The following is a 72,089-nucleotide window of genomic DNA, read 5'->3' on the forward strand; positions in this document are numbered from 1 at the left end:
ATAGGCAATTTCTTCTTCATTAGAATGAAATCTTTCATAAAACTAATTTACAATGGTAAATTGAGATTATACCTTATGGTCACTATATGGATATAATATTTACCATAAAGACATCAAAATAATTTAATAGAAATTGTTTCTGGGAATCGAATCTCTGTTCTGTATCATCAAAACCAGTGAAATCTTGCAGTATGTTACTTTCCTGTCTGTATTGCATTGTAGCAGTAATACTGTACTAGCACAGTGCTTAAACTCCCTGCTCCACTCTCCGTTGTGATTTCAGGGCACCTTGGAAATCAGTGCCAATACATGCAAGGCATGGTAGATTTTCATAAGTATGCAAGGAGGAATTTGCATGAGCTGGCAAAAATACCATTACACATTGCTTTTGGGCATACATACCTGTCTTTTCAATGAGCACCATGTCCAGCCTGACTTGTCACATGCAGAGTTCTGCAAAGATACAGCTAAGCATAAGGTTTCATTTTTGCTGTGAAGACACATCTACAGAGACAGAAATGTCCCCTGTAGCAGGGGAGACAGTACTATATTACCTTTCAGCAAAAATAAAAGCTTAAGTTAATTAAAAATATATATGGTGGCCATTCAAAGAGACCTCTTATGAGGTGGCAAAGACAGAAATGATAGCAACAAGAAAATAATTCACTCAAGATCATTGGCTGCTGCTAGAAGGATAAATACTGCCTTGGTCAATGCGAGTCCAGGGACTGTTTAGTTATAGCTCATTACACCAACTCCTGTGAATGTGGTTACTGTTTAGTGATGGCTCAAGTTGATCGTGCTAGCAGCATTTCCCTGCTCTAGAAGCTCAGCTGCCCTAGCCACAGCCAGTAACTGAATTTTAGGAGTTATCTGTCTTTGCCATATCATGTCACAGTTTTTCACCTTCTTTGGTACAAGATACCAATCTTCAGTACCAGTTAGAGCACAAAGCCTCTGAGTTTTGAGCTAATACACACCCAGTGCTATCTGATGGCTGTTGATGTTTCCCTGTAGATGCTGCATGAATGTTTTCCATGTTTCTATTTTTTTCTGTGTTTTTCTTGCCCATCGGCAACTGTGCTGGATGTCAAAATGTTATGCACTATATCAGAAGAATAAGTCTAACTTTACCATGAAATGACTTTTGCATAAAAAGTCTTCTGGGACAATTCTGTCAGCAACAATATTTGTATGTTTAGCAGATAGCATTAAGCACAACATTGGGACTGACAATTAAATACTTTTAATTTTGAAATCTGCAACAAATTAATACTATTAGCAAGTGAACTAAAACAAGAGCTTGCCTAAAGGAATACTAAAAAACTGTATCACCCTGTTTTGAATTGTGGGAGAACTAGATTTATTATTGCATGGGAACTTTTCAACCTTAGATTAAAACCGTTTTTTTTCCTCTTCTAATACTTACATGAAGTGCAAGAGAAGATTCCTAAGATTTTGAGCTTAGCCTTCTTATAGGCCATAAACTACTTTATTCCAATTCTTCTTCCTGCATAAAGTTAGAACACTAACAAACATACTTCCAGTTAGAGCAAAGGATTGGGTGGTCACAGTGTTAAATTGGTTTGCCTTGAGTCTACCTAACACAACTACCCTTTCCTCTATTTCATTGCCATTATTTTTTTTTTACTCTATGTTTGTGTTCCTCTAATCTGTATTTCTATCTACTAATCTTCTGTCAGTTTTATCTACCACTGATGACTCCAGTGCTTTGTTTTGCTCTCTTGTAGCATCTGTTCATGTTAGACCTACCACTGTCTGTTTTATAGTCCTTCTTTGGCCCATTTGTTTTCTTTCATTTTACAATATTATAATGCTGTAGTGACCCCCTATATCTACTACAACTCACAAATGAAAAACCTTTTTCTTCCTTTTCAATACTTAGCCCTTCTACTTCATAATACAGAAAATAATAGTGATAGCATTTTGTTTTCTTACTCCAGGACAGAAACAAGATCTGAGGAGGGGAAGAGAGAGACAGAGAGATGGAGGGAGGGAGGGAGGGAGGGAGGGAGGGAGGGAGGGAGGGAGGAGGGGAAGGACGGTGTCATTTGTTAGTTCTTCTAACATCTCATGGGTGTCAAGTGAAGAAAAGAATAGAAAATACATTGTACAAGTAAAAAAACCAAATTAATAAGTCAGAAGCAGTTCCTGGGGAGCTGACAAGCAATCTTTCTGTACATGTTGGCTAGAAGAAGTAATTGCAAGTCATTTGGGCCATAAATTGCTCCTTGACTTTCTTTTGAAGCTTCTTTCAGTTACTGTTGACATTCATCTTACTATTACAAACCTGAAGCTCTTCTTTGAGGTTAGTAGAAGCAATTCTGAAAACTGATGCTTTTTTCACACAGCTATTGCTCTACTTTTGATGCAGCTCTGGCAACTAATGTTCACAGTGGGAAACACTAGAAGCTATTTATTTTTTTCTAAACTTATTAGGTATTAGAAATAAACCTGAAGGTGAACCTTCCCATTGAATTAATTTGATTTAAAACTTCCTTTAACAAAACTCTATGCAAATATAGGGAAAAAATAGCATTTAGTATACTTTGATCACATAAACCGTTTAACTAAATGTTGTTTAGGGAGGAAAAAGTAGCAGCTTTTCATGATGTAAAAATTTACAATAGGTCTGAATTAGAAGAAAAGTGGTTTTGTTCATAGGCATTTTGGAACAAAAAAAGAAATAAATATTGTTGTCAAATGGCCTGAAATAGGTAATGATTTGTGTATCTTGATTGATTTTGTCCAAAGCATTAATGTATTTGGCAGTATATAAAAATATTTTTATATGTACCTGACCTCTCCGAGTAGTTAAGTGATTGATTGATTAATCGATTGATTATTGCCCAGTCATTTGGACTTTATAGGATCTGGTATTTTCCTTTGAATTTTTGCTGACATGCAGCATATATTAAAGTCTATTAAAAGCAAGATTACTTATGTACTTGGACTGATTTTTTTCTATTTTTTCAACATTTTGTGATTTAAAATTCCCCTTGAAGCCCTTAGTTTTTTTTAAATCATACACTGTATATGACTTCCTTTATTCACTTGTCATCTTCTGTATTATGCTGTGCATAAAAAGATTCTGTGTGTGTGCACTGCATTTCCAAAGTCTGTCGGTACACTTAAGAATAGCTGTTCTATATGTAGCTCTAAAAATGTACTGTAGGGATGATACTAATCTTTTTCCTTGTATGTCAGGCTACTTCAAAATGGAATCTGAAAAAATTTGTAAATAAATTTTCTTCACACCTGTAAAATCAGTGCTGTGCCTGAATAGGTAGAGTCTTACCACTTTCATGAACATATATATAAAAATATAAAAGAAGTATACACTCATCCAAAAGTCACAGAGATTGTGATACACTGTTTTATTGGTTTAATCTTCCATTTTGACCATCATTTTGATGATTTTCGTTTGAAAAATATTATGTTAAATTTTGGCAAAAATGCCCTATTCAGATGAAAACTTGCTTTGTTATTTTTTTTAAAAAATATATCAGTCAGATATTACACTGATTTTGGTTGCTGACATGTACTTTAGACACAATCAATCCTCAATCATCCAGATGCTGATTTACAAAATGCAAGGTTTTCTGGCATAATTACTTTAGGAGGGTGTAGCTTAACTAATCATTTTAATAGAACTAAACAAAATTGTTGATATCACAAGTTCTTTCACTGAAATACTGAATTTGTAAGTAAAATAAGAGTAGTCAATTGGAAGCAAGATGGTCTATAAGCAAACATTTAAGTACTTGCATTATAAATAAAAGAATAAATTATGTTTCAATTAGTTCATCTCACTTAGCATGTGGTTTCAAACTTTGATCAGCTAGTTTAGCTAAAACAGTTACAGAATAAATTCTTGAACACTGTAGGTTATTTACATGTAGTGGCTAAAATTAGTGTTTTTTAAAAATTCTCCATAATACTACCACATATAGTTGATAATTTGAGGAAAGAATTATTATCTCTTCCTCTTATATTGAAATGAACAGTATGTGACATATTTGATCTGCTCTTTCTGATATCTGTTTAAAATCTGTTTTAAAATCTGGGTGTAACTGAAATGTTAATTCCAAACAGTAACCAACAGAAGTAATTCATGGAGAAAGCATATGGAGGAGTTCAGATTACTGTGGTGAACTAATTATGCTTCTGTGTTCAAGAGACGGACTGTTTAAATTTATTGAGCCTAAACAATTCTTGCAGGGTATGTAGGATCATGTGATTGTGGAAATGCTACTATGCTGCTATATGTGGGGGTTTAAAAAGATTGATTTACCAAACTGGAGAATTCAAGAATGTGATATAATTTGAAGGCTGATTTTTGGAAAAGCCTTTTCTATTCAACTTGGAAGAAGAGTTCTGAAGAAGAACCTATTTTTTTTTTTTTTTTTTTTTATTCATGTGTATCTTCCTGTCAAGAAATCCTGCAAGATAGTCCAATTTAGCTCACTCTAATAGTATTAAAAGAAGTTAGCTTAAAACCAAAATTACTCCTGACTAACAATGTCCTTGCCCAAGTTAGAAAGAAAAAAAAAAAATAAACCAGCTTTATGATCACTGAGCTGTTAATTCCCATGTCTTTTTAATGACCACAGTTCAGATAAGCTTTTAGATTTGTTAAGTATTTCAAAAAGCATGAAATCCATAAGTCAAATTGCTCTAAAAATAAACCTGAGTTGAAAAGCAATTTTGCAAAATATAATTATTGAGTTGTATTTTTGTTGGATGGCATAATTTATTTTCAATTTTTTCCTCAGCTGTCTACCTTATACTGCAATATTATTTGAAATGTAGTGATTTAGAAGTGAATGTCCTATGTTTATTTTCCAGATAAAAATATATCAGTTTCTTTACCTTGTAAGACTCTTTTTAAACCCTTATGTATATTTATATAGAGTAATAGTTATGAATATGTGTGTGTATTCAAACATATATATATATGTGTGTGTATATAAGTACTTTGTTTCAAGTATTAAAAAGAAAAAAAATTAAGTGTTTGTATAAATATTGCCTAATTTGTGTTCTCTCCATCATAAGTAGTTCTATTTTATAAACTACATTCAATGTCATATAGTGCTTCTTACATCACAGCATGGTAAAGATTGTCTTTAGCCCTCACTTCTGAAAACAAAGCAATGATTGGGAAACTTGAGAAATAATGAAAAGCAGATTACAGATATCATAAAAATCTGAAGTATTTTCCAAAAAAATTATGTTAAAAAATGCAGTTAAGGTAGGAGAGGTTTTCCTAAATGTACACATTCACCTTTGACTTTGGAAAATGTACTAGCAAGTACCAAAAGAAATTGTTTTACTTTAAGCAGTATTTTAATATTGCTGTAGAAATTAGAAGGTTTCTGAATGGAGAATCTCAAGGTAGGCACAATAGGGAAAATAGTAGAAGGAGAAAGAGAATGGACCACCAGCTTACCCACACTCTGAGAAGAAGGAATAAAAAGGTTGAGGTTACATTAACACTCTGGTAATGTAGCATGGGGCAGACATTTAATTAAGACACAGGTCTATTATCAGTGCAAGTATTTTCTGTCATTTATATCTTTCTCCACTACAAGCATAAAGATGCCAGAGCTGACATGGGTGTAGAAAGTGAAAACCTCCTTAAGGTTAACTGCCTTTAAAAGGCATTCTACCTCGGATTGGGGGTTATAGCAGCTGTGAATCTACCGTTTTATAAACAGTTAATCACCTTTCCCAAGCTGGCAGATGTGTCCACAACTGCATGTTTTTTGGAACCCAAAACTGCATTTTCTTAATTCTGGTGAAGAGGAGGAAATACTATATTGACTAAATGAGAAGCAAATCTTCCATTCACTACCTATCAAATTGCTGAATTTATTCCAGTTTACTGTTTTTTCAGTCACAGGGCTCTAGTCCTTTAGTTCTTTGTGCAATAAATAGCAGAACACAATTTTCACATTAAGTATCTTCATTTCAAACCACTTGAAACAACAAAATACTATGTAAGACCCTTGGCTCTCCTGTGCCTTTTCTTTAGCATGAGGCTGGATATTCGCCTTCTTTTTTAAAATGTGATTCAGAACACATCTTAAATCTTTGTGTATTATGTTCAACCTGCAAGTCCTGTTTTATGGATTTAGACAGTGTGATGTATTTTTTGCTACAGGGCTCTTAGGCACAGTTTACTGCTGTTCTGTGCACAATAAATATATAAATAATTTACTTGCTCTAGTCTGTATAAATGATTTGTTTGCTTAATGTGTTGGAAATAATTTGACATATTATAGTTGCTGTTTTTGTTGCCACAACATTACTACAAATAAGCAAGATCTATATCTTGCTCAGTCTTCTGGAAACAATTTTTGAGCTCTTTATTTTAATGTTATTTTTACAAGTTTTCTGCTAATAAATGCACAGTTGTGTTATGCCTTGAGAAACAAAGACTTAAGAACAAAGTATTTTTTGAATAATCAGTCTCATTCTCATTCAAACAAGTATTTTTATTCATACTCTCAGTAACACAAAGCATATAGAAATTAATCCATGCAAAATGTGTAAAAAATTATTGCAACCCCCCCATATGACCTCAGAACTGTATGACACAATTTTTATACAATCTCTCCCTTGTCATCTTCATGCATGCCAGTCAGAAAATCTAAAATAAATCAGGAAATTTTTCCAGTCCTGCTTCCTATGAGAAACATGACAGATTTTTTTTTTCTTGCCATTTTTACATTAAACATATGGAGACATGGAGATTTCTTTCATGATTATGAGTACTGTATTAACCTCAGGAACACCAGAGCGCAACTGTGTGTACAACAGTTACTTCAGATTAAAATACTTTCCAAGTCTACTAGCAACTGGGCTATATATAATCTATAATTCACTTATAATTTGTTTTCTTTGCTCTCTTGCAAAACGGCTTTTACCTGTTTGCTTTCTGCCTTTCAGTGTGTGCCTCGTGGCCTTACTATGCACTATTTCAACTCTGCTCCAAGTTAGAATTATTCACTTCTGCATGGATTTTCTGTGTAAACATAAAAAGAACAAGGGAAAAATAAATATTTTCATGTCTTCATATCTAATATCACTGTGGTGTTACCTTCCTTTTCTGCAGGAATCTTGAAATCAGAGAGGCAAATGCCTTTCACAATGAGTGTGAGCAGATCTCATACCAATAAGCAAGTTTGAAGGTCTGTGTTTAAACTTTCTCTCTCTTTACCATTTATCAAAAAGTGGCTTCTCAGTTGACACTCAAGCAAACATTGGTTTTACCCATATATTTTTTTTCAAGAAGGTTACTGTTAGTGACATTTTGGAATGTTTTTGGACTTTATTTTGGTCTTGTAGTCAGGAACCTCTCTTTCACTACAAAATCTCTAGCACAAATTTGTTCCCATTTTTAAAATCACAAGTGTACCAAATAGACACTTTGGTACATCAGAAGTCCAAACTTCTGATTTTCCATGGTGTTTGGAAACAAGCAGATTTTTTTTTTTTTTTAAAGTTACTGCATTTCTTAAAGAATCAGAAAACAATTTATTCAACTCTGATATGACTGCTTTTTATTTTTAAAGATATGAAAAAGAGACTTATTCTCAGGCTATTGCTGAAGTATACTTTTAAAAATTTATTTTCTTACTTTGTTTGCTTATCTTTTCCTATGAAGATAAGAAATATTAAAAATATTTAAGCTCATCAGCTGTAGCTTATGTCTCATTACACTACACAAATTTGCACAACTTACCAGATGAATGCAATTCATATATTTGAAGGGAGTCCAGAAGTTTGTAGAACTGTACAGCCATTCAGTTTTAAGTTCACATGCAGCAAGTCCCACAATGAGCTATTACTATTTCTAGCCTAGCTAAAGTATTAATGACAGACATGCAAATGCTTGTCTGTGGATGAGTGTGTGAATTATTCTGTCAGGAAGAGGAAAATAAGAAAGGGACTATTGAAGCTCTGGAATTTTAAAACCTTTTTTTTGGCCAATAGTAAAACCTATTTTTATAAGGCATGAGATAAATGCTTTGCATTGGGAAAAAAATACAAAGTAGATTCAGAGAACCCAGACAAAATGTTAATTCATGGATACTCTACTCCCTAATTAAAATTTATTATCAAAACCAAAGAGGGGTAGCGTGTTGCAAGTCCTTTTGCAATTTGTTACAGCCTCAATGACACATATATATTATTTCCAGGTACAAGCAGGGTTTTTTTCACAGAACAAATACCCATGCTTTTTTCTTTTTTTATTTCCTAACAGAAGCTTAAGCTCAGACATAATTCCTTACTACCTGTTCTAGAAGAATATGTTTGACACTTGCCTGTAATAAATTATAACCAAACCTGTGGCCTTACTGTTTCATTGTCATATTATATGGGCCTTAGAACATCAGTTTATCTTCTGCTACATCCTCTTTCAGTTTTTCTGGATTTTTTGACAGTAAATAGGTTGGATTTGTGATATGATGCCTGCTTGTTAGCTGTATTTTAGAAAGCTTTTATCTAATCTTCAAATGTCAATAAACACGGAGAACAAACCATTTGAGTAGAGAGACAGGAAGCCTGAGCACATTTTCTTCCACTCCACAGCAGTGGACAGCTCTCTGTCTCAGTGAGTAAAGTGCAGATAAGAGCACTAGAGGAATAAATGCTAGATGGGTTTAAAACAAGGGCAAAAAGGGCTGGGAGGCACTATGGCCAGAGGAATGTATCACCCCAAAAAGGACACAATATGTGTCTTGGGCTGCTGCATATGGTGAGCAACCCTATTTATTTGCTCTATCCACCCTCCTTCTCTCACGATATATGCTTTAATTTTTTCTTTTTTTCCTCATGAAGAGCACCATGATCAGCAGCAGAAAGGGAGAGAGACAGAAAAGAGGCATAAGGAGTGACAGCCGAGTACAAGAAGCAGAAGAAGAGGACATTATTTACTGCTGTCTTGGGCATGAGCTACCACTCTAAGCACTCATTCTCCTGAATGATGCTGAGCTGCCCTCTGCCTTCCCTACCACCCTTCTAAAACTACTTCAAGACAGAATAGATTTCATGAAAAACTTTTTGTGTGGATTTTTAAGCGTTTGGAACATTTCACATCTTTAAACAAAATTATCTCAATCATAAAAGAACTAGTGTTCTACTATGATAAACTAAACTAGCCATGACTAATTCACATAATTTTCACATAATATCATCCTACTTTGTATTATAATATAAGAACAGCCACACAGGGATAGAATAAATGTTCGTGTTGCTCAGTGTCATGTGGAGTACTGTCCTTCCAGGGGAGATAAAAAGAGTGCCTGACAAGGTAAAAACAGAGAGTAATGATGAAAGGATAGTGTCCATCCCCCCCACTCCTTAGTACTCCAAACTTCAGCTATTTTCAGCCCTGGGAACTTTCTGAGCAGAACATGGCTCTGTATATGCCACCACTTCTAGAGATTTCTCTTCCATTTACTTGACCTATCTCTGCTTGAATTCTAATGGGTCATGAACTGGTGTCTGCTTGTGTATTAAAAATAGAATTTGGCCTATTATTTTCTTCTGGATGCACACACACTTCAGCAGCATTATATGTGCATTTTCCCTCCCAGCAGAACTCAAAGTGAAAAGGCTCTTTCTTTCAAGTATGTTGCACTAGGAGTTTGAAATTCATAAAATGATAAAATTTAAGACCATGGCCTCTTGAAACACTGATAAATCTGCACCTACTTTGTAGATTTACATTAATATCTGTAAAGAACTCTTTCTGTGGACTTTCAAACAGAAGCATGAACAGTACAGACAATTGGAAAGGTATACCCTGATTGGCTATGGTTAGAAAATGCTGTTTCTTTCTTATTGAGTCAAAAATTCCTAAGTATGAATCTATGTATTAAGATTCATTCTAAAAAAAAAAGGAATCTTAATTAGAACCAAATATAAAAATATTGTCTGATTTCTTATGGTCCCTACTTAAAGATTCACTACTGGACAGAATATTGAAGCAAATGTACCTAAAAATATTATCATTGCTGATATCGTTTCAATTATATTCATTACTCAGAGAGGCTGTTAGAAGTAGGCAAGTTAAGACGACCTCCAGATATCTTTTTAACCTTGAATTGTTCTATAATTCTGTATAAGTAAAAAAATACCCCAGCCAACAAAGAAACAACAAAAAACAAAAACAGACAAAAAAAACCCTCAACCTACCAACTAACCCCTAACTAAACACAAAACCAAATCAATTTATAAAGTGGTCTAAAAATGCTGATAACTGCTAAGACACTATCTTATATTCTAAATTACCATATTTCACTCAGGCAAGCTTGTCTTGATATTAAGTTGTTAAATCGAATATGAAGATATTCTAGAATAAGAGGTTTATTTTGTAGCCCTTATTACTCTGCTCAAAAAAAAAAAAACACTAAATAGTTGTAGTTTAAGCAGGACACAAAGGGATGAACTGAATTAATCAAGCATTAAAAAGTAGAGTGAGTAAACAGACACTATTTTAAACAATATTTCATGTTGAATTTCTCAGAAGACAAGTGTGTGCGGATGTCATTGGAACTTCTAATATACAATGTAAATTTCCAGTTTAGGGACTACTGATTTTTAGACTACAGTTATTTAGTTTCTTGTCCAGAGAAGAGAAATTATTTGAAATTTTGAATTATTTGTTTTACAGAAAAGCCACAATAAAATAAAAAAAAAAATACAGAATAGTGAAGGGATGCAAAATGCAAAACACTGATAGATAGGCTTATCAACCATATTTACAGACTTATTTGCAAATTTCTCCTGTTTTGTGAAAACAAAATCAGTGTAACATTCAACAACTAGCTGTGATGAATACTGCAGTTATTCAGCATCACCTTTAATTATAATGTCTGGTTTGTTAGAAGATGTTCTGATGGTTCTTCAAATTGGCTGAGCATTTTATAAAGAATACTGTATGAATAATCAATAGAAGTTGTCCAAATATTATTTGTTGGAATGAAGCTGACCCAGATCTATTATGTGCCATTGCTCTCCAAGCTAAACCCTTTCCTTGAAGGATTGTATGCAATTTAACTGGTGCATAAACGTCATCTTTACTGTTAATAAAGGATGTGCATGTGGAGCAAATACTGTTCTTAACACTGTTACCTCATTCAATTACCAGCTGAATTAATTGTCTTGTTCTTCCTTTTCATTTATTAACTTCCTTTTCATTTATTAAAAACTTACTGTTTTTCTACCACTGCTTCTGATAAAATGTTTTCCTGTCTAATAGCCAAAAATTTCATGTCCTTGATAGAAAAATGTTTAAAACCCCTTCTTTGACACAAAAAAATTTTAGCAGCTTTAGTTTACCTCAAAAACTCAACTTCATTTTGTGGGGTTAATTCTTTTCAATTGACCAGGTTACTACTCTGTATCTCTAGAGTCCTTTAACAGTTTTGCTCATTTCTTCAGGTATTTACCTCAGGAATAACAGGATTTTGGTTGTTACTTTTTAAATAGAGAAAAAAAGCTATTCATGGAATGCTTCAAAAAGAATTTGTTAATATTACTTGCTTAATTTGTTAATATTACTTGCTTGCTTCATGTCATGAATGAATATGTCTTCAGGGCTCTCTTCCCTTAGACTGCTTTTCTGTATATGTGTAAGTTAAAAAAATCACTCAAGGAATTTTACGTGATGTTTACTTATGTTAAAATATGTGCAGTAAATAAACTATATGTATTTTTTATAATGTTAATCACAAAAAAAATATATTTCAAAAAACATTGGAGGAAATCTCATGCCTAATTATAGTATGTAAGTTTCTTCTCTCCTTCATAATTTTTTTCCATAATATTTGCAAAGAAAGATGTGCTGAATACTGTGAAATAATGTAAAAAGGAAGAATAACTGACCAAATAAAAAAAAAATAAAAAGAGAAAAGAACATTTCTGAGTGTTTTTCAAAATATGTTTTAAAATGTGAAAAACTTTAACAGTAATGAGTCATTCTGAAACTAGGAGTTCTGTAAATAAAGCTGGTATTTTCCTTTCGTTTTCTATTTAAGTGTGATAAGTAAATAACCTCTGTTTGTTGTATTTACCTTGACTGTCATTATGATCCCAGTTTGTAATTTTCTTTTTTAATTTATACTATACACATTCCAAGCAATGTTTTTTGCAACTACATTTGTTGAATTTTTGTGACGAGATTTTACATTACTTTATATTAATTATTAAAATTCACAACAGTTTCTCCTACAGAAGTCAATCTTTAGCTTAGAGCAGCAAAGTTCTTGCAACTTATTATGTAACATTTTTATAAAATTTAGTCAACTATAGCTATCAGAGATGGCTCCTACTGTCATATCTCTCTTTACAGATATCCTAGCACAAAAAGAATATACATATAAATTATGAAAAACTAGAGTCAAAGCTACTACTGAAAAAAGCTTAAAACTTAGGTTCTTTATTTATATAAAACTTAATGAAACAACTAAACATTTAATGAAAGAACTAAGGGAAGTTGTAATATTGCTGCTTCAATATGTGATTTTAAGAGAATACTCACTGCAAAAATCAGTCATAAAAGCTCATTACATCTTACACACACTTTGAATGGTAAAGCAGCATGATGTAAACTTGCAGCTTATTAAATGCAGAAAGTCATGGTGCTGAGTGCACTGTTAGCCCTCACTCCCCCTGTCCATATCACTGTGGCTCCCCCCACCTCTGCCCACAGCCCAGTTTGGGATCATCAGCAAACTCATTAATGTTGCATTCAATTCCTTCATCCAGATCATTGATAAACAGATTAAACAGGAGTGGCCCTGGAACTGCACCCTGAGAAACATCACTGGTGACTGGTCACCAGCCAGAGGTAACTTCACCACATCCCTCTGAGCTCTGCCTTTCAGCTCCTTCTTTACCCAGTGCACTGTGAAGCTTCATACACAGCCGTTGGCTCCTTCAGAATGCTGGGATTCAGTCCACATGGACTTGTGAACTTTCAGTTGATACAGATGGTCCCTTAAAATTTCAGTGTTCGCAAATGGAGAGTCACTGTTCCCACAAATCAGCTCAGGACCAGACAGCCCAAGATCTGCTACCATTGCTAAAGACTGCAACAGAAAAAGCACTGAATGCCTTCATTTTTTCCTTCATCCCTATTAGTCAGATGGCCATCCCCAACAAATATTTGTCCAATGTTTACATTCCACCTCCTCTTGCTATTAACATACTTTAAAACGTCTGCTGCTGAATCAGCAGCTGTGGTGAAATCGCTCTCCATAGACAGATGCATTCCTCTTACCAAGGTTATCTCAGACACTACAGTGAGGTACTCACCCCATCCCTTACTGAATAAGAGGTATGGCTAAAGTCAGTCAAGATCCACCTAAACATAAAGAGATAGTATAAAAGTGAATTAAGAATAAGGAAGAGTTGGAGAAGGCTCCACCCGAACTTCTGGGATCAGTCAACAGGCTAAACCTAACTTCTCCCCCGTAAGAAGATCTATTGGGTAAGAGCCAACTCTGTGAGTGTTGAATGATGATCTCACACCAGTTTTTATTGGGTACTAGAGATTTTCTGCACAGTGCTTTGAATTAGAATATTACTTTAAATATGCGTTTGCAGTCAGATGTTATCACCAGCAGTCTTTGAACCTTAACCTGTCACAATCTTATTAAGAGCACTATTCTGTACACTGTTAATGAAAGACCTTCAAAAATGCTAGCAGTCTCTGGCAGTAGGTAAAGGTGTGGAGACCCAGGAGGGGGTCTCTCTGGAGTGTGATCCTGCACGAGTTGGTCGAGCCACCCTCTGATGTGATCAATTGCTCAGTGAATGGTCCCCACAGTGGGACATGGGCAGACTGGCAGGGCAGAAGGGTCTCAGATTTTCTGAGGCTCTGACAAACCAATCAAACACTAAGGGTTTGAGTAAATCTACCCTTTTCATGTGACAGAGCAATCAAAGTGAACTCAACCGAAACCATTGTTTTTAGGCTCATGGGCAAAGCTTCACTGACTTGAAATGAAAGATTATATTCCTCCTTTCCTCAGTACTTCTAGCATTCTGCCAAAATCTCTAGACTAACAACATACCAGTTTACAACGTTGTCATATCTCAATAGTCCTGACTGAAACCTAGTAGCCTCTGCTCATAAATTTTTACACATACTGTTCCAAAATTAAAGAGATTATTAGCAACAATTCATACTGTCATAGAATGTCTGTAATCAATGAAAATATTATAATCCAAAATACGTGAAGCTCTCATGCAATAAATCTATTAAGCTCTCTGAGAAAATATACTCATCCACATTTCATAAAAAATCACTTGTCAAAGCTCTTTTCACATTCAGGACAAAGATGTAAACCAACATAATTCAGATATAGTATCCTCAACAAAGGTGATGAGACAGCCATAACTGTTTCAAGAAGATACCATTCTTTCTGGATTTTTTTCCTTTTTTCTGCTACAAATAAGCATATGTATTAATAAAAACTTCCATTAAAATGAAACCTTACTATAACAAAAATAGCAAAGTTTAGATATATTTCTAAATAATTTTTATGAAGATTAACAATGTCAGTATCAGGCCAGAGCACTGAATTTTTTCTGGTAAATATTTGCACAAGGGCCAGCATCTACCACCACAAGTATTAAATTCTTCACGATTGAATTATATACATTTTAATAGAAAATTCACAACATAAAAAGAAGAGCTAGAATTCTAACCTTGAACACATACATAAAATACATTCATTGAACTCATTTGAACTCCAAATTGATTTTTCCTAAACATCACTCAAGGCTAAGTGAATTTTAGTTAAAGAGTTAGTGTGGCATCATCTGTCCCTCTAACAAGAATGTCAAAAATAGCCTCTGGTCTGCTTCCAACTGAGCTCTTATCTTTTGCAGAAACCCATCTGCTGTAACATCAATGAAGATGATTTTTTTCCCCCAAGTATTTTTCAAATGCATTGATATTTATCTTAGGTACTGTAATAGGTATGTGTACTAAATTTACCTATTACTTTACATGTGTAAATTAACCATAGACAACAAAAGAATCTTTTTTTTTTTAGGTCCACATAAATAATTAAAGGAAGATTTGTAAACCAAAGCAATTTTAGATATTTCTTTCTTTTGATATCTGAATTCCTTATTAGAGGACTAGTTTCTCTAGAGAAGATTATAAGGGAGGAAAAGGATGCTCCTGGATATACTGGATCAAATTTTGACCAGCAGTAAGAAAATACAGATTCATTGGGTATTATGTGCAGTTTCATCACAGCTGAAATGATCTCTATCTGTGAAATTTACTGTTTGTCAACATAACAAGAAAATCATGCCACCGTCACAACCAGAGGCAATGGGTACAAACTGAAACACAAGGAGGATCCATCTGAACACAGAGGAAAAGTTTTAACTTTTAACTAACTGTGAGGGTTATAAACATACATACAGGTTACAGAGAGATGTTTGGAGGTATTCAGAAGCCATCTGGACATAAACCTGAACAGCTATCTCTAGATGGCCTTACCTGCAAAGAGGTGGGGTTTCAACAAGATGACCTTGATGACTTTACAGCCTCAACCTATTCTGTGAAAGAAGCAATGAACTAAGACATCCACATAAAGTAAGGTAGAGTAAAAACCGGAATATTACAACATACTTGTCAATTACATTGTTGTGCTTGAAGATCAGCAATGTGGGGATTAAGTTCACTTTTTTCCCTGAGCTTCATGAGTATTTTTAAAATTAAATTGGTTCCTTGGCTATTCAGAATTATCATCTATAAAATATGAAGACTTTTTGTCTCTCTTACTGGCATATTGATTAATTCATGCACCTGAAGGTATTTTACAGAAGTAGCTAGAAAACCACTAAATTTATTAATAATAAAATTAATACAAAATAGTTGTAGTAAAACTGGGTAAGAAGTTAAAATAAGGAAGATCAAGTGGAACAGGGATAGTTTTGAAGATTTGGTTGCACAGCTGAAGACTTTTTCTGCATTGCTAATTTGAAGTATAAATATTCCTTATTTACCATTCTACACATATAATATATCAAAATAGGTCTGGTATGAGAAGTTAAGCTTTACTTCAGGATGAAGTACATCTAGCCTCAGTGTTGAAAAAATAATGAGTCATGCAGTACTACAAGGGAGGTAGCAATAACCATTTTACCTTAAGAAAGACCTGACTACCTGTTGTGCTCTCTTTGGATAATACAATGTCTAACTAAACAAGCAATTATTCTATTGACCAGCAGATCCCTACATTGGATGTCTGATCTATCCTTAGTATCCTTCTTTATACAATTTAAACAAATTCAAATATACCACCTTGAGTATATTTATAACCCATACTGCGTAATGGAGCCACATGCATACTTTTAAGTGTTGATTTTCTGACTTATTTTTGAGGTTTTTTTAACAATTCAAGTTTAGGTCCAAGCAGTAGATACTTTTTAGGAAAAATAAAAACTCCCTCCTCTCATTATTAAATATATTTTTTCATATTCAAGGGGAAAAAAACATCTACAGAACTTCAACATAATTATTCTTCAAGTTTTCTCAACATTAGAAGTTCAATAGATAAAAGAGACATTTCAGATCAACCTTTGTACCTAATCCATGGCAACTGTCCATTTGTCATAGAAAACTAATGCATTTCAATTTAGCTTAGGCTGCCTCTCACTGAGGGAAACTTAAACTAGAATCTGAGGGTATGGGACCGCACAGTCAGAAAAAGAGAGTAGAGATTAAAAACAAAAGGAAAAAAAAAGCCATTCAGAAGGAAAAACAGCATTACAGGAAAAAAAAAATGTTTCTCAGATTAAGACAAGAAGTACTTGTGGTGAGGTGCTTCACTGGGGTGAGGAACAGGTGCATAGGTGTGCCTGAATGCTTGGAAGCAAAGGGAATCTGTGATGCAGAAGGTGACAAGTACTACTTAAGCTATTGCTATCAAGAAAAGGAATGGTACTGGCAAGCCACTAAACTATACTGTTTGTAAAATGGGGGTGATTACTTCATCATTTGTTGCTTTCAAAATAGTAAAAGTTAATCTGATAATAATCCAACTGCATTGACCTGTGGAACATGTATCCTATTCCATCCCACCCCTAATAACCATCAATTGATTGTTGGAGAGATCCAGCGAAAAAGGTTAAAGGGAGGTGAATTTTCCTTCATAAATAGTAATAAAATTTTGATAATTTCTCTGCATATTTTTAAAAAGTGCACCTATTATTTTGATGTTATGAATTATTAAAAAAAATAGAGAAAAAATCCTGTTCTATGCTTCAAAGGAAACAATGCTGGAAGTATTTCTATCAAAAAATGATAAGAAATAAGCTGAGGACCAGCTTATAACAGGACCAGACTGCCAGGGAAGGAGATGCAGTATCTTTTTTTTTCCTATTGCTCTGCAAACTTTCTAGATACTGTAGCCTATTCTATCCAGTTAAACCTCACACTCTGAGGAAACACTTGCCTTCACTTCCAGTGCCCAGTCAACTGTTTTACAATGGAAAAAGACAATCTGAAATAGTGGATTACTCCAGCTGCATAAGTATTAATGAGCCATTTCTTTATGTTCATACACCTAGATTTCTTTTTATGACATCAGTAAGGAATGGGTTTTATATCATTGAAATTGCAACCATACAGAGGAACGTAGTAAAACTCCTGAACTAGGGATAAGGGAATCATAATGATGAATTTGAATACTTCCATGCATGTAAACTCAAAGTTTCCAAACTAGAGATGCACAAAATCTCTACAGACCACTCATATATTTTTAATATTTCAAGAGATTGAATGGTAAAAGGTTTTACCTCCCCAAATAGTGGGAACTATGTAACACTGTGGAAAAAAAGCAGAAAATGCATAAACCGTATAAACAAACTTACAAGTGATGAGATTTATATTGTTATATGGAATATATAATCTATTGGAGGCAGCTGTAGTAGCTGCTGTTTTCAGTAAGTGACCGTCTTTACTGCTACAGGAAGGCAGCAGAAAACTTCTGTAGTAACAATGAAAAAAGTGTCATAAAACATGGACTTAAAGACTTACATCTAGTAAGATTATGGAGAGATATTTTGTCAAGAAGATGAATGGTGCTTTTTCAGCAATATATTGTGAAGAATATCTGTACTGTGATAGGTATGAATAGTAAATAAAAATCATAAAAGCAATGAAAGGTGAGAATTTTTGTCATACGTGAAGTTGGGTTTTATTTTCCCAGTGCAACAAAGCTTTCCAAACATTGTTGTAGAAACCAGAATTGTGTTTTTATATTTCTTCTGCTCAAAGTTTAACAGTATATTTTGCACTTCTTTAATATAAATTCTATTAAGGACATCTCATTAACTGTATATGTCATACCACCCTTTTTCTCAGGTACTTGTCAAATTTTCAGAATGCAAAACTGTAAAGACCTGCTATCATGCAATTGTATTGCAAAAGGTGGGGTAATATTAATGTGTTTGATATTTTTAATCTTTTTTAGGATTAAAAAGAATATTTTAAAGTATTTTGCAAATTCTGAGATGTTTGTGCACATTTTTCAAAGAAGTAGCAATCTTTCGTCATCTTTCAGTTTTTTAGAAAGTACTTAAACAAGTAATTATGGAAAAAAGCATTTTCTGACATTGACATTAGAGGCTATTTAGTACTCACAAATGGAACATCTGTAACAGTTAGAATAATTAAGTGACTACAAAAGAAAATTAATCATTAACACTACATAGTGCTTCTTCTGACTTTTTTCAGTTAAAGGCACTTTGCACTTAAAAAAAAATAAAAAAGTCAACAATCTATTTTCACAAGATACTTCAAATAGTAACAGTCGCAATCACTATATTTCCCTAAATTTTGCAATAGCATATCTCATTAATTAGAACTACCTCAGCTTTCTTAAAATGGGTTAGCCAGTGTTTCTGCCCCTGTGTGTTTAGCTTCTGTCTGTCTTAATAATGTGTCCTTTTGTCAACTCTTTAAATAACTGTTCAGATATTCAATTGTTGATGTTGAAGTTACCTAAATATTTTTCTCAACTAGATAATAGATTCCAGTGTTTTTTTGCTGTTGTTGTTCCAGGTTAGGATTTTGTTTTCTTTTCTCCTTGTCTTTTTTCTTTTGATATCAGGTTATCTTATCTTTAGGAATTCTTAAGTTCCTCAATTTTTTTTCTATTCCCCCCACTATACTCCTCTTTATTTATAAAGCTGCCTGCAAAATCTACCTTTTTAAAAATTTGCCGTTTGTTGGATAATGACAAACCATGAAACAATGAATGAATAATAGTATTCTCAATAGTTCTATTTATTGCGCCTATGGTTAGGTTTCCACAGGAAATACACTCATCTCTCTATAAAACTTATGAAAACCAGCCCTAGTGACTTCTGAATCCAATTCAAATGGTTGTTGAAGCTAACAGCAGAATATTGCAAAGTTTTAATTACAAATGGGGAACTTCAGCATTTTTTCTTATATTGCCAGAGGTATGAATTTGTCTGTTCCTGTAGAATTGTAGCTTCAGGAGTCATCTACAATTAAGGTACAACTCTATCACTGTGGTGTAATTCCTCCCTTTACACTTTATCTTTCCTGAGTTGTGTTTTGTGTGGAATGCTTATTACAGATAGCCTACTGATTAGGTTATCAGAATTATTCATAGGAAATAACATACTATGACACTAGCCAGCACTCCATAGTAGTAATTAATAAGTTAGTATAAATAAATGCAGTAAAGATTGTACCCTACCATAATAATTTTTTTGGAAATGGACTGCTAATATCAGAACAGTTACAAGATTTGCATGTAGGGTATTTGATTTTTTAAGACATCTGGGTTTTTTGTTTTTAAACAATTGTCTTGCCAATCTTTACAGTCTATAGTCTCAAAGTAACTCTTTCAATCTAGCCTGTATAGGTGCTCAGAAGTCAACATTTTAAGAATTTCTTCTCTTATGTAGATGTCATATATTTAATATACTCAAATCTCACATTTCTGGTATCTCCATTGCTTGAATATATTTTTTCATAGCATTGTATATTCTTTGCCATTTACAAAGAAGATGGCAAATTAAGGAATGCTTTCTTCTTTTTTGGTATCTCCCATTAAAAATCAGATTCAAAGTAGAACCACTTTCTTACCTTTAAATAAGAGTGTAGTCTTATCCTCAAAAATGCTTTGAAAGGGAGATTAATTTGCAAATTGCAACCTATTGTTTGCACTATATTATCTGTTTTCCAAAATCTTTCAATCACTAGATTGCAGTGTTATTGAGTAACAAAATAAAGGCAATCTGCGGCGTTGTGTTGTTTTCCCTGGTCCCGGGCAGCTCTGAAGAGCCCGGCTAGGGCGCTGTTTCTTGGCGGGACCGGGGCTGCTGTGCGGCCCGGGCACAGTTGCATTCAGCACATTGGGATGGGGCTGGCCGCGCTCTGTGGCCGGCGCTGGGGCAAGACAAAGAGGCGAAGGAAGCCACATCTTGTCCTTACGGTTGGCTGGAGAGCTTTTATTGTCACGTGGAGCTGCGATGGAGAACAGCGGCTGCTTCCTAGCGCTGCATGGACAAAATGGAGATGGGACCAAGGGCGAGTGGGGTTTTATAGGGAGCGGGCAGACGAGGGTGGAAGCCCTCCTGCCCAATGGGGACAGGCAACATGGTGGTGACATGGACCATGGTGACCAACGGGAACATGATAGGACACAACGGGAGGGCTGCAGGACGAACGGGGACGTGGGGATGGGGTAACTGACAAGGAAGTTACTGGAGTGACATGGGGAAGCTCCAGTGGCAGGCAGCCTGGAGCGAACCATCACAGGGGGAAACATGGGGGTGCACAGAAACAGCTAACATTATATAACCCCTAATCTGAACACAACACAGGATGCAACAGCACTCCCAGGAAAAAAATTAAAAAAAAAAAAAAATTAGCCTTCCAGGTCAGAATTACTATTGAAATTCCAGAAAGGAGGAGAGTAAATGATCTGCAGTTATTAGCTACCTCATCCTGAAAATGATCTATCATCATCTTACTTTTTTTGGAGCTTCTTCGGTTCTTGAAGTCTTAAACACAGTACCACCAAAGGAATCATCTGTCAAGTTGAAGTCCCTCATAAGTACAAAGACAACTGTGAGACTTCTGCCAGACTACTGTAGACTTCTTGATCTACCTGTTCTTCCTACTTAGGTGGTCCGTAACAGACAGGACATCCATCCTGCTGACCTTTCCCTTGATCTTTACCCACAACCACTCAACCTCATCATCATTATCTTTGATTCCAATATGATCAAAACACTCCCTAGCATACAGGACCACCCCATTACTTCTCCTGCTGCACCTCTCTACCAAAGTGTTTATAACCATTCATCGCAGCACTCAGTTGTAAGAGCCATCTATCACTTTTCTGTGATAGCAACTTCTCTGCCAGTTTCCTGATGAACCATGGCTTCCAGCTCCTCCTGTTTGTTACCCATGCCATATGCATCGGTGTAGATGCACTTCAGCTGGGCTGCCAATTCCAGCTCCAACACTGGCATGATCCCCACACCCCCCCCCCCCGGCTCTTCTCCAGTGTGTCTCACTGTATTAACTCTCCCCTTCAAACCTAATTTAAAGCCTTCTCAATCAGCCCTGCCCTGGGTCAGAGGCAGGTGGACTACATCCTTTGTCACCTGTTGTTGGTGCTGATCCACCATGATCAAAAAAGCAAATTTCCACCTATGGCACCAAGCCGTATATTAACCAGTCCAGTTATCTTTGCTTTCAATTCTCACCCCTGGTACTGTAGGAATTGAGGAGAACACAACCTATGCACGGACTCCTTTGACCAGATCTCCCAGTGCACTAAAGTTTGATGAACTTCAGTTCATTTTATGGCTGACTTGTTTTTCAATAAACTTTATTTGCCTTTTAAGCAGTGGTAGTTATCTAAATGCACATTATTAAATGCTATCTTATACTGAAATTTGCTTATATGGAAGTGCCACAGTGACAAATTGAGTGAAATCTTCCTAGGAATAGGGGACGGTTTCTGGAGAAAAGATACTGCACAGAAAGGTGAATATGAATGTTTGGAGGACTATAGTCAGCTGCTAGCTGAGAAAAGAGGAAGCCTGGGATGAGGTAACAGACTTTTCGATAACCACTGATGCTTTAAACTCCTACTCCTTAAAAGCATTCTTTCTTTAGTGGGGAGGGAGTCAAAAATTAAGGTTTCTACTGAGGTGTAGTATTGTTAGATTGCCAGTCAAATTACTGTTAAACAACTTTAGTTACACAAAATGGCACCAGAAAGCCCAGCAATCAAGACATTCTGGCTGAGCTTTGTCTTTGCAAACAAATCCTTTTGCAAAACACAGTATTTGTGATTGTTGATAGTTGCATCTCTAGCTTTGAACACAGGCTGCACAGTCATCAATAAATTAGACTTTAAAGCCACTTTTCATGTAGTATTTAGATGTAACTATGACTGTGTCCTTGTCAAAGGAGAGGGATTTTTTTTTGCAAGGATAAAAAAATATGTAAATTAAAGCATCTTGGATGATCCCGTGGATGTCACTGGGGCTGCATAATTTTTATGCATTTTTCATTCCATTTCAAGCTAAGTATTATAACATTTCTTTGTAAAAATGCTTAGTTTAATTTTGAATGCATTATTTTCTATTTGGTCTGCACTGTCTACCTTTCTGGGATTTAGCACAAAGGCACCTGAAAAAAAAATGGAGTCTTTTCTTGAATCCCTGAAACACTAATACTACTGAGCAAAGTGGGACAGTGATTCAACTAGTTTTCTTTCATCTAACACAAGTCAAGTAAAGGACAAGGAGGTTTGAAAAACCAAAACAGTAAACATGAGTATTACTAATTGGAAAAAGTTATTTGTTGATAACATAAAGATATTCATTAAAGCTTGTGCATAATGTAAGCCACAATTCAAAAATCTGTTTTAACATTCTTCCAACTACACACCATGAGACTTAGTATGAAACTGTAGGGAATGAAGTACCAATTTTAAATAAAAAACTCAAAATATCATAAACTCAGAAGCTGCAAGGCTCCAAAGACAAATTTTCAAAAGGCAGTGCTATCCTACTATCCTATTAAAAAAAAAAAATACTAGCAAACTGCCAAACAGCATCATTTTCATCTCTGTAGAGGTTCATTAAAAACACTCTGTTACAAACACGATTTCCTGTCAAAATCATTTTCAGTGGAAAATGGTCACCTCCTTTTACTTACAGCTTGTGCATGCTTTCCCTGCTGAAGGCACAGTACTGCCTTCAGCAGGGAAAGCTGAAGGCAACAAGACATTGCAGTGCTAAACACTGAGAGGCAGATATAAAGGAAATTTCACATTCTAAAGGAAACAGAGCGTGGTATCTGGAAGACTAGCAATCCAAAATCATAGAATCATATAATCATGGAAGATCCTGAGTTGAAAGAGACCCACAAGGAACATTAAAGTTCAGCTTGGCCTGGCACAGGACAACTCGACACACCATGTGCCTGAGAAACACTGTCCAAAAGCTTCTTGAACTCTATCAGGCTGGTGCTGTGACTACTTGCCTGAGGAACTTGTTCCAGTGCCCAAACACCCTCTGGGTGAAGAACGTTTTCATAACATCCAACTTACACATTTCCTGACTCAACTTCATGCCGTTACCTCGGGTCCTCTCACTGGCGACTGCAGAGAAGAGATCAGTGCCTGTGCCTCCACTTCCCCTCAAGAGGAAATTGCAGACTGCAATGAGGTCTCCCCTCAGTCTCCTCTTCCCCAGGCTGAACAGACCAAGTGAACTCAGCCATTCCTCATATGGAGTCCCCTCAAGGCCCTTTGAATTCTTTTGTGCATTCCTTTGCCTGGCTGGTGATGCTGTGCCTGATGCCCTCCAGGACACACTTGGCCCTCCTGGTTGCCAGGGCACTGCTGACTCATGTTCAACTTGCCATGGACCAGGACCCCCAGGTCCTTTTCTGCAGGGTTGCTTCCCAGCATCTTGTTTCCCAGTCTGTACGTAAATCTGAGGTTGGATGTAAATACAAAATGTACAGGAGGTACAAACATAAATAATTGAATTGTTCAGCTCTCCAGACCATGACTATTTTCCTGTATTTAAATTGTATTATTTCGGAAATACTGCTAATATATCTCAGCTTTGTGAGATACCATTGTCCTAAGCTTCACCAGGGAACAACCTATGTTGCCCTGTCTGAAAGGTAACTTCCTGGTTTATTATTAAATGTGACTTTACCATTCATACTTACTTAATAGTAAAAAGACATTAAGTTAGAGGAATAGCCTCTATTGCCTATCTTGGAATGCTTATTAAAACTCTTTATTTTATATTAATGGATTTTAAGTTTCAATATTTCATTTAGAATTGTCAGTGCTTGCATTAAAAAAAAAGTAATTATGTGTATTACAGATAAATAATAACATGGAAGATGAAAGATGGCTATATTTTTACTTGAGATGTATTTTATTAAAAAAAAATTCACAGTACGTTGTACATTATGTTACCGGCATAATATTTCATCTTCGGTTCTCAGGTCTATTTGTGGCTTAACAGTAAGTGTAAATTATTGTCTAACAGGTTTCCTACTCCAAAAATGTTGAGACATCTAACATTAGCCTTAGTGTGGGGAAAAATGTTCAATTTCTGATTATTCAATGTTATAAAGTTTAGTTGCATAGAAATGCTAATAATATTTCCTCACATATATGGAAAACAGCAGCAAGATGGTATGGATGATAACAATGACTGCAAGTTTTAACCATGGAAAACTGCTTATATTTTAATTATTCATATTTTCAATATTAATTAGGTTGGAGTAGACCAATCAAAATTTTATTTCCATTTTGGTCATCTTACTTTTTGAACTGGACAATTGAATATCAAATGAACAATAATTTCTTGCCTGAATTTTGTCTCATGTTTTCACGTGTAGTAATATTTTTACCAAATCCAGAGCACTGAAGAGTACAGATTTCACTGAAAGCATACAGTCAATTGGTAATAAAAATGCACAAACCTTGAGACTGTAGAGCACTCGCACTACCCAAGTACCATCTGATATTTCACCCAGACATCCTAAGAAACAGCAATGAATTTAGAGATTTTCTGGTCCAATATTCTGCATGGGTTATAGAATATCACAGATCATGATGTCCAACATAATTCTAATAAAGTAATAGACCTGATTTTATTTTTTTTTCTATACTTTTCTCACTGGTGAATAATATAGTACTGATTATTTTAGTGATGTCTTAAATTTATTAATAGATTTTATTTCCTTTTCCTGTATTTCCATTTGGAGTTTCTGCTTTTGGACTCTTTCATATTCTTTCATACATTTTTATATTCTGAATAGCTTTGTGCCTCAATTTCAAGGCATCTTTCTAGAAATGAGTACCTAGAATTATATTAAATACTCTACATGGGATTTCATTAAGCTTTTTTTTTCACTGATATTGCCTGTTTCAACTTGAAATATTGATACTGATGCATTGCCTTTTTCACAGATGAATCAAATTTTTATGTTGCAGTTTTGCAGTGCTCAATTCATCCATCTAGGCTCTTTCCCAAGCATATAGTCAATTTTCTTCCTTCTTTTTGTTTAGTCCCCAAACGCATGATCATGATTTTTTTTTTTTTAATTTTTACACTGCTTCCCCTTTCTATTCCTCTTTGTAACCTCCCTTCAGAATTTTTTCTACTTTTAGTAGGACTCATTAGCATCTCCTTACTTACCATATGATTCACTGTTAGTCATCAGTTTTCCTCTGTTAAAATAAGAAGTTATTCACAGAATCACAAAATGTGCTGAGTTGGAGGGGACCTGCGAGAATCATTAAAGTCCATGTCCTGGCCCTGCACAGTACCATTCCCAAGAGTCACACCATGTGCCTGAGAGTTCACTTCTTGAACTCTGCCAGGCTTGGTGCTGTGACCACTTCTCTGGGGAGCCTCTTTGAATGCCTAACCATCCTTGTGGTGAAGAACCTTTTTCTTATATCCAACCTAAACCTCCCCTGCAACAACTTCAGGACATTCCCTCAGGTCCCGTCACCAGTTCCCAGGAGAAGAGATTGGTGTCTTCTCCTCCTCTTCCCCTTACGATGAAACTGTGAACTGCAATGAGGTCTCGTCTCAGTCTCCTCTCCTCTGGACTGAACAGACTAAGCGACCTCAGCTGCTCTTCATAGGGATCATTTCTGTGGCCTGGTGTTTGACTTGCTCGATTTACGAATATTCTCAAGAGACCTGCAGTTTCATGTGCCGGTTTCTTTGTGCACAGAGGTAATACAATCATCACCATTTGAGTGCATTAGGACATAGACAGGCACATCCTCAGAGTGAATTAAAGTCCTTGAGCACTTCCCCACCACACATTCTTATCTTTCAGATGCTAGCCTTGTTAGGTTACAATATAAAGAGCAGTTTGTTGCACTTAACACTATTTAGGGAGCAGTGGAATAACTGTGGGGTAGAGTTGCACAGGGGATGAAACTGCATTTAAAGATGGAGCTCCCTAAGTGTTTAATTCACTTCAAAAATAGAAATTTCCATGTTCAGAGTTCCATTTCCATTCTACACCTGGCCTCTGCTCATGCAGAAGGTTTCAGAGTCCTTCACAAAGACTTATGTATAACATTTACTTTGCTTTTAACACAAAAGTCAATTCTTCTTATTTCAATTTTTACCATCAAAACTCCTCTTTCTTTTACCTTGTCTGGTTGCTTTTTGTCAATATTATTTTTGTCATCAGTGAATTCTTAACAATTGTCAATATGTTTTGCAAATTTTAATTTATTGTAACTTTGGCAATTCCTATTTCACATATATCTTTGACTTTAAAGATTAAAGTGTTTGTTTTCTTAATTCTTTAGGGCCTATATTCAGCTTATGCAGCATCAGAATAACTCAGAATTATCATATAACTGCTCAGTTTTTCCTCTGTAAAAGATTCCAACCTGAATGAATATTTCTGTATTTATGAACTCCGCAAAATGATAAATGACTGTAAAAAAATTCACACATTACCAGCACTTCAAACACTTAGTTGAGAAGTTTCCTATATATTAAAAATGCCCCTCCCTGGGAAGTGTTGCTTTGGGAAGACAAGCAACATTATCTATGGATATCCTTCCTTTCTCCCTGTTTCCCTGAGGCTTTATTGCTGACAAGGACATAATATGTTATGAAATATCCTTTTGGTCAATGTGAACATCTGTGTCAGCTATGTCTCCTCACAACCTCTTGCCCTTCCTCAGTCTTTTTGCTTTGAAAGCAGAGTGGGGAGAAGGCTTTGATGCTGTGCTATTCAGTAACAGCCAAAATACGGTGTGTTATCAATGCTGTTTTAAACACGCATGCAAAACACAGCACCATGTGGGCTGCTATGAAGGAAGAGAACTCCATCCAAGACAAATACAGCACAAAAGTGGAGAATATCAGTTTTTATTAAGATATAGACTCCTTTCAGGCAAGAAAAGTTCAGATGAAATATTACCAGTGCATCCTGTCAAATAATAAGGAAATAGCTATATATAACCGAATGCATATCTTTAATCCACTACGATATCCCTTAGACTTGTTTATAAGTTCTACAGAAATTATCAATAGTAGGCTAGATTTTCAAAACCATCTAAAGACAGTGGCTAATTTCAATGGTGTAATGACTTCAGGAATCTTCAGTTTCCTTTAGAAAAAGTAACATATGCAATTCTGTAATGAAGAGTACAGTGCAATAGAATGCACCACACAGAGTCTGCCCTACTTAGTGATTCTTTCTGAAATCTCTTTTCAGTGGCAGCTGTGCAACAGTACTACTGCTTATGTTTTGCCACTGTGAAGCTGTGAAGTGGCAAATCAGTGAGCTTCCATGTACCACTTCATTGGCTAGACAAATAATTTGGCACAACAAATTCAGCTGAATTATCTGAAAGATCACATGTTTACCTCATGATGTTCAAACTCAATAAACTTACAGATTTATAGAATGTTGAGTTACACAATTAGAGAACAACTTCACCTTAAAAATTTTTTTCCAGTACCCTGGTCTTTTCTGATGTGGTAGTTTTTATTCATCTGAGTGTTTCCATGGGATTGCGGTATTGAGTTTTTGAAAATCTATGTTTTACCAATTTTTTCTATGCCAAAGAATGGTTCTGTAGGAGAAACATGACTGAAGAGTAGAAGTAAAACTCAACAAAGCCTTGATATTTATTGTTAAGTATGGAAAATCAGTCTCTTTTAAAACCAAAATTCAGAAAGTTCTATGGCATCAATACAATTGCATGTGTACTCACAAAATGAGCTGTTATATGAAAAATTTAAGAAAAATGCTATTAATGAAAAGCTAGACCATTATAAAAATGAAGCTGTAAGTCCCTCTCTCCCCCTCTCCTCTCCATAAAAATCTCTTAATGCAAGTGTACTTATGAGAGCAACCACAAAAGATCAACCAGGTTTATCTGTCTTTGTAGATCTTTGATGAAAATCAAAGTATAAAAGCCTTTACCAGAGGGCTGCAAGATTTCACTGAAAACATATGAGACTAATAGTAATTATATCCAATATGCAAAAAAGTTCCAAGACATACAACAAAACAGATTTTTTTTTCTCAAAATTATTCTTTTTCCCCCTCACAAATTCTATTTTTTGCTGTAGACTAAAGAGACAAAACTATATGACAATATGATGAAAGATGGGTAAATATTTATTCATGTGTTGTGAAAATGCCCATTATAAGCCTAATTTATACAGTTATGTGAAAGAAATACTGTTATGAAGAAATACCCAAATTTTGGATTATCCAAAATAGGAAGTGGAAGAAGATAATCTGAAAAAATTACCTACATATGGTATTGCAGAGCCTTGATCTTCACAGGGTTGTTCAGTGTCTTAATTTTTGTAACCTCCAGATTTTGGAAGTATTTATTAGAATACTCAGCAGTTCAGCTCATAAAATATTTCATTACATCAGCTGCCTATTTTCACAGCAAAGCTGTATTCCTGCACTTAACTGTTTCTGCAAACTGATTGCATAACACTTTCTGTTTGATCTTATAGTCAAGCATTTAATGTAATTCCTCTAATATATTTATATGATAATTTCTTATCATTCTGAAGAATTTTATATTTCTCACTAATTTGTGACCAGTTAATATTTATTGGTTCTTGTGACAATATTGTCTTTCTCCTCTTCTGCTTCTGCAACCTCTATGCACTCCATGTAGTGACAATCTTGAGAGTTCAATAATTTTTCTACCTTTCTCACAAACTTAAAACACATTTACAATTGAACCTAAAATCTCAGTTATGGTAACGATAGTAAATGTAGGTATTGTAGATATGTGTTTGAAAGTGGACAGAACAGCCAGCTAAGAGGAAGTATGCTGGGCTTTGAGAGCAAGGAAAGAAATATTAATGGATTGCTCTCGTAATTCATGGCCTTTGACCTCACCTTACACTGACTTTTATGAAACCCTTTTGCTTGCTCTTTTTGCCTTTACAATGCTCTCATTTTGTGTATTCTAAAAGGAAATATATTAAGGATATGAAGACTTTAATAGAACAAAATACTTTAATAGAACAAATCTAAATCAAACTTTCATTAGCAATTAACTACGTAGACTAGAAATTTAGGTGATACTGGTTCAACATCATACTTTATCCTTGCTTTCATTGGTAAATATGACAACACTGGTATTTATCTACCAGCATCGTTTGAAAACACCCACAGGCAACAGAGCAGAAGGTAGGAAGGGCTTTAATTCTTGCTCATCTGTAGAGAAAAGCTGTTTACTTCACTTGCATTTGCATGAAGTAAAGTTAGACTTAGGATTAGCTCAGGTTAGTCATGGGTAATTATGTGGTACATCTGCCCTCATGAATGTTTCTGAACTGTCATTCTCAAAGTTTGCTTGTTCTGGTGCTAGAGTAGGTGTTTTAAATCACAAGTTTACAGAAAACCAGGCAGCATAATTAAAGTCAGATAGTGGCAAGTCTGGAATATTCATTTTATAATTAACAAATAAATTATTGATTTTCCTCTATACTGAAATGCTAAAGTTTCCTCAAATTAATATTTTACTTAAAGCCAAAATGCCATGTCTTTAAAACAAAAGTGATCTGTGGTTTTTTTTTTCCATTTAAGAGTTATGAAAATATTAAGATGTTATAGAATCAAGAGGAAATATAATAGTTAAAACCTTCATTTATTATAGTACACCTCTGTGATGTTCTTTAAAAATACTGAATCAGTTTCAAAATTCCATTATTGGATAATTTAATTGTCCTTTATGAGTTCTCACCAGTTTATTTTATATAGCTTTTTCTGACGGCAGCAGGTGTACTCCCCTGAAGACAAATCTCTTAATTATTAAATTGCTTACAACTTTCTAAATGAAAATAAACATATGAATATATGACTGTATATAAATGTCTTATGTGCCAACCAGGATTTTTTTAATTTCTGAAGATTTGATAACAGAAAGAGTAAGGAAGAAGAAGGTCAATTTTCTAACCAGGTGAAAAATGAAATTCTCTCTCCTGAGTGAATAACAAAATTTGTGCTCAATACAGTGAGAAAAACCCTGAAAGTCTGAAATGAAACTTAAGTATTTGGTTTAAACTGATACTAAGGAAATTGTGTAAATAATTGTGGGAAAAATATTATAAAATTTTAACATTTCCAAGATTTTTCTCATAATAATTTGTATATCAAAATATTGGAAGTCCAAATACACAATTATCTCTGTATGACATTGTCCTTCCCTATCTTTCTTATGAAGTATATCTTATACTGTTTTCCTCTAAAAATTATTTTATAGGGTGAGTTTCCTGTGACATGACTTGAGTCTTTGTAGAACAGTAGAATAAACCAAATGTTTTATACCAGTTACAATAAACAGCTTTTCTGTTGTCACATAGGATATATTCCTCTCTCCCCTTCATTTTCCTAAACTAGCAGCAGATACCAAAGCCATGCAGAGCCATCAGAGTTTCCACATACATCCTTTTGACAGTGCATTTGTAAAATGAAATCCTTTAATATTTCTGTTTTGAGACTGTATTTTTAAATGGCCTGAAGAAGTGATTCATTGCATGAAAAGAGAAGTCAAGTTCAATGAGGAAATAACATATTTCAAAAGAAAGAGACAGATAACTGAGTTACTAAAAAAAAAAAGAGGACAAGAGTAAGGGCAATTTGCATACATTTGTAATTGATAAACAAAAAAGATTCTTTTCTTTATTCTTGTCAAGTTGTGAATGAAGACATTCAGCTCCATAAGGATAAAGGAATTCCAACAAACTGGTCTCAACTGGAAAAATACTGTCACAATTTATTTAAAGAATAGCAGCTCTTTCCAGTACATGTGTACTAATATTTTTTAGTGAAAAAGTTTTAAAGGATGTTTGGATTAAATTGCTATGGTAAGTAACTAAAATCTGAACATTGCACTTATAGAAAGAATGTTGTGTTATGATCCTTCATGAAGTCCCACACATGGAGAGTTCCTTTAATTATAATCCTCTGTAAGCACCCCATCTTAAACCTAAAAATAAAATGGTTAATATTTTATCGGTTTAATAATTTCTTTTTATCACAAAAAAAATTGAAACAATTAAATTATAACTAGTTGTTATCAGTTTCTCAATATACATGGGAAGTTTTTCTTAGTTTTCAGTATTATGTTATTCCTAAATATTTATTCAATAAGATTTTATTATTTAAATATTACTGTTTACCTGAATATTTGCTTCATTAAGAAACAACTCAAGCAAAAATATTAAAATCTGTAACAAATAAAAATCCTTTTTTATTAAACTATCTTTGCCTGCAGAGATAAATTTAAATAAGAACACCTTTAATCTTTTGTCATATACAGTAATGTTCCTGTCAGTTGTTCAAATACCAATTAAGGTTCACAAGCAACAAATGAATATTAGTGTTACAAAAAAGTGTGACTTTTCCATAAGTTTGCAGTTTTTAGGCTAATGATAGAGAAATAACGTTTGATGACTACCTTAGGATAGAATAGAGAACAGTGTTCATTCAAATTTTGTTTTGTTATTTCCTAGAGATCTAGAATGTGATTCCCTTTATATTATTATCTTATTCACCAAACTGTTTATTTTACATTGTTTATTGATTTCAGTTTTATTTATTTATTATTTATCAGGTATATTAGCCCAAATAGCACAGTCAGTTTCACAGGTTAGGAGCAACAACATCTATGTACCACAATTTCATCCATTTTTTTTCATATTCTAACGACATTCACAATATTTCTTGCCTCCCCTTGTTATTAACAAGAAAATAAGAGAAACTGGTGAAATGACTAAGTTTATAGAGAAAATAGTGCTTTTACTGTCGATAAAATTTTATTGACTATGAAGGAGGAATAAAGCAAGAGTAATTATATTTAAGACTCATTTATTAACAGTAATGTTAAATACAATTTGGAAGGATAGAAAATATATTAAAGAAATGTTACTTCTTTAGTTTAAAAATTATTTTCAATATCTTATTTATCTTAGCTGTAGTCTACCAAAATTTTCGACAGAAGATACAATTTACACACATCTGCATAGCAGTTCACAATAGCTTTCCATAAATCTAGGCAAATAAACCCTATTTTTTACTCTCTAGGTATAGAAACAAGTGACTAAAATTTGAGTTCTAAAAATTTGAAATAAATAATAAATATACTCCCTTCAAAATGTGAAACAGTAAGGATGATCTCTGTGGCTAAAAAAAGAAAGAAACAGATGCACAAAGTTAATAGTTTTCTTACACAAAAGAGTCCCAAACTAAAAAAATTTCATTTTTTTCATTGTTCAAGACAATGGAAGCAAACTGAAAATTCCCTTTTTCCATTTCATAAAACAGCAGTAGTATGTGGAGAGAGGAAAAAAAAAAAACACAAAAACTCCAAAAAAAACCCCAAAAAAAACCAAAAAAAAACAAACAACAATCAAACTGACAGTAAAGGATATTATCAACAGAGTTAACAATGTGCTATTCTGTGTGAGCATAAAGTTTCAGGATAAAAAACTGCTTTAAAACCAAAAACATTGCATCAGTTTATTGTGGCTGTAATATCAACATAATTGAAGACAGAATATAATCCAATAGAACATAAGTAAGAATTAAACCTCATATTGCTAGAAGGTAAAGGAAAAAATGTCCAGGGTTTTTCTTACTCAACTGAAAAGGGAAATCATAAAATCTCTTGTAGTACATCTTTTGTTCTACTACCCATGCTCCACCACTCAGCACTTAAAGTTGGAAAGTTACAGCTTCTCTAAAGTTGTAACATATCCCAACACATCCTAGCAACACATCTCAATAACTAGAAGTAAAAATGTGACATATTTAAAGGAGCTATGGAAATACTATGCACAAAAAGTTCTCTCCTTGTAGACACCAGGCACAAGTACTACAGTATTTTTGCACTATGTTAATAGCTATGTCCCTGAATACATACCTATTGTCAGAAGGCATTGTTTGAACTAGTCCTGTGTGTTTGGTTATATGAAATGACATATGTCTGAAGCCAGAAGGCTGTTCAGCAAGCAATGCCCTGTCATATGATATGACATATGTGTGCACCCAGGCTATGGAGCCGCCACAATAATAAGGGCTTTTCTGATTTAACAGATGAGCTCTCTATTTATATGATACCTATAAAAGAACATTTTCTGCTTCTTTAACCCTGCTTGTAATAGGGAAGCAACAAAAAACTGAAAGAGTAGCAAGTAAGCTCTTTCTTACTGCTGTCTGCTTCCAAGAAAATGTATGTGATACTTAACATGTCTGAATTTAATTCAACAGCTCTCTAATTATGGTTTCCTAAGAGATGCCATTTATATGGTACTCTGCCATTTTCTGAAGTGATGCAGTTAAAAAGCTAAGTGTCTTGCAGAAACTTCTGGTAATGCAGGAGCTGTGTGAGCTAATCTTATGCAATTCTATCACTCCCATTGAAATATATATCAGTATTGTTAAAGTACTGCAGAGAATATTTATTTTGTAAGCAATGACTGAAACAAAAGAGAACGTTCTGGATTTAAATATGGGTACTTTCTCCCATCTTTTGGAAACAAACTTATCCAAACAAGAGTAATTCTTAACTGTTAACAATGTAATTTAAAAGTAACAAAATCATGGGGAAGCACTTATAGCACCTATTAGGAGCTGCATACTCCAATAAGCATGCGCAACTTCCAGCTGTAAAGTACTTAACACATCCATAAACCAATTTTCCTACAAAACTATTTAGTCTTGGCTTTACTAATTAATTATTCTGAAGAGAGTAGAAAAAGCATTTGTTGGAAGGTTTACTGCTGGAAGAAAAGAGTTAAAAGTGGAAGAATAGTGAAAAAGATAGTAAATTTTCTCAAGTGACTTTCCAGCTGGGAATGCTAAGAACACCAGGATGGGAAAACTCCCATTTATTATGCCTAGTGTTGCTCATCCTCTGCCTGTTTTGAGAAGTAGAATTCCTGTGTACAGATAATACACTCTCACAGACATGCTTGATCCTCCTGCTGGGAGAGAAAGAGCTTATGAAAGCACAGCCTTATATTAAACTGCATGTGCACAAAGCCCTTGATTTATTGCAGACCTTCACAGGTATGGGATCTGTATTGGCACAAATTTGGACACACAATTTGGAAGTACATTAACATTAAGAGGCATCATAGAGAAATCAAAGTGACATCAAAGTTCATTGTTGTTAATTTTTTAATTAAATATTTTAAAAAAGAATAATGAAAGAGATTTCCCAAGAAAGTCTTATCAAATCAAATGCATGGGTTGAGTAGTATCAGGAGAACATATTGGAGAAGAAGTAAAGGACAATTCAGCAGATAATGGGAAAAGAAGAAATAAAATTAGTGTAAAACTAATGTTGATTTGGTATAGATTTCTTGGCTTTTACTTTTTGCTATAACTTTTGCTATATATCTTTTTCATGCTTACACTTAGAAAGTGCAAGTGGCCAAATTTTGGGGAGTCAAGTTTCAACAGCTGTGGAAAATTTTACTTCAACAAGACATTAAATGTTGAACATGCTGAAATTAAGATATTCACTGTCCTATGTATCTTATGAGTAGCAAAGACCTTTTCCAGGACAAATCCATTGATTTAAAATAAATTATTCAACACTTTAATTTGTTTCAGTTGATTAATTATTGTCACAGTTATAAGTGTTTGCTTCAACTACATTTGAATCTATTCAGTTCAGAGTCCAGTTATTGCATTTTCTTATATTTTTCCATGGTAAAGGGCACAGACAACTGGGACTGTTCAGGATGGAAAAGCAAGGGCTTATGAGGACCTTATTGATGTTCTGTAACTACATGTAGGAAGGGGATAAGGACATGAAAGATAGACTCTTTTCATTGTATCTGGTGACAGGAGCATGGATGGAAGGAGCATGAATGGAAAAACATGAAATTCCATCTGAACAGTAAATACAACTTCGTTACTGTGAGAGTGGTCAAACACTGAAAGAGGTTATGGAGTCTTCATTCTTTGAGACACCCAAAATCCAACTAAACACTGTCTCTGGCAATCCAGCTGACTCTAGTCAATAGGAAAATGTTGGACTAGATGACCTCCAGAAGTCTCTTTCAACCTAAATGATCCTGTGATTTTATGAAATAGTTTAGGGGAAGTATTATGAAAATAATCATGACTACATGGTTTATATGTCCCATAGCAGGAATCTCCTAGTCTCTGATTGTCTAGTGAGATGGTAGAAGAAGAGGAAAAGGAGTAAACAGAGAGAGAAAAGATTAAAAAATGATGAAAAGTATAAGTTAGGAAGGAACTAGAAAAAATATGAGAGAGGAGAGAAAATGACAAGAAATAATGTAGAAACTCCCAGCAAAGACCCATTTAATTGTACTATGTGATGCTTAAACTAGACAAGTGAGAGTAATCAGGAAAAGCAAGTTGGGAACTGAGTATTTTGGAAAAGACAACATAAACTTTTCAACATATACTCCTCAAGTCCCAGAAAAGACTGTTATAGAGCCTTATGCTTCTAGTTTCTGCAGAGATAAACCTCATTCTTCTTACTAACAGTGGTTTGGTCTCTACATGAAGAAACACAGATGGCACAACATCCTGTCTTTAAAATTAAGGGCAGAATGTAAAGTTGACAGCCATCTTCTGAGAAGAAAATACCACCTTCCCTCTCTCCACAGATATGCAGACAAGATAAATAAATAGAGATAATAAGAGGGATAATGGAAACTGATATCACCACTGACAATATAAACGTCCTCTTTCAGTACATTCTCATTTTTCAGCACCTCTAATTCACATTTTTTAAGAGTGAAAATTTTAAAATAACATAAAAGCATAATAATTTCTGTGGTGTACCACTGACTGTATTTAGATTAAATTTGAGAGTAAAGATATATATCTACCAACACAAGATAAAGGAGATCACAAGCTGTGGGTCCTCATTAAAAGTGAGGATCTGCCTGGTTTCTTCCTGATATGTTGTGGAAGGAATCAGGCATTTTTACCAGTACATTTCTAAAGTCTGCTTAGGTGGTAGAAAACACCTTTCATCAATTTTGAAATTCATATGTTTGGTTAATGAGGCATGAAGATAATTATTCATCCCTTATTTTCCCCTTCCCCTCCTTATTTTATCAGTGAATTTATCATTGAATTTGAAGCAAAAAGGATTTATTATGTATGTTATATTATGCTAAGTTCTTATTAAAACCTTACTGCTGTTTTCATGCAGATGAATAGCTATATTGTTGTTAATAGATATATTAATCTAACCATGAGTTTCAAGGAGCCATAGTAAAAGACTCTTTCTGACAAAGGTCGTCTACCTTACACAATGGCAAGGAAGCTAATACAAATGCCTGAGTCAGTAAATAACTGCATCTTCTTATTTTTGAGTCAAATGTGTTTTCCAAGGACAGTTTATTTATGCATAAGTTAAATTTTTAATAGCAGCAAATATCCAAGGTTAGATACAGATACCTGAATGTCATGACCAAATAAGCCATGAGACATACCTTGAGAATAAATCTTCTGAACACTTTATTTGTAGTATCCTAAAAACTACAAATTAAATGAAAAATGTAAGGTGTTACATAATGATCAATTCACATTCATATACTCACAGTAGCATTCTTTACTTTGTTTTTGTCTGGTTGGACTGCATCATTAAACAGAGAAACACAAGATATCAGGTTGAAGGCTGAGGTACATACCACAAAGGACAAAGCTCCAGTGTATTGTAAACATCTCAATAAACAAAACTCTTGATGAAAAATTCTGGATATCACAGGCTGCAATATGAAAAAAACAGATCCATAACAGAGTGGGTATTTCGACACATCTTGAATATATTCTGAATATTTTCTTTATATTATGCATGTTTTACTGTTTATGGCAATATACTAAACCGAAAACAACACAAAGAGAACAAATAAACAACAAAATCCAAATCCCTTTCATGTTAATTTTTAGGAAATATTTTAAAATTTGATTGCTCTATAATGGCTTTGCTGACATTTATTTTACATTTTTCTGATTTCTTAATTGCAAAATGAAGCCATATAATGTATTAATTAAAAAAAAAAAATTCCAAACCTACAATGATATATTCACATATGTCATAGCTGAATGTTAGAAGATGGCTTTATAGACATATTAATTAGAGGAAACTAATTTCAACAATCCAACAGATATAACGCTGAAAGTTATTACCTAATGAGAACACAAGTAGAAATTTCTTAAATCATGCCATATTCTATGTTACATTAGAGTCTTACTTTAAAGGTTACTTCCTAGCTAGAAAACATATAATTGCTCCATCTGCCAACCCTACAGCATTGCAGTACTGTCAAAAGTGCCATATGTGGAAAAGTCAGAATGTTGGTCTGTTTATCTAATATATATATATATCCTGCAGAACCTGTGAAATCAAATGGTAATATCTCTCAACCAATCTCAAAATACTTAGTGAATGTTTGTTTTTCTTTTTCCCTTTTAAATAAGTGTAGGTGATATGGAATTGTTAGAATGAGTTAATCAACTGTATTGTTGCATCCAGGAAGACAAGTTGATTCTGCCCACCACTGTAGATCTGAATTTTCTGGAGGGACACACACTAAGAAAAAAGTAATTGCAAAATTATATTTTTAAAGCACTGTGAGGTTTAGATGAAATAATCTATGCAAACACCATACCTTTTGTTTCTATCTTGTAAACATCTGGATGCAAAATTTGAAATTTATTAAGTTAATACTGGAAACTGGTAACGAAGACTGTTTGTATGAGAAAGATGGACTGAACAGAAATGTAAACTTTACTTGTTCTTTGGTCACAAACAATGGATAAGAAGCCTTTGTGTTCATCTTTTTGTGGTCCCGAATGCATGCTTGTTATCAAGTGAGCAACACCAGCTCAAACACTGAAGGAAGGTAGTTCAATTTTTGATTTTAGTTTCCAGTAATTAGGGAGGTGGGTGGTACCCCACAAAAGGCTGGTTCCTCTATCATCAAAACTTTACACTATTTACACATTTTAACAAACTAAGGCCTCAGCATCACTGCTCATTTGAGTCTGGACTCCATTTTGAGGAGGTAGTCTGTGAGACAGTACTTGTGAACTCCCACAACCAGAATTACTTTTCCCCCCAGTTACTGCTCAGTTCTGCTAACTTCATTCCTGATGGCTATCATCCAGACTGCCCATTAATCTTGGGATTGTCTTACCTTTTCCATAAAACAAAACATTAGCCAAACATACAATGATCACAGTGCAATTGCTTAATCACAACTGTCCATCTAAATCTACTGATTAAAAATTAAAAAAAAAAGTTTGCAAAGTTTGATTCAAATCTTGAGGGTTGCAACATAATTTTTAGTGTTCAAGAGAATAGAAAGTAATAAGTGATTACTATCTGAAAGCATGATACATTTCTTAGATTTTCATCCAGCTTTACTGCAAACCAAGTTAATAGAACAAAGTGGTATTTGCAATTAGGAGTTCTGCCTTTACTCTGGGGGTGGGAGGAAAAAGAAGGAAAAAAAAAAGATTTTATAAAGTTTCCAGAACTTCTACTCTATGTAGCTTCTTTTCTTTGATTACAGTGTCTTTTCCTCAAATATAACCATTACAGAAACACGATGTCATTTATTGACAGCATGTAATGCTGCATTATAAGTTATAATTCAATAAAGATATTCACTCAACACAAATATTGCCTTCCTTTAAAAGAAGGCTTATAACCTAAGGCAGCAAGTTAATACATATTTGCCCTGCTAATAAATTTACAAGCCATTTCAGCTACTTTGTTCATGCATGAGAGAGTCATCTGAATAATAACTTTGTTTAGAATGACATTATGAAAAATGCTCAGTTAATATCAAAGCACTTTTAGAAGACCTTGAAAATAGAATCAACTCTAAAATTTTACAAGACTGTCTCCAAAGCAGGAAAAAAAAAGGCAGGTGACTGTTTAAAGCTTCCTTTCTTTCTTCTGTGAATTCATTCCTTTCAGTTGTCTTTCCATCTTTACGAGCTGGTGTGGGTGGTGTGGGTAGCTATGAATCAAAAGTTTTTATATCAGTACAAATAAAAGCCCACCACTGCCCTGTAGTTCCTAGGCTCCATCCAAAATGGACATCTGCAGTCCATGCTAGTGGATAATCCCCCTGAGTCCTCTGAGAAAGCAGAGTAAGGACAAGAAAATTTGTGCTTGGTATTCATTCCAGTGTGTAGTTTTTCTGGTGAACACCTATTGCATTGGTATTGTACTTGCTAAAGGACTTCAACTAAGAATGCACACAATGCTTACGTGGTGCTAATCAAAAGATGCATGTAAAAAAAAGGCGCAATACTCCTTTGATTTGTTTACCATTCTTTTACATCTATACTAATAACACTATTAGAGAAGAAATTCTGCATTACAAACTGACTGAGGAAGTATTTGTGAGATAGTTTTGTGGATTTACATTTAAAAATTTTCCATAAAAGGGGTCTATGCAAATGCACACATACCTACACATATGCAGAGGAACAATCTTAATTCTTTGATGGTATTGGGAAAATTTTTTCTACTCTCCAGTTATCAGAGAATATCTTCCTACTACTGCTTTTCAATGCATCTGTCCATTTTCCCCATAGTACAGACCAACTTTTTCATAGATATTAGAGATGATAGTGATTTCTACTGTATGCTTATTAAAAATAAGCAAGCATTTTCAGAACATCATAGTGTTAATGGTGTATCATGCTCTATTTTCTGTTCCAGGCACTATTTACCAAAGGGTGAAAAGACTGATTTTCTTATTTTTTTCTTCCCCCAGGCCTATTGTTTTTTCCTCCCCAGAGACAATCATGATTTATTGTCAGTCTTGGTCTAGAAACATTAGAGCTCAATCCCATGAAGGGAATCTGGTCCATCCTCTCATCCATTTTGTGATCAACTCCATAATTCCTTAGCAGCATAACCAACAGGAATGTATTTTTCAATGTACAACTAATATACCTCCCATAGAAAACATGTTGTTTAAAGCAAAGATTTTATTCTGAAGTGAGGAAAGGAAAAACAGGAACCTCTGAGTAATACTTTGGAAGTGACACAGTGTGACTGTAGAAATACAAAAGAAAGTATCAGAAATTCAAACATTCTGCTGTGTACAATTCAGATGTAAATATACAGTGAGATAAACAGTGAGAGTTATATCACAATCAAGACTGTGATTTCCCTCAAATAATACAAAGATCTGTCAGTTTAATAAAAAATAAAAGAGAGGTTTGGATGACATCAAAAAAGTCCTTTTTAATCACCTTCTCGTAATTTCTACTTGGTCACATATTACAAGCTTCCCCATATATATTACAAACTTTTTTTATTTCTCAAAAATTAAAACATCTAGTGCCTTTCCCCTTTCTGGTGACAATATTTCATTTCCTTTGGGATGTGACTCTTTCTATTCTCATCTCCCCTGACACCTTTTCCTTCCAATCTAGATTTTGATAAATTATCAAAAGGAGAAATAGAAAAGCAATTGCATAGAGTAAAACTTGGGGAATAGAATGAAGAGACAGATACTACTGCTGATTCTAAGAAGACAAGCATAAGCAGAACATTAAATACTCATAAAATGCAGCTAAAATCAAATACTTCTCCCTTATGCAAAGAGAAGGCTTACCAAATCAAGACCTGAAACATCACAGTGGCAGGAACTGGTACAAACTTGCTCCTCAGCTTGCCCAGCTGGGATGATCCAGACTGCTAGCCAGAATTTACACATGGTTCATCCCCCTGGCTAAGCTCATATCCTTCCTGAGTGGTTCTGTTTTTCTCCCAAACAAAGCTATTTTACTGTCAAAGCTATATTACTGTCAAGTCTCATAAGTGTCTCAGCAGCTAAATTTTCAGTGAGTATCAATTCCTTCCTCCTTCTGTTGTGTGGACTTTTGGGCAAGTTCTTCTAGGGAATAGAGAAGTAATTAGAGAACTTTACTAGTTGTGTCCCTGCTACCTTTTTCTCTTAAGTGAGTGTTTGAGGAAAGAGCAGGGAGATTTTTCATTTGATTCCTTGTTTTACAAAGAAAATATGCAAAAAGAAACAGGCAGAACATATTTCTGTTTCACCAATCTTCTCACATTTTCCATGAGGTAAGAAGAAACACAACAATCAGGCCCACAGACACTGGGCTGTTTCCAAACTGTGACAGAAGCTGTTTCCCTGTCTCTGAAAATGTGTACAAATCCTACCTGTTGCTTTGGTTTGCTCCCTACATAAATTTCCCATACTATCCAGAAATAAGATCAATAATTAGGTCTCTTGTATTTTTTTACTTTCAGAGAAAGAGAGGGAAGAAGCAGCCCTCAGCAGTAGAGCAGAGATCAGCTTTAGATTTCCGCAAAAATTTTGGTGATCAAAATAGATTCCTACCATGGAACAAATTTATCACTTCACACCTCTAAGTATGCCACAGATGTGGTCCTGCACTAGGTACCAGGACCCCTCCTCTTCTTCAGCTGAATCTCAGATACAACCCTTCCTGCTCAGACAATCCAAAAGAAGTCATGGCAGAGTTAGAAACCATTTATTCTTTGTAATAGATTGAGAAAGGATAATTCTCATACTTCCCCTGTCAGCCAAATTTATTTTATTACTGTAGTGGCAGGACCATTCAAATGCATTTTAACCCATTAAGATAAGACATTAGCATCCAGAACACCTTTATTACCTTTACTGTCTAGAGACTGCAAACTGCATTACAAACTTGCAGGCAAGAGTTTCCATAACAAATGGAACTTTTCAGGTTTTGACTTACACTTTCCCCTATTCTCCTACTAAACACAGGGCAATATTTCTTTCATAAATAAAGTAAACTTAAATAATTTAAAGAAGACCTGTTTTTCAGAACAAGGTTTCCTCAAGGCTATTTCTAAATTTTGAGCATCATGAAGAACATTTCTCCTGTATTTTTAAGTCAAAATATTTCCCTAAAAATCTTTCAATAAAAATTTACTTTTTGAAAACCAGTATTATTTAAAGACAAAGTAAGGCTAAAGAAACTTATTGCTAACTAAGAAAAATGTAGAACAGTGAGATGAACATCAGGTAAGTGTAAAATGGATACTTCAACCTTGTACTCATGTCCACAAATTTAATTTTAATTACTTTCCCTCCTCTACTCTGAAAAAAACAATTCTGGCATTTTGGAACTTCTAATGAAGTCTTAATAATGGAAAAATTTGCTAATTTTTCTTCAGAGGAAATAAATACATAAAAGAGTTAGTTTAATATATGTGGTTTATCATATCATTTAGTATTCCCTCCTACCGAGATTTTATTACACAATGTCAAGTCATCATGAAGTCAAAAACATTCACGAATAAGGGAATGCTAGAATATGGATTGTCTGCAAGGCAATAATTTAATACCCCTGTGTGTGTCATTAGGATAATTTTTCAGATATATAATTATACTGTACTTTATTCCATATTATTATATGTAATTCTTACAGAGGAAGGACTGTACTTGGTTAATGATCAGATAGTCCCATTGAGCTCTATTCTTGTGTGAAGGATCAGTTACTGCACCATATTCAACCCTGTTCTGGGGTTCTAGCAAACACAGAATTGCTAGTTTTCTCATTATTTTTTCTACAAAGATTACCCATGTAACAGAAGTGCATTTAATAAATTAAATTTTTTAACATTGTTTTTTTTTGTGCGTTAGGGACAAGGGACCAAGACTATAAAATCAAATAATTTACCATATTCACATAGCAAATGAAAGAGATGCAGAACCTAGCTTTCCAGATTGAATTGCATTTTCTAGATTCATGTATTTAAAATGCTTTGAATTCTGTTGTATTTATAATTTCCTACAAACTAAGCAGTCAGAAAATTAGTAGTACACAGCTAAAAATTGACTTTGTGTTACTGAATGTCACGGACTCTTTGACAGTGGTGTAGACAGACATGAAGATCTTTGGATCAGTAATGAACTATTTAACTGGGCAGTCTTCTTTTTCTATGCTTGCCACTGTAAGAGGCTAAGTTATGCACCTGAGTTCCTTCCAAATTCTGAAATAAGAAGGAGCTATGAGACTGTGTACTCAGGATTGCTTTGCTCTCATTTGAGCCTTGGGAAAAATTGCTTTCCTGGTATCACTGGCTGGGAATTGAAGCTTGGGCTGATGGGCAATTAAAATCTTCTTTACACTCCAGGATACTTGATGTTAGGGATGGCAAAGTTGTTCCTGAAACATGAGAGAATCTGAATTTACTTAAAACAAAATTTTCAACTGCTTTCTCTGTTGTGTATCTACCATGATCCTAATATTGCCTGTGAGTAGTCCATAACCAAAAAACTTGTCACAGTGAGTTTTCAAATAAACAAAATTGCGGAGCAAGCAATGTTAAAGTCCAAAAGGATGTTTGACTTTAGGTAAATGGACAGTATAAAACCAAGTAAGAGTGAAATGTTCTCTGGCTTGGAACTGAGCTTTTATCAGTTTTATAATGCTTCTTTGAAGATGGAATAAAAACGAAGCTTGACACCAAATTTATATTGAAGGGATTCACATGGAGAAAATGAGACATCAGACTCTCTGAGTTCCCCTGATTAGATTACAATACAATTTATTTAAAGGGTAAACTAAAATTTCTGAATATTTTCTTTAAATTTCATTCTAATAGAAAATGTTATTAAATTAAATATTTGAAGAATTTTTACTTCCAGGCTGAACTGAAATATTTTTTCCTCAGTTTGAAACTAAACTGAAACAATCATTTTGAAGTATATATTGAAACTTGTCAGCAAACAAAGGTTAAGATTATTATTGTTATTTTTTTTTTACATATTCAGAATAAAGATTTAACAAAAATATTATTTGTTCTGTTAGGGATTTATTCAACACATGGATGATTTGGAGCTGTTAAGGAGGGCAACAAATAGCAGATCCTTCCCATGTCTTTTTTTAATATCTTTACTTTGCAACATGAATGTGGACTTGCAGTCCACACGTGCTTCAGCATCATGACTCTGTTGTTCACTCTTCTGTTGATTGAAGCATGGACCTTTTTAGAAAATTAAATTTTGTATCCATCTGATACCAGAACTTGCTAAATAGTTACACAGCTCAACAAATCCAAAAAGGAGGGTGCTGTCCATATTTTTCAGGTTTATATCTCCACAGTGATCTCTCTGTTACTCCATTTGTGATCTTTCCACATGCATATTTATAGGTGCTGATATATCCCTCTCTATGTTATACACAGAATTAGTAGAAGGAAAATAGAAAGTATTTCTCATTAGTCCCATAACATCAGCTGCACTGAGGAAATTCTTACTACCAGGGAAGCACAGCACTGCAGTCTCTTCCCACCTTCTTATCTGCATATGACAGTGCTAGGGTATTTGGAAAGAAATTGAAATGACATGCTAGAAATGCAAATGATGTGTAAGCTCTTACATGGCCACAAAAATGTAAGATTAAATCCTTTCACCAGCTGTTCTACACTGAAATGACCCTTCCCATTATAAAATGTGGTCTTTTTGAAATTTGTTGAAGTGGTGCTAGATAAACCAAATCAATTTCATCTGTAACAGCTAAAAATATGTTGTTATGGTTCTCTGATTTATACAGACTATTATTCTGATCACTCCTCTCCTATAGGAACTATCAAGGTAAAATTGCAAAAAAATTATCCTGTATTCATAACAAAACAGGGTGCATTTTCTCCACTGAAAGTTAAATGAAAGCTGAGCATTAAAAACAAGCAAAAAGCAGTATATTATTTACCTTTGAGAGAATGCTTTAAATAATTGTATTTCAATATATTTTAGTAAAATAACCACTAGTATGTTTATGAAAAAGACAAAGGCTCCTGGGCAATTACCATTTTTGCCATTCCTGTGATGTTTCCCTTTTACTGCTTTAGTGATTGATATGGAAGAATGCACTCACAGTCTACAAATTTTTATTCATATGTTGCTATGAGAGAAAAAGATAGCCTGTGACAGACAAATGACTTCTTATTACAGGTCCTGAAATCCAGTTCCTAATGTGATAATATGAAATGACCTCCATCTAGTTGCTCCTACTCACCTTTTTCAATATATTTTTGAAGAGCAGTACAAGCATATTTAACATTACTCAGACTTTTACCATGCAGGATACTCCTCTAATCTATATTGGTTGTATCACTTAATGTAATGGAGGCCCTCTGTAGCAAACACATCCATAAACACACGGGAGTCTGAAGAAAATAATTATTTGGAGAGAACTAAGTCAAAACTTAAAGTCAAAAAAATTATTTCTTTTTTGCATTATGAAAAGAAAAATATTGGTCTTTCAGAATCTTAGCCTGAAAGTAAAAAAAAAAAAAAATCCAATATCTCATCAGATAAAAATAAAATATATTCAATACAATGCCCAAGTGTATAACTTAAGGCAGAAGGAACAGAATATAACATATCTCTCAATTTGTGCTGAACTATTTAGAAAAAAAACACATAGCACTACATTTCAGAAGAACATTTGTTTTCATAAATAATACACCATGGTAGTTTCTAGTTTTTTATTTTTTGCTTCAGTGTTTCAGTTTGGGTTTTTTTTAATTAATATATAGTAAGTTCATTCTTAGGTCATTGACATGAGTTCTTGTTTGACATTATTCTGCATATTTGTAAAAACTATTTCATAGTTCACTTAACAGGAGAAATTTTAAAATCCATTAAAATCCATTAAACTGTACTGAGTGTCTGATGAAGACTTTAAAGAGCTTGAAAAGTCCCTTGATTTAGAGATGGGATTTTCAATACTGTAAGTGAATTAGAAGCACAAGATTTCATTAATGTATTTTTAAAATTCTGTGTAAGTTTCTGCTCCTCATGAAACATGACATAAAAATTTTCCAAACTTACAGAACTTACAAAATTTACTGGTCCAGAGTGGCTTGCACAAAGTCAGTCACTATCTGATTGTGAAATATCTTACATCTTGTTACAGGCAAAAGGCAGATAATCACATGGGTGAGCCTAAGAATGCATTGTTAATTAAAAAAGAAAAAAAAAAAAAAAAAGTAAGTCTAAAATACCCAAACTGTTAATTATAACAAACAAGCTTTGCTAATGTAACAGTTAAAAATGGGATGGCAAGAACCTCCTCATAGTCATACCGTTGCCCTCTTCCTTGGTGTTAGTGCTCACCCCTTGGGCATTCCGCTGGGTGTTCAGGTGGACAGTTTCATTCTCCCTTGGGAGAAGAGGAGGATTACGAGCTTTCATCCTCAGGTCTTCAATAAGAGAACTCTGATACTCATGAAAAGGGTCCTTTCCATGTCAATTTTAGGCCCATTTAAGTTTATTTTCATACATTTCCTCTGCACAGCCTATATCCGTATCTCAGTATGTCAGTATCTCACATCCTTACTGTGCCCTGGAGAGGTAAGAGCCACTCACCTGCAGGCAGCCAAGGCAGGCAGCAACACCTGGACCTGAACTGGGACAAGGACAGCCCCACAGAGTACGGACCTGCTTCCCAAAAGCACCCTGGGACTGGAGGGCTTCTGTAAATAGTGACAAAAATCACATTTACTTGGTTACACATCTAGGACAAGAATGAAGGAAAGTCAGATTAACTTGGTCAAAAAGTTTCAAAATAAAAAGCGGCAAAATTTTGTGCTTCACAATGGGAGATGTGGCTACAAAAAATTAATAAGGGTTCTATAATTGTTTAGCTCCATGATTCAAATTCATGAGAATAAAAAAACCTATTTAGCCTAAAAATAAAGGCACCATTTGGAAATCAGAAATTCAATGAGCTATAAACCTGGAAGCCAGGACAACGTCTGTGTATTTGCACTCTGTGCTGCTGTTCTCTTACTCTTAACTAAACATCTGCTGCAGACAATATCTTTCAAAAACAAGGCTGTTGGTTTGGCAAAATATGGCTCTTACCCATACCATTCTGTTCAATCTTACACTCAAAAATTTAGCATGTTTTGCAATAAAACTGCTATTATCGTCATAAGCCTCATAAAATATTTGGAAATGCAGACAAAATATGGTCCTTATAGGCATTCTTCATGGTCTTTGCCTTTGCATGTCTGGATTTACAGAATTCTGTAAAAGTAAAATATTTTCTCCCAAAATGTGAGTGTCTAGACTAATACAATAGTGAAATAACTAATGAGACAAAACCATTGGAAGTAATATGATGTTTAACTGTGGTCTATAATAAGTTTAATAGAACAGAAGAATTCTGAGAAAAATGAATCACGCATCCTACTCACCCTAGCTTTCCACATTAAATTTCTATTGACTAGTGGAGAAGAACAATCAGCTCCATATACTTTACATGATCATGACAAAACACAAAAGTTATCTCAATTTGCACCACTAGAATCAATAATATCACAATGCTGTAAAATCAGTGCAAATAAGACAAGAGTTGAGACAAATACTTTAATGTTACTCTCAGTTTCCAAAAGGAAATTTATGTTAGACTAACTCTATTCCCATTACAGAATATGCAGCTTGTGTGCATATTAATTGGTCTATAATATTTCAGATTTATGAAGACTTCCACTTGCCCTGGACTTGAGCGAAAAAGACAAGATAAAAGGATTGTGGTTTAATTAGGTTTCAGTGTATTAATTAATCTGAGAGCTGTCTGGCAATAACTCACACAGTGTAGGTCATGGTTCATCTTTGTTTCTATCTGGTCAAGAGGTTCTCATGAATTGCCTTTGTTCACCTGCTCACCATTTAAGTAATCTCTTCATATGAGGGCCTGTCATCACAAGGCACTTCCAGACGCCTAGTCTTTTACCTAACAGTCCAATATATTTTCATGTTAGCAATTTCCCTAATAATAAGGGGGAAATTTATATATTCAGTTCCTAATAAGAAAGCATGTCCATGAGTCCTGGAAAATTAAGGTAGCAGTTGTGCTATTTCAGCACAAAAAGATTTTGCCTTTACCCTGCAATTCATGCACCTTTTGGATTGTCAGTGTCCTCCCCCCACCCCCCAAATTAATTGCTTCCCATATTAACATCTGCTGCAGCATTTCACAGCACCTAAATCTGGAAGAATTATTTCTATTGCCCTTAAATCCTTTTGTTTTACAGTGATTACAGGCATGCTAAGCAATATGTCCAAAGCAGGGCATGCACGAAATGGATACATACTAAATGAGATGCAATTAATATTTGCTATTTTGTATCCAGTGAAAAGTGCACAATTGGTGATGGTGTGCAAGCATTTTAAATCACTTTAACATCAAAAATAGCATTTTCTAACACAGCTGAGACATAACTGCAAAGAGGCCAACAGAGACTCATGGCACAGTTACACAAATAGGGTGAAGAAAAGACATGCAACACATGAAATCTGCAGGCAGGAAAGATAGCTTGGAAAACTAACACAGTTCTCCAGAACAAGCAGGAAGGGTCTATGGTAGAATTAGAACAACCCTGCAAAAGAAGCAGGAAAGACACCAGAATGCTATAATCAGAAAATCCTAGTTTGGAAGGGCCCTCTGGAGACCATCTGATCCAACTTCCTGTTGAAAGTAGAGCCTTAGATTAGTTTATCTGAACACCCATCAAGCTAAACATTTCCAATGAGAAATATACCATTACATTTCTGGGCAACCACTGTTTTACTCTTCCCACAGTGAAGAGGTTTTTTTTCTTATAATCAGAGATATTTTTCCTGAAATAGCTTGTGAACATATCTTCTTGTTCTGTCACCTCATTTTGTGAAAGGAACACATCCATCTACTCTATTTCGTTTAGGTACTCGAAGGATATGATAACTCACACCACATACACATTTCTCCTTTCTAGGCTGAACAAATCGAATTCCTTTGACCTTCCCTCATATTTAAAATTCTCCAACCCTCCTGTCTTTTTGATGTTGCCCCTAGTGGCCCCTGAACCCCCTCCAATTCTTTAATGCCTTCTGAACTGTGGGGGCCACAACTACAATATCCCAGATGTAGACAAGAAGTTTGCTTTCACTACTCTAAGGGTACTTTTATAGCGCATGTTCAACTTGTCAGCCAGGATTCCCAGGTCTTTTTCTGCAGCTGCACCACAGCAAGTCAGACCCTTGCCTTTACTGCTGCCTGGGGTTCTTCCATCTTAAACTCCTTGCAGATTTTGCTGACCTAATCTCTCAGACTGTTTAGGTCTCCTTGAATGGTGGACCCTCCTTCTAGTGGACCTAGATTATCTCCCATTTGCTACTATCCACATAGCTGACATAAGAGGGGTTCTTTCAACCCTGTTATCCAGATACTTTATAGAGATATTAGATAGTATCAAGCTTCTAAGGAACTTCATCCATTGAGTGACTTCCTGCTAGTTACTCAAAGATTCAATTGAACCAGAAGAATACTGAAGAATAGGGGAACCTGAACAAGTAGTGACTACAAAATTGGATTGTCAGAAGCAGATTAAAATCGCTCCCTTTGTTCCCTAGGGCTTTGTATTTGGGCCAGTTCTGCCTAATACTATTAGCAATGATCTGACTGAGGGTATCAAGGGCACCTTCTGTCAGTTTGCAGATGACACCTACTTGGATGGGAGTGCTGATCTGCTAAAGGATAGGAAGGTTCTGCAGAGGAATGTGGACAGGCTGGACCGATGGGATGAGATCATTTATACGAGGTTGAACAAGGCCAAGTGCTGAGTTTGTACTTGGGTCACAACAACTCCATGCAATGTTACAGTCTTGAGGAAGAGTGGCTGGAAAGCTGCCCAGCAGAAAAGGATCTGATGTGTTGGTCAAAAGCCAACTGAATATGACCCAGTGTGTGCCCAGGTAGACAAGGAGGCCACAGTAATCAGAATTACTGTGGCCAGAAGGGCTAGGGCAGCGATTATCCACTTGTCCTCAGCACTGATGAGGCCTCACTTCAAACACTGGTGAAAGGTCTGTAGTACAAGTCTTATGAGGAGCAGCTGAGGGATCTGGGGTTGTTTAGCCCAAAGAAAAGGAGGCTCAGGGGAGAACTTACCATTCTCTACAACTACCTGAGAGGAGGCTGTAGCGAGGCAAGTGTCAGTAACAATTTGGAGGGAATTGCCTCGAGCTGCAGAAGAGTAGGTTTATATCAAATATTAGGAAAAAGTTTTCACAGGATGGGTTGTCAGGCATTGGAACAGGCTGCCCAGGAAAGTTGTTGTGTCACCATCCCTGGAGGCATTTTAAAGATGTTTAGATGTGGGATTTAGGGACATGAATCAGTGGTGGTCTTGACCATGCTGCATTAATCGTTGACTCAGTGATCTTAGACATCTCTTCTAACCTTAATTATTCTATGATTTTCTTTTGGGAATGGGGCTGGCACAGCAATAATGGAAAAGAAATAAGGCCAAAAACAGAAGGACACCTATTTAGATTCTGACTTCTCTTACCAACAAAATGTCAAGCTTCATCCCCTTAACCCTGGGCAGTGAAGGGCCATAGGCATCAGTTCTAACTATACTTCCAGTGTTTCATGGTATCATATGTCAGCAAGTTTGGCTAAGTTTATAGGCATCAATTGTTTTGTAGATGTAGTGATAATGATTGATAGCCATTTGGTAATGTACCCAATCCAGTAAAGGGTAGCTTTGAAGTCTGAAGCTATCCTGATTTATTGGTCTTTAACACTTCTGTCACAGTGGTATCTAATTTTCTACCAGATATACAGATCTATGTATTTAGTAGCAACAGTCATCAAACACAACTGTGCAGTGTAGTTATATTTGGGAGGAACTGAAAAATGCAAGCCTTTTTAACAGAATAATTTCCAAGCAGATCGAGAAGCAGTGTAATTTTTCTGTTTAATTGCAATAGGGACAGAAATGCTATATTCTTTGCAGACTTATAGTGTCCCCAAGACAATTTTTATATTATTCCCAGACAATTCACAACCATTCAACATTCTTTTTGTCACAGATTTTCCTCACCAATGAGACCCAAACTTAAATTCATTAAGCTTGGTCTACCATGCCTGTGGACCCATTCCCTACAGGAAAGTTCTTTTTAGATCTTCATCTGTTTGGCCTTGTAACACATTCTTTTAACTGTTTTTAGTCAGAAGTGTGTCACCATTTAAGTATGGGTAAAATGCAAACAAGCCTGTATACATGTTCATCTATTCCTGCAGTCCTACTCATGTTCATAACACTGAAGGAAAAGGCAAACAAAGATACATATGAATTTTAATATATATAAAATATTTTTTCAAAAAGTTGAGCAGAAATTTCCCTGCATCTTATGAATGTGGATGTTCATGTTCCTAGATGCTGCTGTTTGTAATGCTATTTCAGGGTGTACTGGGTTGTAATTAAACTGAGTGTGAACAAATAAGATCCTACTTCACCAACATACCTTCAACAGGAAATGCTTTCTTTGACTCTTATTTCAATTTTAATTTCATTTCTCTTCCCTTCCTTGTTTAAAAGTGAACTAGTAGTACCAGCAGTCTCTGCAGATCACTAAGCTAATTAGTACTTGCTTGATCAGGCAAATACTAACATCTTCCCCAATTTCTCAGACTGTCCTCCTTTTCCCATTTTTTGGTGGTTTTAATTTTTAAATATCAGTTCGCATTCAATTATCACAAATTTCTGCATTTCAAGACAAATGTTCCTCAGCAAAGCAGAATTTACAGTGCATCAGAGGTTCTGTGTTAATCACAGAAATATATTGCAACACTTGTCTCAGAGTAGTAAAGCAAACAGCAGCCTGTCCATCAACTACTTTGAGAAAGCACAAAGAAGAGGTGAAACAGATCATATTTAATCTGTGGTGCTATGAGGTGGGAGCAGGCATACATGGATGCGTGCAAGATTTGAGGAGAAGCTAATGCACAAAGACCATACAATTTAATAACCCACAACATATACTTTTACCTACTAACTTATCACTGCAAAACGTGTTATAGAAGCTTCTCTCTCAGCAGATTGAAGAGAAATGAACATAAAATTTATATTTATTATCTTTTTCCATACATTTATTCATCACAAATAGTTAATTCTCTTGTGTCTCAATACTCTTAAGCACATGCATGAGAGTGGGCACACATCTGTGCCTTGGTTAACTCTCCAAGTATCACTGTCCAAATAGATTCTGTCATAAAAGCAGATACACAGTGCAACCACAGGTTTGTGGCTGAGCCTGTCTATGGTAGAGTGGATGGTTAAGCAGTATGTATTCCCAAGCTTTTGGTTAAGGGAAATCAAAAAGGCACTCAACTCCTACCCCAAATAATGGTGATATGATCTGGAAAGCTTAAGGCAAATCTCATTGTCCAAACTACTTTTTCTTGAGCTGTTCATGCTGGCCATCTGTCCCTATACTAGCAGACCTGTTCAGTTTCAGCATCAGGCTAGAGAGTTAATGCCATTGCAAAAGGTTCCTGCTGTTTCCAAAAATCTGACTATGCCTTAGGGCTGTGTATATATGAGAGAAAACATTTCACTTCTTTAGGATAACCTTCCCCAAAGGCAGAGTCAACTCTCTTTCTTATTTTAGTCTAAATCAACCTTGGAACTACCTTGTTGAAAAGCACCTTTATTCCAGCTTGTTCACTTGCCTTCAGGTTCTTCCAGGCATAAATAGGAAAATCATGGTGTTCTTAAAAATCCTCTTATCTTGTGGTCATTTTTCTGGGCCAAAAATGCACTTCTTTTAAAAATAAAAACTATTTGCTTCATTTCTGTGGAAATTTTGTCAATGTCTTCCTGTTTTGTTTTTCCTCTCCCAACTTGTGGAATTGTCTTCTTGATAATATTTTGCCACCATTCCTTAATTTTCCTTTGTTAAGGAAAAGGTCCATTTTGACTACGCCTTGAGATAATCACAGATAGGTTTCTGTACTATGCTCTTTACTGAACATTTTTCAAGTTTGTGGATAATTAGTGGATACTTTTTTCCTTCTTTAAATAGATTTTCCATTCAAGCGTACATACAATTGGATAAAACCGTAGTAAAGTTTCCCATTGAAGAAATTAATTTTTTTAAAAAGAAAAAAAAAATGAAAAGTGGAATGGCTTTGTTTTTTCTTCTGATAAGTCACAGACCCTTTGGGTTGTAAATCATCTTACAGAAAGTAATAATGTTTATTGAAGACTAACTTAAACACTATGATACACATACAACTGATTTGATCTTGAGAAACTTACCTAATAAAACAATCCTAAAGTACATTTCCAAAAGTATGTAAGACATTCTCCCTTTCTTTCTGTTGTGAGTATTCCTTTTTTTTTTTTGGCAACGTCCTTTTAAGCAAGCAGGGATGGGTCTGCTAAAATTGTGTGGCAAAGACTATCACATGTCAAGAGGAGAAGAAATAAAGTTAGTCCTGAAATCTGGTCCTGTAATGCAAAATATACTACAAAGAAATATTTTGTTTACATTCACTCATGCTGTCCCAGTTGAATTTTATGGTGAATAGAAATAAGGGAAAATAAGCAAAAGGGGCTTATTAATTAAGTACCCCACTACGTTTTCCTGTTGCTTATAAGCTTTATTTATAAGAATGTAAATGATTTTTTTTTATTTGAAAATGTATTCAAGACATATTAATTGGACCTATTAAAGGGAAGCAGTGTTTATTAACACCTTCGGATAGATCTTTCTCAGTTTTGCTGCATGTTGAAATAAGTGATGGGAAAGGAAAGCATCATAGAGAAGATAGAGGCAAAAACTGAAAAAAACCCAATATTAAATATGCCAAAAGAAGCAGTCTTCTAACGTAAGAGAAAGCAAAATTGAGTATTAATCTTGTTGCATACCAAGAAGGAAAGGAGATGGGAAAATAACAAACTATTACCAGCCTCTTTCCTAATGCACATTTAAGTAGCTTTTCAATTAATTTTAATCTTGCTTTTAATTAGAAATCCCTGCATTCATTGAGATACTGTAATTTGCAATTTTTTTGTTCTTTGAATATAAACACATAATCTATATCCAATATGGAACATAAGGATGCCTAGTATGAATTCACATATCTCTAGGCAAATGTAGCATGAAACACCAGACATGGGAGAAGAAGCATAAAAGATCTGACTCTCTTCCAAAACTGAAATTTTAAGTTATGTGATGACATATATTATAAAATGCATGCAAACCCAGTGGGAAGAAATCATGATGTCCAACATCAGTTCAGAAGGCTGAATGATTTCTTTATTATGACTATGCTATAATACATTAATATGCTATATAAAGGAAGATACTAAAACTACATACATACTTTTCTAACTACCATACCTAACTAACGCACAACTCATGACCCTGTTCGTGAGAGTCCAGACACAGGTGGATTTGATTGTCCATCAGGCTCAAACAATTCTCACCAGAATCCAATCAAGCAATCACCCCAGGTAAACAATTCTCCAAACACATTCCACATAGGAAAAACAAGGAGCAGAAATAGAAATTGTTTTCTCTTTCTTTCTTTATGTGCACCTCTATGAAAAATCCCGAGAGAGAGAGAAATGTGCTTGCCACAGACATACACCAGTCTGCTTTAGATATATCAAAGTCTTTAATGCAGCAGCCCACCTAGACTTTCTGTAAGGGAATACTCTTTGACTTAAATAGGAAAGAAAACTTGCAAGACAACCCTATTCATGTTCTCCAAAGCCTCAAACCTGCTGTGCAGTTTACATGCTTCCCTCCCTGCTAACCACCGGATGAGATATATGCCGCCATCTGCTTCTAATTTGCTTGACATTCCAAATCAGCAAGATGCTTGAACTGACAATAAATATGCTTAAGTCATTCCATTGATTTTAGCAGTCATGCTCAAATATAGGCTTGTTTCTAAGTACCTCATTGAATCAGGACCTGAAAATGCATTTAAGGAACTCATAAACACAGTTAGCAGTGAAAGATATTATTAAATGCATCGGTAAATTGGAAAAGATCAAATTCTTCCTTAATATTACACTACAGAGCAAAATATTTCTGTAAGTTTACTTGGCCTTCAGAAGGGATGGGCTGAAAGAAAAATATGTTAAATAGTAAAAAATTACACACAATTGAATTCACTCAGGGAAGCTGCCCTGACAGACATGTATTCCTTGAGCAGAATGGGTGTAGTTTTATTGACATTAACAGCTAAAATATTGCCCACTAATGTTGTTTCATTGCTCATGAAGAATCCAATTTCTATTTTTTCCTCATGGAGGTTACGAGAGGTGTGTATTTACTGAAGCCAGTTCAATAACTGAATGCAGAAATGTATATTTACATTTACTCACAGTAATCTATCATTTAGTTACTTGTACTGCAGCAGAGCCCTCCTATTGAAATATATTGCTTTTTCTCTGTATAATTTTCTTCTGTCTTGCTTCATGTAGAATTTCTATTACATTTCTTACCAGCCACTGCTACCTCTCTAACTGTTTTTCTTTCCAACAGACTCAGTGTTTAAAACTGAGTAGACTCATTCTGGTCTTTTAACAAGATCTGTTAAGAGATTCTGCTTTTGCTTCTCACCTTGTTAAATATCTATAGACAAAAATGGAGAAGGGGAGGGGCTAACACAATAAATAACACTGTAGAAAAACTTAATGTAATGTTTAGAGCAATGTTTTATATCAGTGGAACATTATTATATGACCTCTTCATTCTCATGGGTCAGGATCCCGCAAGTATCAAATCAGAATCTCACCAAGCAGGTTTCAATCCTCCCTGGAGTTCTTGACTGCCCATAGAAGGCAGGAGAAAATCAGGGTTATCAGGCTACAGTCACAGAAGAAATCACTTTAATCATATCTTACACACATCTTGGGATTTGAGGGGACAAGGGCAAAAAGAAGAGTATCCAAACACTTGATACCCTAAGCGCTAACTTAAGTGAAGGATATTACCAGGTGTAAACATACCACACCCTTACAGTATCCTACTCTTTTTTTTTTTAATGATAGCACAGCACTCTCTTCAAGCCAGTTTAAACTATCATAACAATGTATAAGCAGAAGTTATGCATTTAAGAAAAAGTATAGCATGAATAATTTCAACTGATAATTCTAAAACTTTTTAATATAGAACCATGTATGTGTAGATATATATATTCTCCCCCCACTCTGTGTTGTTCTTTTATTTAAAAAAATGGATTTTTAATATTTTAAGCACATAAGGGTAGGGTAGGTAAGGTATTCTCACAAGTGCTTTTATTTTTTTGTGGCTCAGTCACTTGATTCATGAAATGAAAAGTCAAAGTGATCTGAACAGGCCACAAACAGGATAAAGAAATTAAATTTACTTCTGAGGTCATAATATAAATGTCTAAAATTATGCAGCTGAGTACAAGCAGAAATTTCTTTTAACCTTCATTTTATATGTTTGACCATTTCCTTTGCTGATTGTTATTATTCTGTTAAACTTTTCCCCTTTTTGTTTCTTCTAGTTTCAAGATCAATGAAACTTAAAAAGAATGCACGTAGATTTTGAGCACAAGTAGTATTTAACTTGTACTTTTCCTGCATAATGGAATCAGTTTTGCTACTTGTGGAGCTAGGCATGTCTACAAGGGGAAAATCCACCTTTGCCTGAGAAGGTCCAATTACATAATCATATTTTATATAGACTAATTAATTAAGTTAATTAAATTATGATGTGGTCAAAGTAAGCCTGGATTTTTCACCGTGTTGTCAATGATAAAGGAAAGAATTGAGGGAAATGGTAAATTCTGTCACATTTTGCTATGACTACTCATTGTTTATTTTCATCCAAAACAGGACTAACTTCATCCTTTCTCAAACTGGTGTAGATTAGGAAAAATTCTACTTAGTGGAGATAATTGACATAGAATCATTGAATGCCATGGCTTTCTGGCTAAAATGTTGTGTTTTTTTCATATTTCTAAATTAATAGTCCTAAAAAGCGCAAGGATACACAGTTAATAAATATAAAATTGAAATTAAGATTGTTATTTTATTTAAAATGTTTCTACCTGGTGAATGACATTTTGACCTTTTCAACAATTTGTTTTGGCAAAATTATCATATAGGTTCCAAATAAATGTGTATTTTACTGACCAAAAATGCCAGCAGAGTAATGAGTTGTCAGGCTGCTGTTAGCATGTTCCCATTTGATTTTCCTTTAGCTGTTAAATTAACTAATAGTTTTGTTGTACTGTGGGTTGCTAGCTTCGAGTATGTGTTGATTAAAGATCAGCATACATAGTTGTTGATCACCTGCTTTGTAATTACATCTCTCGGGTTTCCAAGCTGAATGAACAGAGCCTGCTTCTAAATATTGCAAGGGCTTTTTATTCTTCCTCATTGGTATACAACTCTCAAGGACTAACTGACATCTAGAGACAGATGTGGTTTGTTTCTACCAACAAAGAGTGGAGGAGTGGTTTTGGCAAGATTCAAACTCTGTTGACAGGCAAATAGGCAAATTAGGCTCAACAACATAGTAAATATAGGGATTTACATCTCTGAGAGCAGTGTTATAGCATGTCTTACACTCCTTGCAAAGCTGTCTGATGAAAGCTACCAGTTTTGATGATAAAATCTTTTTTTTTTTCTACTAGCTGCATAATTTTGTGAATTTGCAAGTCCCCTTCTACACTGAATCTGCTTTTTTCCCCACTCATCAATGCATCAGCATGCTTTTTTTTACTCTATCTACTGTCATGAGTACTTAAAAAACATAAACTTGTAAGATTTCTATCTTTCTAAAATTTTAATTCTTCTTTAAGTGATTCCCGAGTGAATTCTGCATATATTAGGAACAAAAGAGACTGAAATATTTGTGAACAATGTTGTTCATCCCAGTCTAATCTGTGCACTGTACACCAGCTGGTACTCACTAGCCAAAGTTTTAAAGGGAAGAACAGTCATAACTTCCAACATTAACACTCTATTCTTCATTATGCTTAACATCAACACCACAGGATTTTCTTTCTCAGTGCAGGCTTTAACTTTGGGCATTTTTGTTGCTTAAAGAGAATTCCTGAGTTCATGTGCTTCATGATCTATTATTTGTAAGAATGCAAATAATGCAACTAATATCTAAAGCTTTGAGGCTGCAGACAGTTCATCCAAAAGTTAATAGATCTACCCAAGTAACTTTTAATTCCATTGTTATTTCCAAAGAAAACTAAAGCAAAAACCATTCTTATTGCCATTGGAGCCACAAAATCTATATAGAAGGCCTAAATCAGACAGGACACTTTGTTTAACAAACTGAGACTCAGCAGTCAACTCCAGGATCATTTTAAAATAGAAATCATGAAAAGTGTCAGACTCACAGCATTGAGGCCTTCCAAAATGTCCATGACAATTTGCCAGATTTTACTGATATTCCATGAACTGCTAACTGAAATCAGTATATCTAGCAGGCAGAGAGAATTCTATTTTTAAATTAGCAGTGACTGAAACTAAAAAATACAAATTTTTAGGGAAAAATTCAAATTTTTAGGGAAAGAAAATGATATTTAGGAGTAAAATTCACAAAAAAAATTGAAAATTTTCAATTCACTCAGAAGTTTAACAGTGTTTTTGTCATGGTGGAGTGAGGGCCAGGTGCTCTGCAAAGGAGGGCAAGCTTGTCTGAATGCTGCTGTGGCTGACTCTGTTCTACAATTAAAGGGATCTCAAGTTTTAATTTTTAAAAATGCCGGGATTCAATTTGATGCAGTTTGCCCTAAATAGGAAATCAACACATGAGCGACCAGCTAATAGTAATCTTTTTCAGAAGGTAGATATAAATATTTCTATTATTTCTACTGTAACCCTGAAAGATACATATACCTGAAAGTTTCTCAGTATATCCACATTATTATTAAAAATATCTAAAAAAGACAAGGCAAAAAAGACATGAAGCCCATGTAGCCATCTCTACAAGATATTCAGAGTGATTTTTTTTTAAATGTTGCCTCTGAACTTTTGTATGAATTGCTTATGTTCAAAAACAATCATCCTTTCTTCTTCTGGCACTTATGTATAACCTTAAAACATGAACTTCATACATACTTTGAGCCAGCTCCTGAAAATTTCATATAATGCTAAAAATTCCATAAAATCATAATTTCTGTATTTTTCAGTCTTTTTCTTATCACTTACTATGTACCAAGTATATAACAATAAATCAAATACATCAAATATCATCAATTTCTGTTTAGCAGAAATTGAACAGAACCTGTGAGGCACTGTATAGGCTTCAGGTGCATCTCCATTAACACTGCAATTCAGTTTTGCAATTTTACTACTCTAGGTTACTTATGGAGAATCAACAAGACAAATATAGCCTAAAAGTTACTGAAAATGTGATTTCTTCCCCCCAACTGCTCTTGTCTCCTGTGCAGTTGAGGCATCTCCTTTATAAACTTATGGAAAGAATGAAATGATGCCCTAAAGACAGTGGCTCTTTCTTGGAAGTTTTAAAAATTTTCAAGTATTTTCAGAGTTATTCAGCTTGTAGTGTTCTCATGTGGCTGTCAGATGAGAGATACAAATATATGACAATGTGACAAAAAACATCTCCATTAGGTGCAAAAATACGACCAAAATGAATTGACTAGTAAAGTGTTGAATGAGTCTCTAGCTATCAGCTCATAATAATCACATAGTTTCCAAGGTGTAAAATTTGAAGGAAAAAAAAAACACATAATTTTATTCTTCATATTGTAATTCCACTGATTTAAAAATGTGTTAGATTATATCGTATGATACTGTGATCTTATTTGGGGCACTTAAAATCTGACAAACTCACTGATTTATATGGAATTCTATCAAACATGCATGGACCAAACACTTCCTCACTGATATGAATGAACATTACTTTTTACTTTACAAATAAAATCCTATAGGTACTAATAGTTTCTCTATTTACTGTCACATATGAGTGCATTACTAGATTTTATCAGAATATTAAAAGAATACCTATGCTTAAAAATTCTGAAATTACATTCTTTAATATCTGACATATGTAAGACATACTTTCAAATGCCAGAGGTAAGGAAAGTTATTAAATCTTTTCCTTTCAAGGAGTGAGTCTTAGTCTGGTAAAGTCAGAAATATACATAAAGCCTAACTTCAAGAAAATAACGGGATTTATACAAAGAAACTAAAAGAAAATAACCTGTGGAGAAAGATTATCTACCTTATCTAGAATTAAAATTATCTGGGGAAAAATAAAATATGAAGTAATATTGTTCTGCAACTACCACATGAAAAAAAAGTCAAAGAATAATAAATATTTTTATAATATCAAGATAATATCACTACTTTTTAGTTTTATTCTGATATTTTAATAAACACTGAAAAAAAGATTTAAAGAAACTTCTTGAGTTATTTAGAGCACCATAAAAACTTGATACATCTAGACTGAGTTACAATGTAAGTAATATAAGTTATCTGAAATAACTCTTATTTTGAATGCAGAACAAAAATTTCCATTATAAATTACTAGAGAAAATCAGTGTATCAGAATCCTTGAAAAATGCTTTAGTGGTCAACGTGCATTATTACCAAGACTCTGCATTTCATTAATAGTTAAAATTTTCCAAGCTATGTGCTATAATAACCCAAAGTGTAGAGGGATGATTGTTAATGTAGACTCACTGACTTCAACTGTATTGCATGAATGAAACTGGTTTTATTACAACAAGGTAGGTTGTTTTTCTATATTTTAGAAGCTATTTCCTTACTCTATAGAGTTAATAAATTGCATTCTTTCTCTTCAGTTTAAATTTCATCTGGACATCATATGAAAATTTTTAAATAATGTCTAGTATGTTTTATATTATATACAGTATATATTACATATTTAATTCTATATGCTCATTTATTGGATTGTATAACTTCATTCATACATCTGTATAGAATCTTTAAAGCATACATTTAAATTATCATGATTGGTGAGGAAATCTGAAAACACATTAAAAGTAACTTTGTGCATAAAAAGACTTTGGTTTTGGGAACTTCCATGGCCATGGCACATCAGCCATTTCCTTGCCAGTTTGCTATGTCAGCCTCAGTCCCAATACAGGTGATACCAGAGGCAGCTCTTATGTACTCAACTTTTGAACAGACAAGTAATGCAGTCATTGATTATTCCTGATTCAAAAATGGAATGTGATGAATATCAGTAATGAGAATTCAGTTAAGATGATTTAGTGATTCAGGATATTCTCTCCACAATATTCTCTCATATACTGCCATATTCTGCTATTGTTTGAGAAGTGATCTATTCAAGAGAGAGACCTCACTTTTGTGATATCATGGGAAAGGAACCAGAAAGCTTTAATTAAAGTTTAAATCCCCATGGGTGTTGTGGGAAAATCTCATCCAACAATATGCCAATAGGCAGGACAGAGTGCAGTCTTCATGTGGCCATCGGTGCTGGAGACAACAAAGGTTTAGTTCCTTCTCTCTAATTAACTACATTTTCATTTTCAATTGATTACCTGGTAACTATTCAAACAAACAAACAAACAACAAGCAAATTAAAAAATAAAGTGTCTCACATACCTTGCTATAATTGACTGATAGTTTCATTTAATCAGTTTAAACTGGGAGGACACACCTTCATGTTTGGCTTTCCATCAGTATTGAAAAGGTGGACATTTTGGACAAGGCTTGATGCTTATTATATGGTTTTCTGTGTGACTGGAAAGGGAGGGACTTGGCTGCTTCTAAATCTGTTCCATTTAAGCCAATTTTACCTCTTCAAACATTTAAAGAATAACTCAATCCTCAGATGTAATGATGCTTTGATAATATAAGCATCCATGCTGGATAAACACTAAGAATGTTCACTGTACTAATGAAATCATCAAGCTTCAGTAGTTTTCTGCTATATATAAGATGAAAACCTCCTCCTTGAGAAGTAACCTATGCAGAGTGTCCAATTATCTTCTGGCAAAGGTGTATTACCTTTCAAAATTTCATTTAACTGGCAATGCTACGTAACCTGCTGCCTGAGAGTTTTTGTGAGCTCTGTTGTGGAAGCAATTCTGATCTAGATCAGGTCCTAAATTTTAAATGGAAATCTGTCATTTTTTCCACTGTATTAAATTGTCAATGTAAACAGTATTTTGGCAGCAAGTTATCACAGAGTTTCAAAATACTTTCTCTGCAATTCATGATTAAATTTTAAGTGACTCAAAAGTAATGTTTCTCAGCTATATAGAAAAAAAAAGCTACAGATTTTCTTACTGTATGAAATATTACCCACTTGTGGTTTTGCAGATGGCCAGTGAACATTTCTAAATAAATTTAATATGTCATACCAAAAAAGTTTGAAAACTGACCAAATAAAGTCAGGGTTCTATATTGATATTTTTATCTACAAGACACTAAATACATCCTCTTGTACCAAACTGCTGAGCATGAGGAATTTGAACTGAAATCAGTTGTAAGAGCTAAGCACTTTGAAAGAAACAGACTTAAAATACCTTTTCCATTTAGTCGGCACAAATATATTCCAGTGCAATTAAAAATGTATGAATCTAACTTTAAACAAACTTACTTTAAAATTTTTGGCTGACATTTTCTAACAAAAATAAATTATTTGCATATTTAACATTCTTTAGATGAAGGTAAAAACTGGGAGATATCATTTACATTAAATTGTTTCTCAAATATTACTATTTCTAATGGACTCACATTATATGGGCTGGCAGTTATATTTTAAAGCTTAGTGCAAACATCAGCAAACTAATGTCTTGCAATTGATGCACAGGAAAGCAAATCCTTTTGGGTCTTATATTCCTGTGTAAATCATAGGATGGAACTGATGATTTACTAAAAAGAAAGGACAAAAAAAATCTCAAAAAGATGCATTATGTATATTTGGGTTTGTGAAAACCATTCCTCTGATTCAGTATTGAATCCCTGACCCTGCAGATGGTAATACATAATATTTGGATCAAGGGTAGATGCTGATTAAATTGCATTTACTGAGGACAACAAGTAATTTCTGAAAAACTTCACTCAAATGCATATACACTATCTCCAGAGTATCCTGTTTGTACCTCCTCTACATAAGCTCATGCATATAATTTTTCCTAGATACCTAGTCTTTTATGCCTATTTACATGAGGGTTAGTTTTTCATAAAAAACAGCTGTATCCAACTTTTTAAAATCTGGTCAGACATATGAGGTGGCGCTCCTTTCCAGGCCTTGCCAGTCAAGAGGTAAAGTTCAGCTAAGGACATGAGCTCAGCTGGATATGACAGATCATGAGAGAGTAGCAGAGGATACTGACAACACAAGGGCTAAGGGCATAGCAAGAAGAGCAAGGCAGAAGTGACAGTGAGAGGACAAAGCCACAGCATGTCTTGGGGGCTGTGCAATTAAGCTGGAGAGGAAGTGCTGCCTAGGATTGCACTATTTGTGACAAAGCAGAGACTGAGAGAAGTAATTTCCATTTTTTTTCTCACACTATAATTTGAACCCCACCTTGCAGATACTTGCTTCCAGTAATTCAAGACAAGCTGCAATGATCTCTGGTGCCCTGTGACACAGACAAAAAGGCAAGATTTCTAGTTGTCTGGCAGTTCTCTGTTGGGTTCCTCTTACCTTTCTTATCAGTATCTTCCACCACAATGTCTTTCAGACTATGAGACATTGCATGGAAGCTCTGAATCAGTGGGATTCCTGGACACCAGACCTACTCAGCATTTGTCAGGAATTACACCTTCCTAGTGTAACCTCTGTTCTGCTGTTGATTGAAAAATTTTCCCTAGAAGAGAAATGTTAGATCCCTTAGAATGTTAGAAATATGGAGGTAATGAAAGTGGATTTTCTTTGGGTCCACAGAGAAGAAGCATATACATACAGGGAGCTCAGGAATAGAACAGTAAGTTAGGAATTGTGATGTGAGGGCCTGATTCTCTGCAGCGAGGTAAGTAGCACCCACAGTGGACTGCACTGAGAGAAGCTCTGCAGCAGGGTGACTGGGGAGTAATGATTTGGGAGTACTACAAACTCTGAATTGGAAACTTAGGTCACCATCGAAGACCTCTCTACTTAGATGCAGGTTCAAATAAGATAACTTTCAGTGGAAGATTAGGATCGAAGGAGAAGTTATTTTCCAGAACTCAGTCTATACAATTTCATGGGGCCAAGCGGGCTGCATCTATCAGTACTGAGAGAGAAGGCAGATATTTTATCAAGTGTGCTTCTATCTTCATTGTAAGGTCATAGAGATGACAGGGTCGCTAATGTTTGGAAAACACAAATGGTCTAACATCAAAAATCCAGGGGACTACACACAATTCAACCTCACTTTCGACTACGAGAAAATCCTGGACACTCTGACAGCATGTTTCTGAGCACAAGGAAGACAATAAGGTACCTGGGAGCAGTCAACATGGATTTGCCTAGGATAAATGATGACTGAAAATGCAGCTGCTTTCTGTGATGCTATTTGGGACTGATGGTGGTGCTGAAATGGGTTCCATTGCCAAGCAGGAGCAGCAAGAGCTAACAGTGCCCTCAAGGCCCTAACATATTCTTTCCTTCATGCAGTTCTATGCACCAAGGTGAAGTGTATTCGTGTTCCTGTAATTTGTTTTCCTTTTGATTTCATTACAGCATTCCAATTTCTACTGCACATTCATCTTTTAGTTTGTTTCTAATACATGTACCTAGACCTATAAAATCCCATATGTGTCACCATCTGTAAATAATGAATCAAAAGTCACTCACCAATTAAATTTTAGTCTGAGAGGCAGTAGAAGCTATGAAGTTCCATTTTGCTTCACTGCTACTAATGACAAAAGAACATCTGTATCATCTAGAGCTTATCATTGAGAAGACTTGAACCTTTGAAGGACAGAAATCTTTATAAATATTAACTTTCATTTATGTTCACACCACTGCTAACTAAATCTGATTGACCTTAAATGGAATGGGTTTTTACTTTTGGTTTGTATCATGATTTAACTGCCCCTCTGTACATATTTATTCTAGATAATAATCTGTTCTTCAGCTGAAAATGACGCGATGCTGACAAAAATGCAATATTGTATTTTAAGTGAAGGCAAAGAATGCAACACAGAACCTAAACATAGTTTAAAATGTAATTGTGTCCTTTTGGTCAAAACAAAAAAATCACTCTGGATTAGGGTGTGTGTTGTGTGCATGAAAATACATTTAGCCAGCTGGAACATTGAAAATATTTACAGTATGTTCACAATGTGATTTATTGGAGTTTACAGCTCTGGGATGGGTACATTCTCTAAGGTACTAGATTGCCTGGAGCCTACACATTTCTCCATGTTCTTAAATCACTTTCAAACTACTTTTAAAGTGTATTAGCTATACTTGCTAAGCCTTCTTGTTCTATGACAACCAGAACTATAAGCACAATCTGTGGAATCTATGTGAACAGATGGATGTTTAAAAAAAAAAAAAAAAAGAAAAAAATGAAAAGAAAGCAGTCTTGCCTATGTGAATTCACCCACAATGACCAATGACTTGTAGATATGACTTCCTTAAACAACCTGGGTGGGCAGAAATTGAAAAGGTCATTTTACAGCATTTACATCATTTGCAGCACTTAAATTCTAAACCATTTTTAAACAGTATTGAGGTCATGGCTACCCAGGAGGGGTTAAAAAGACATGACCTTGACACTAGAGTTATTATTTGGGTGAAATAGTGCAGACAATTCTGAAAATAAGCTTTGGAAAAGTTTTTCTGGTAAATGAGAGATTGTCTTACTCTAGAACACTTTCTTCATAGATATATTTGTATATTGCAACTAAACTTTTCTTTAAAAGTTAGAAACTCTTTTCTGCCCATCCTTCAATGAAAAGTTGTTTCACTTAGAGACTAATTTTCATGGCACTTTTACGTATCACTTTTTTTCAATACTCTCTTAAACTAAGGATACTAAAAAAACATAATGTCCCAAAATACATTCCAAAGATGCATGTGTGGGGGAAATCAGTAGGTCAATAGATCCCCACTCATAAAGCTAACTTCTCCAGATTTTTTTTTGTTTTTTTTTTTAATCACATTATCACACAAAGTCTATGTCATATTCAGGTTTGTTTGTTATGACCTCTACATTCTTTGCAGAATCATTGTCACTCCCCACTCAAGCATTGTAATATTACTCTGTATTTTATTCCTGGAATGCATTATAATAAGGTTTATTACAGAATGAAACCCATCAGAAACAGGCCATTTGCACAGACACTAAGACTGTTTGCAAGATAACTGTTCAAATTAGATAAAAACAATCCTTGTCACAAGTGGCAAATGTCACACGAGATAAGGTAAAGAAAGAAATCCACGGCCCCTCAAATGATTCCAAATAGAATGAAAAATTATCATATAATTGTGATTTACTTGTTCTAGCATACAGCAAGCTTGTTCTAGTTCATCCTGCTGTACCTGTCTCTAACAATTCAATTTTTTTTTAGGTTTACTATTACATTAGTGTAACATTTTACCATGCAGATGGGCTAAGGAGCCATAAACTCATTAAACTGCATCAACCAGTTTTCCAAATCCTTCTAAGAAAACAAATTTTCCACATAAGAAGCAGTTATTCATTGAGTAGGTATGACTTGCATTCCATCTTTCTAGATTTATAATTGTAATATTGCTGTACAGAGTAAATGTTATCTAAATGCATCACTTATCAAATAATCCAGACAGGTTTTTTTTCTGAGTGTGTTTTCTGCATTACGTCTCATTCCACTAACTTTTATGGCACATATACATCTTCCCAGTGATGGCTTTCATGTTTATTTCCAGATCATGGATTAAAAATATTGAATCTCACTAGTTTGGATCCTGTGTAAAATGTTCAAAATACACTCATTTGACTATTGCATACTTCAGCTAACATTTGTAGAGATTTGAGAATTGCCCAGGTCTTAATTAATTTAGTAATGACCAATGAGTTCTCCAGTCATTAGCATTCACAGAAAATATCCTAGTTCCACTGTAAGAAAATGTCATATTCCACTTTTTGTCATAAGGGAAGTGTGACCCATTCTTACACAAATCACTATAAACTATATTACGATAATATTTACCATAGAAACATAGGAAGGTGTGTTTTAGAAGGGACCTTAAAATCATCTGGTTCCAACCCCCCTGCTGTGAACCCTTTTGCTAGACCAGGTTGTTCAAAACCTCGTCCAACCTGGCCTTGAACACAGGGATGGGACATCTTCACCTTCTCTGGGCAAACTGTTCCACAGCCTCACCACTCTCCCAGTAAGGAATTTTTCATAACATCTAATCTAAATCTACCCTTTTCTAGCTTGAAGCAATTGCCCCTTATCCTCTCACTGCATGCTCCTGTAAAATATCCATCTACAACATTCTTTTAGGCTTCCTTCAGATACTGGAAGGCTGCTAGAAGGTCCTCCTAGAGCCTTCCTGTCTTCAGGCAGAATGGTCCCAAATGTCTCAACCCGTCTTCACAGGAGAAGTGCTCCAGTCCCCTGATCATCCTTGTCACTACACTTTGGACTTGCTCCAGCAGGTCCATGCCCTTTTGTTGGGGGGTCACAGCACTCTAGATGGGGTTTCATGAGTGCAGAGTAGAGGGGCAGAATCATCTCCCTCGACCTGCTGGCCACATATCTTTTGTAGCAACCCAGGACCAAGTTGGCTTTCTGGCCTGCAAGCCCACATTGATGGCTCATGTCCAGCTTTTTGTTCCCCACAAACCCCATGTCCTCCTTGTCTGTGCTGGTCTCAATCTCTGCCCAACCTGTATTAGTGTTTGGTATTGCACTGACCCAAGTGCAGGACGTTAGTTACAGCAATCCCAACTACTTTACATGTGTTCACAATTTGTAGTAGTCTACACTTAGTAATGCACAACAATACTGAAACAATGAGTAGAAAAAACAATTTTAGTGTTCCACACTATTCATTATTATGTTATTTTTACTCACTACTTTTTAAATTTTTATACTCTACTTATTATTATTTATTCACTATTTATTTTTCTACCACTTTGCCATAAAATCATAGTCTTTAGCTATGCAAGTAAACTATGTCTAGGCCATCATGGTATCTGAGATCTTAAAGATCATCAGTGCCTTTGTTTCCTTCCATCCTTCCCAGTTGTCTGAGGAGCTGAAGTTATATCGCAGTAGCTTTAAAAACAATTATAAATAGCGATTTTGAGAATTAAGTCTTTTATTATTTCTCATTATTTATATTTTCTCTACAACAATTGGCAACTGTGATCAAAATAACTCTGTTCTAGGGTATTACATTTAAGTGTGGTGAGCCAACAAACCTAGGAAACTGAAAGACAAAGCATATTTCTAAGATTTTTTTTTTAAAGTTTTACTTTTACTTCCTGTGTCCAGTTTTACTTCTTAGAATTGTGTCATAATTATGACATACATCTATACAGATATTTTTATTTAAGGTGAAAAGATCATGCCAAAAATGTTGTAAGAACCAATTCAGTGTTTAGCATCCATGCAGTGCTAAGAAATTTGAATATTTAATTCTTGGTTTTAGAAAAAAATTTCCTGATCTTAGAAAGGAAACATGCATTTTTTATGACTATAATATATTAATCCTTATTTTATAGTTCTTAAGGCAAGTGACTGTAGCACGAATAACATTTCAGATTCTAGTAATTCCTATACATATTTACATATTCATCTGTCAGCTACAGTAAGTCAAATAGGCTGACATTTTTCTCAAGGAGAGATTTGGTATGAAATTCAACTTGTGACCCTACAGGATACCACAACTGACTAAATCTTCATATACTTACCACATTCTGTTTTGCCTTCTCCAAAGGGAATCACCTTTTCTCAGAAGGCAGTATAGCCATGGGCTGGCATTATAGAGTAGAATGATAAGGTTACCTCAGGAAACATGGATAATAGAGTGAGAGTACCAGCTGTTTACACATTTGTTTGGAAGTTTTATAATTCAGTGCCAGGTGATACATTTAGGCATAAAAATCAGATGGAGCATAAGGGATTTCTGGCCACTTGATATGCATTATCACTGAAACTCAAGGTACTTTCATTGAAGAGCATGAATCTGGATTTAATTTTAGGAAAGAGGAAGCTAATAATTGAAGCACACATAGCCATCTTAGTAACTTGATTTTTCAAATGTATGTAGAATCATAGAATAATAAAATCATTAAGGCTGGAAAAGACCTTTAACACCATCAAGTCCAATGATCAACGTAGTACCACCACCATGTTTGCCACTAAACTATGTCCCTGAGTCCCATATCCAGCTCCATGGATGGTGACTCAACCACTTCCCTGGGCAACCTGTTCCAATGCTTGACAGTCCTTGCCACAAAGAAATTTTTTTGACATCCAATTTAAATCTCCCCTTGCACAACTTGAGTCCATTTTCTCTTGTCACTTGTTACCCAGGAGAAGAAACTGACATTAACCTTATTACAATCTTCTTTCAGGTAGTTCTAGAGAGTGATAAGTTGTGCCCTGAGCCTCCTTTTCTGCAGCTAAACAGCCCCAGATCCTTCAGCTGTCTCTTATCAGCCTTGCACTCCAGACTCTTCACCAGCTTCGTTGCCCCTCTCTAGACACCCTCCAGCAGTTTAATGTCTTCCTCACAGTGAGAGGCCCACAACTGGACACAGGATTTGAGGTGTGGCCTAATAATGGGTCCTTTACTTACAGGACAAGGCGTAAAGTTTTAAACTAAAGTAGGATTGATTCATACTGGATAAAAGGAAAAGGTTTTTTTTGTTTTTTTTTTTTTTACAGTGAGGGTTGTGCAACATTTGAACAGGTAGTCCAGAGAGGCTGTAGATGCCTCATCCCTGAAAATGTTCAAGGTCAGGTTGGATGGGGCTTTAACTAACTTGATCAATTGGAAGACATTTTGTCAAATCATAGAGTTGGAATTAGATCTTTGAAGGTTCCTTTCAACCCAAATCATACTATGACACTATGATTCTATGATATATGTTGTTTTGATAGATAACACTTTGTTATTTAATTAATTTTAGCTCTCTTTATAGTTGTTTTATTTTATCTTTGAACTAAGAAAAGAAAGTCACTTTATTTGAACAAAGAAATATGCCTATTAAATACTATTCCAGGATGGCTTTATAAAATTCTTACATTTTAATCTTTTTGACAGCCTCTTAAAAATAATCTGGTTATTGGTAGGATATAATCATATCAGTCTTCCATCAATTTTCACTTACACTGCTGCAGTTCACCAGAATTAAAGGGATTATATGTGATCATTAAGAACTGCTAAATTTAATGTCATATTGGGAGGTAAATTACCTCAGTCATATTCTAAACCCTGAGATCTTTAGAAATTGTGCAACTATAAAACTATTCAAAGTATTCAAAGCATTGGTGATAGCTCAGTGTAAATATTACTGGCTTATCTTAATTTGGTTTATATCTCAAAACTGCCTGTGAACATTTCCAGACTCTTGCTCTTTTAAGTTATTTTAATGCTGTCTTACTAATCCCACTTATCTTTTCTTTCTTTCTTTCCTTTTTGTGAGTTTTGGTGCAAGTTACACTAGGTTTGTAAAATCCTTTAACCTACATATGGAAATTCAATTAGTAGAAAGAGTGGGAAAATGTAAAATCAGAAATCTAAAAACAAGTTTAAATTTAGGGAAGAAGATATTGAGAGTAAATAAGAGTATTTTTTGGAGAGAAACCTGCCAGCATTTTTTATGTTAGCATTCTAAAAGCCTCTCTATGTTACCTGCATTTTCTTCTTAGACTTGCAGTCTTGTATCCCTAGGATTCAGAATCACAATTTAGCCTAATGCATATCATATCTCAGTTCTTTGCAGATGGAAACCATTTTCCTTTTACATTTGGCTTTATCATTCTTTCTAATTTACTTATATAGAAGTATTTCATTAAATTAAGCTGTAGAGAGCATTATATTAATAGTGTATATATAATATTTGAAAAACATTTGCTGATGCACTATTCTAATATCCTGATACTAGAAAAATTGAACAACTGTGGATTAGTTCTTTACTAGTTAGGTCTTAATGTTAGCAGGGTTTTCAGGCTGTTTTCCAATAGTCTTATATGAATATGCTGAAAAAATGCCTTTGATGAAGTGTAATGAATTCTCTACTGGATATTAAATAAGTTCAGTGACATTAATTATTGATTTTGGAGCATATAATTCAATGTAATATACTTAGAGTTAGTCAGCTAATTGATATTAGCTGGAAATGCTGAAATAAATGATGAAATACTGTATAGACTTATAAAAAAGGATGTGGATTTAAAGCTTTTGAAAAAAGAAGGGAAGAATTATTTGCTAATTATGAGCTAAACAAGATATAAAAGAACGTTTCTGAAGTATTCCTTCATTATATCATGTATGTCATTACTTTTAATATAAATGTAACGTGTATTTTAGTTAAAAACCAAATTGAGAGTGTCTTGTCCCTTTATGATTTTTAATAGTGGTGGAAAAATGAAAAAGATATAGAGGTACTGAAAGAGTGCACAGTAATTAGACAAACTTAAGACTGTCTGATAGTGGAAGCTTGTATATGCTTCTCG

The sequence above is a fragment of the Vidua chalybeata genome, chromosome 1 (assembly GCF_026979565.1).
Source record: "Vidua chalybeata isolate OUT-0048 chromosome 1, bVidCha1 merged haplotype, whole genome shotgun sequence".
Classification (NCBI taxonomy): domain Eukaryota; kingdom Metazoa; phylum Chordata; class Aves; order Passeriformes; family Viduidae; genus Vidua; species Vidua chalybeata.